Source organism: Arachis hypogaea, chromosome 16, assembly GCF_003086295.3.
Source record: "Arachis hypogaea cultivar Tifrunner chromosome 16, arahy.Tifrunner.gnm2.J5K5, whole genome shotgun sequence".
NCBI lineage: Eukaryota > Viridiplantae > Streptophyta > Magnoliopsida > Fabales > Fabaceae > Arachis > Arachis hypogaea.
In genome coordinates this window covers 116,821,124-116,893,212 of record NC_092051.1, presented here as the reverse complement: position 1 = coordinate 116,893,212, position 72,089 = coordinate 116,821,124, and the positions used below count along the sequence as shown (strand labels likewise).

Below are 72,089 nucleotides of genomic sequence, written 5' to 3'. Positions count from 1 at the left end.
AATAAACAAGCAAAAGAAAAATATTTACAATAACCAATAATAAGGCACACGTTAGCAGTTCCCCGGCAACGGCCCCATTTTGAAGAACTGAAGATTGATGGTTTAGAGGTTATAAAAACTCTCGTTGTAAGTATAGTTACTAAACCAAGCAATCAACCTTTCTTACAAACGTTTTGGGTGTCACAAGTAACAAACCCCTTAAAAATTATTAACCGAGTATTCAAACCTCGGGTCGTCTTCTCAAGGAACTGCGAGGAAGTATGTTCTTATTATTGGTTATAAAGGTTGTAATCGGGGTTTAGAAGGTGATAAGCAAATAATTTAAATGACGAGTGAATTAAATGGCAATTAAAAATAAATAATAACTGTAAAACAACTTTTGGCAAGATAAGAGAAATTAGAAGTCCAACTTAGTTATCCCTCTCAACAATAATGAAAGTTGTATCTTAATTCCACTTAGTTAACCTATGAAGCAAAGGTAAGTCAAGGGACTAATTAGTTTGACCTTCGAATCCTATTTATTTCCTAGGAAAAAGTTGGGATTATTGAGGTTCAGATCAATTAGCAGGATAATGATTATCAATTATGCTGAGTTCGATAATGTTGAGTTACTGAATTCTTAACCAGGACCAAAAGGGGAAAAAAGTAAAATTGCTGAAATAATAAAAACGTCCTTAGATGGGAAGCAATGATAACTTAAATCAAAGAGAACAATCATAAACTGAAAATACCTCAAATATCATTAATTCAAATAAAAATCTGTAACATGGAATAATTCATAATTTAAATTATAATAATCAACTCAAATATTGGAATCAAATAAATGAAAGTAAAATTGAAATAAAAGAACATAAAACCTGGATCCAGAGTTACTCCCAAAACAAGAAGAAGTCCTAAATCCTAAGAGAGAGAGAATCTCTCTCTAAACTAAATCTAAATCATGAAAACTAGAAATTGGCGAGCTCTCTTTGAATGGGTGCATTCCCACACTTTATAACCTCTGGTCTATGCTGTCTGTACTTGGATCTGGGCCAAAAAGGGCTTCAGAATTCGCTGGGGGCGTATTCTGTAAATTCTGATACGTGGCCTCTGTCACGCGTCCGCGTGGGTCACGCGGTCGCGTCATCTGGAGCTTTTCCTTTCCACGCAGTCGCGTCAGTCACGCGTCCGCGTCGTGGGTGTTCTACTCAAGGTGCGCGGTCGCGTCAGTCATGCGGCCGCGTCGCTGCTTCTTTGCTTCTGGCACGCGATCGCGTCGTCCATGCGATCGCGTGGATACCAGTTTCCTTAAAGCTCCGTTTTGCCTTCTCCTTCCATTTTTGTATGTTTCCTTTTTCATCCTTTAAGTCATTCAGCCTTAGGAAACCTGAAGCTACTCAACACACTAATCACGGCATCAAATGGAAATAAAGGTAATTAAAATAATTAATTTTTAAAGCTTAGGAAACATGTTTTTCACAATATGACATAATAAGGAAGGGAAAGTAAAACCATGCAATTAATGTGAATAGGTAGGTGAAGAGTTGAATAAATCACTCTAATTAAGCACAAAAGAACTCATGAAATATGGGTTTATCAGGCATCCCGATTGATTTGAGTAAAAATCTTCTTTAGAACTTGCTTGAATTATATATATTGTGGATCATGTCTTTGAGCTAAGAACACACAACCTTGAGAGTTTTGAGCCTAATGGTGTGGTTACATCTTATAACCACTTTATTTCCTTCTTGTGTGCATTATTCTCTTTCTATGATTATAATCTTTGATTTGTTTGATTCTTTATATCCATTATTTTGTGTATTCATGCATTTATATGATTGAGGCCATCAATTCAATAGCTCACTTGCCCAAATAGCCTTATCTTTTATCAACCTTTGTTAGCCAACTTTGAGCCTACGATTAACCCACTTATTCTTAATATTAGCACATTACAAGCCGTAAAGCGAAAAAAATAAATGTCCTTTATTTGGATCTTTGATTAGCTTAGGCTAGTGAGTGTGTATCATTCAAGTGTGGGGAAACTTGGGACATTGGTTGAGTAAAAGGGGAGTTTTGTATTTTTGTTAAAAATATTGGAAATTGGGTACATGCTCATGTGTTAATTGGATGTAAAACCATATGTATTGATACTTTTGTATATATGCTATTGCAAAAAGAAAAAAAATGAGAAAAATAAAAAGAAAAAAATATATATGAAAAGAAAGAAAAAAATAGAAAAAGAAAAAGGAAGAAATAAAAAGGGGACAAAATGCCCCAAAGTGAAGCTCAATAAAATCAGTGCATATGAGTTATGATCAAGAAAAGAATGCATGAGTATGTGGAAAAAGTGAAGAATGGGTAGTTAGGTTAGCTTTTAATTGTATAGGTTGCTATATAGGTTAGGTGGGAAGTTTAGGTTGATCAAAGATTCAAATTTCAAGTCCACTTGACCAAATATGCATCCTACCTTGACCCTAGCCCCATTACAACCGATGAAAAGACCTCATGATGTTTGTATGCATGCATGGAATAAATGTTGATTATTAGATGAAAAACAAATCTTGGAAAGCATGATTAGGGGAGAATTGAGTGAATCAACCCTAAACACTTGAGCGAATAGAGTGCAAACACATCCGGTGAGGGTTCGATTGCTCAATTACATATCTCCACCTAGAATCATCACTTTTCTTGCAAGTTTATAAAATCTTTAATAACTCAATTCAATTGTGGCTTGGCTTGGTTGTTAATACCTTTAGCCCTTGTGCTTATATATGCTTTCTTGGGAGTTGATTTATTTTGACCAAGCAATTGCATTCATATAAATAGTTACATGTAGATAGATTGCATTTAGTTAGTTTATATTTTAATAAATGATGGTACCCTTGTCTCTTTCTTGATATAAGCATGAGGACATGCTTGGTTTAAGTGAGGAGAGATTTGATGCACCACTATTTGGTGGTGCATTCTATGCTGCATTTAGGGGGGTTTTATAACCCTTTTCCCACATTTATTCCAAGAAATAGCATGGTTTCTTGTATTTCTCCTAATTTGTGCTTAAATGTGAAAACATGCTTTTTGGGCCTTTTATGTGTTAATTTTGATTCACCTTTGATTCCACTAGATGCCTTGATTTGTTTGTTAGTGAATTCAGGATGGAAAGGCTAGGAATGGATTAAAGGGATGAAGAGGAAAAGCATGCAAGTGGAGAACACATGAAGAAACAAGGATTTGGGATGTTGAGATCGACGCGCAAGCGCAGCAGACGCGCACACGTGGATTGTGGAGTCGCATGGCGACGCGTACTCATGGAATGCAAATTTCCAAGCGACGCGTACGCGTGACCCACGCGTACGCGTAGATGCTCGCACGTGACTCACTTAAAGGCAAAATGCTGGGGGCAAATTCTAGGCTTCCCAAGCCCAGATCCAACTCAATTCTGAGCCTATTTAAGGCAGAAATCAAGAGGAGACGAGGAACCTTTTACCACATTAGTTTATTTTAGTTTTGTTTTGGAAAGAAAGTTAGTTTCTAGAGGGAGAAGCTCTCTCTTCTCTCTAGAATTAGGATTAGGTTTAGGTTTTATTTCTCTTCTCTTAGATCTAGATCTACTTCTTCTCTTGCTTCAATTTTCCTTTTGCTTTATGAATTCTTATGTAGATCTCCATTTACCGTTCAATGCAATTTATGATTTTCATGTCTTTTTATGTTTAATTTGATTTTCTATTATGGATCTATTGCCTTTGTAGTTAGATCTCTTTTTAATTCTTACAATTCCTATTGTTTACTTTTATTGCCTTTTATGTGTTTGATGAAATGCTTCTTTTAGTTAGGAGTTAGATTTCGTTCCTGTTGGCCTAGATAGAGTAATTAGTGACTCTTGAGTTATCTAACCTTTTTGTTGATTGATAATTAGAAGTTGCTAATTGACTTGAATGCTGCTAAAGCTAGTCTTTCATTATGATTAGGCTAGGACTTATGGAATCAAGTTAATTAATCCACTTGACTTTCCTTCATAGTTAGAGGTTAACTAAGTGGGAGCAATGGACAATTGTTGTCACAATTGAGGAGGTTAATAAGGATAGGACTTCTAGTTCTCATATCTTGCCAAGAACTTTATTAGTTGTTAGTTTATTTCCTTTGCCACTTACTTTTCTTGTCTCTTATTCAAAACCCCAAAAATATACATGTCCATAGCCAATAACAAGAACACTACCCTGCAATTCCTTTGAGAGACGACCCGAGGTTTAAATACTTCGGTTATTAGTTTTATTAGGGGTTTGTACTTGTGACAAACAAATGTTTGTATGAAAGGATTATTGTTGGTTTAGAAACTATACTTGCAACGAGATTTCATTTGTGAAATTCTATACCATCAAAAATCCATTCATCAAACAATGTATGCAGCATAGAATGCACCACCAAATACTGGTGCATCACCACTTAGGCCAGGATTTTATTCTTTTAGACCATCTTATCCATTAATGCTAAAAGCCTTGGATCATTTTACCATTGCCTTTTGGTTTAAAGGGTTATTGGCTTTTTGCTCTTGCCTTTTGGTTTAAAGAGCTATTGTTGCTATTTTTTTCGCATGCAAGCTTTTTCTTTTTCTTTTTGCTGCTTTTTCTTACTTCAAGAATCAATTTTTAGATTTTTTAGATCACCAATAATACTTTTCCTTTTTCCTTATTCTTTCAAGAGCCAACATTCTAAAATTCTAACTTCAGATATGCACTGTTTATTCATACATTCAGAAAACAAAAGCAATGTTACCACATCAACATAATTGAACTACTCTTATTTTAAACTTGAAATTCATGCATCTCTCAATTCTTTTCAAATAAAATTTTCTTTTAAGCAAGGTGAGAGATATATGGAATATTTTACAACTTTAAGATATCAATGCAAATGATCATGCAATAAGAACAAGAGAACATATAAAACATAACAGAAAATAGAAAATAATAAAAGGAAAGGAAGTAAAAGAGAACGAGTCCACTTTTAATGATGGCGGCTAATATTCCTCCTTTAGGATCCAATGTGATGCTTGATCTCTTCTATGTCACTCCTTTGCCTTTGTTGCTCTTCCCTCATAGCCCTTTGGTCTTCCCTAATGGCTCTTTGATCTTCTCTTATTTCATTGAGAGTGGTGGAGTGTTCTTGGTGCTCCATCCTCAATTGCCCCATATTAGTGCTTAGTTCTCCAAGAGAAGTCTGCCATTGATCCCAATAGCTTTGAAGAGGAAAATACATCACTTGAGGTATCTCAGGGATCTCATATTGAGGTGGCCAAACAAGCTCTTGTGTATGCTCTCTAGTTTGCTACATCCTCTTCTTAGTGATGGGCTTGACCTCCCCAATGGAGATATCTCCTTCTATGACAATTCCAATTGAATTACATAGATGACAGATGATGTGTGGGAATGCCAACCTTGCATTGGTGGAAGGCTTCTCAGCTATCTTGTACAGTTCTTGAGGAATTACCTCATGTACTTTCACCTCACTTCCAATCATGATGCAATGAATCATGATGGCTCTGTCAATAGTCACTTCTGACTGGTTACTAGTAGGAATGATGGAACGTTGGATGAATTCCAACCATCCTCTAGCTATTGGCTTTAGGTCAACCCTTCTTAGTTGAATGGGCTTTCCTTGGGAATCCCTTTTCCACTGTGCTCCTTCCACACAAATATTTGAGAGCACTTGATCCAATCTCTGATCAAAGTTGACTCTCCTAATGTACAGATGAGGATCTTCTTACATTAGAGGCAAGTTGAATGCCAACCTCACACTTTTCGGGCTGAAATTTAAGATTCTCCCTCGGACCATGGTACTCTAATTCCTTGGAATTAGGTTCACACTAGTGTCATAGTTTTTAGTAACTCATGCATTAGCATAGAACTCTTGCACCATGAGAATCCCAACATCCTAAATGGGATTGGTTAGGACTTCCCAACCTCTTCTCTGGATCTCTTTTCGGATCTCTGGATACTCATTCTTTTTGAGCTTGAAAGGGACCACAGGGATCACTTTCTTCTTTGCCACCACTTTATAGAAGTGGTCTTGATGAGCTTTGGTGATGAATCTCTTCATCTCCCAAGATTCAAAGGGAGTGGCTACTGCCTTTCCTTTCCTCTTTCTAGAGGAGTCTCCATCCTTGGGTGCCATGAATGGTAATAGAAAGAAGAAAGAAAAAAGTTATGCTTTTCCAACACCAAACTTAAAACTTTGCTCGTCCTGGAGCAAAAATAAAGAAAAGAGAAGAAATAAGTAGAAGAAGAAGAAAATAAGAGGATATAGAGGGAGAGAGAGGGCTCGGCCTTGTGGGGTAGTGAGTGTATGAGAGGTATGTGTATGAAGGGTTCTGAAGAGGGGTACTTATAGGAGTAGGAAGGGGTTAGGTTCGGCCATAGGTGGGGTTTTGGGTGAAAAATTTGATTTTGAAGTGGGTGGGGGATGGTGGGAGTTATGATGGATTTGGGGAAGTGAAATGAATGTGATTGGGCTAGGGTTTATAGGGAAATGTGTATGGGAAAGTGTGAAAGTAGGTAGGAATAAGTGGGGTAGGTGAAAGATGCTGTGGGACCCACTGGTTATGAGAGGCTAGGGAATCCAGATTTTCTTCTTCTCTACATTGGCGTTTGAACGCTCAGGGGCTGCTCCCTGGCTGGCGTTTAACGCCAGCAATGCTGCCCATGAGGGGCGTTGAACGCCCAGCAGGGATACCCTGGCTGGCGTTCAACTTTAACATTCCATCCAGAGTATTCTGTTTTCACTGTTGTGAAATTCTGTCTCTATTCTAACTACTGCATATGATCATGACTCTAAAAATAACTGAAAGAAAATCAAAATGAATAAAAATAATTAATTAAGGTTGGGTTGCCTCCCAACAAGTGCTCCTTTAATGTCACTAGCTTGATGGTTAGCTCCTTACGGAGGTGAGTATGGGCTCATATTTTTGCCCTTTACATAGAATTTTCTTCCTGTTCTCTCATAAATGAGCTGCACATGCTTTAGAGATAGGATACGACTCACTATATGTGGTAAGGCTGGCTTCTTAGTGAAGACAACTCTCATGCCAGGTGAGAGGCCTTCAGTTGGGACTTTCTTGTCCCTCCAGCCTTTAGGTACTTTCTTCTTAGTACCTTTGTGCTTAGAGCTTGTTGAGGACTACCCAACACCAAACTTAGAATTGATGTCTGGGGCTCTGTAAAGCTCTGCACAAAAAGAGAGGGTTAGAACACTAAGTGTTACACAGTTATCTCTCTTTTAGAGGGAGAATTAGGGTGAGCCATCTTGAATAAGATGTGATCCTCCCCCAACTGTAAAGTCAGTTCTCCCTTAGCCACATCAATGATAGCATTAGCAGTGGCTAGGAAAGGTCTTCCAAGGATGACAAAGTCATCCTCATCTTCTCCTATGTCTAAGACTATGAAGTTTACAGGGATGTAGTGGTTTTCAACTTTTACCAAGACATCCTCTACTAAGCCATATGGCTTCTTCATTGTCTTGTCTGTCATCTCTAATGAGATGTGTGCAGCTTGTACCTCAAGAATTCCCAACTTCTCCATTACAGAGAATGGCATGAGGTTTATGCTTGACCCTAGGTCACATAGAGCCTTTTCAAAAGTTATAGTGCCTATGGTGTAAGGAATCAGAAAGCGTCCAGGATCTTGAAGCTTCTGAGGTAGCCTCTGCTAAACCAAAGCATGGAGTTCTTTGGTAAGCAATGGAGGTTCTTCCTCCAATGGCTTTGTACCAAATAACTTGGCATTCAGTTTTATAAGAGCTCCTAGGTACCGAGCAACTTGCTCTTCCCTAGTGTCTTCATCCTCATCAGAGGATGAATAGTTATCAGAACTCATACACTGCAGAAGTACATGCAAAGGAACCTCAATGGTCTTTATAGTTTCCTTTGGTTCTGGGCTAGATGTTTCTTGAGTGGGACATAAGCACTCAAAGGGTGTGCGTTCACTGGCGTTCAGCGCTAGCTCTGATAGCTCTTTGGGCATTGAACGCCTTTGCTGTACACCCTTACTGGCATTAAACGCCAGTCTCTCTAATGTTTTGGGCGTTGAACGCCCGGCAGGGATGTCCTTGCTGGCATTAAACGCCAGCTTCCCTGGGTTTGTAGGCATTGAACGCCCAATAAGGGGTTCCTCACTAGCGTTTAGTGCCAGAATGGCTGCATGTTTGGGCGTTGAATGCCCAGTGAGGGGTTCCTCACTGGCGTTCAGCGCTAGAAACCCTGGATGTTTGGGCATTGGACGTCCAGCCAGTGCTCCCTGGCTGGCGTTCAATGCCAGCTCTGCTGCCAGGATGGGCGTTGAACGCCCAGTGAAGACTTCTTCACTGGCGTTCAATGCCTTCCCATTCTTTTCTGATTCGGCCTTTACCTCCATGTTTATGGCCTTGCACTCTTTTCTAGGATTCACCTCAGTGTTACTGGGAAGAGTGTCAGGAGGAGTCTCAGGGATTCTCTTGTTCAGTTGACCAACTTGCACTTCCAAGTTTCTAATGGAGGACCTTGTTTCATTAATGAAACTATGAGTGGTCTTAGAGAGGCCGGAAACCAGAGTTACTACGTCAGAAAGGCTCTACTTAGAGGGTTCCATATTCCCTTGAGAAGATGGGAATGGTGGTCTGTTATTGAACCTATTCTGGTTCCTTCCACCTTGATTGTTATTGAAACCTTACTGAGGTTTCTGTTGATCTTTCCATGAGAGGTTAGGATGATTCCTCCATGAAGGGTTGTAGGTGTTTCCATAGAGTTCTTGAAAGAGATGGAAGATTGATGGTTTAGAGGTTATAGTAAACTCTCGTTGCAAGTATAGTTACTAAACCAAGCAATCAACCTTTCTTACAAACGTTTTGGTTGTCACAAGTAACAAACCCCTAAATAGATTGATAACCGAAGTATTTAAACCTCGGGTCGTCTTCTCAAGGAACTGCAGGGAAGTATGTTCTTATTATTAGTTATGGAGGTTGTAAATTTGGGTTTTGAGAATGAGGAGCGACTGATTTAATTAGCAATTAAAGTAAATGAAGAACAAGTAATTTAAATGGCAAGTAAAATAAATAGATGACTGTAAATAAACTTTTGACAAGGTATGAGAAATTAGAGGTCCTATTCTAGCTATCCTTATCAATGATGATGAAAATTGAATCTTAATTCCACTTTGTTAACCTTTACTAAGGCAAAGGAAGGTCAAGGGATTAATTGGTTTGATCTTCGGATCCTATTTATTTCCTAAGAAAAGATTGGAATTATTGAAGTTCAATTTAATTAACAAAGATAACAATTATCAATCATGTTTGAGTTTGATAACTCCTGAGTTACTGATTTCTTAACCAAGACCAAAAGGAGAAAAGTAAATCTACTGGAATAAAAATGTCTTCAGATGGGAATAACAATAATGTAAATAAAAGAAATCAATAATAAACTAAAATACCTCAAATAACATTAATTCAAAGAGTAATCTGTAACATAGAAGAATTCATAATTAAAATTGGGAAAGTAATAAAAAGGAATATTGAACCTGATAAAAAGAGATAATCCTGAAAGCGCATAAAATCCTAAATCTAAATCCTAATCCTAAAGAGAGAGGAGAGAATCTCCCTCTCAAAACTAAATCTAAATCATGGAAAACTAACTAATTGGAGACTCTCCCTGAATGGATGCATTCTCCCACTTCATAACCTCTGGTCTATACCTTCTAGACTAGGATTTGGGCCAAAAAGGGCTTCAGAATTCGCTATGAGCATTTTCTGCAATTTCTGGTGCATGACCTCTGTCACGCGTCCGCGTGGGTCACGCGGTCGCGTCATTCGAAATTTTCCTTGTCACGCGGTCACGTCAGTCATGCGGCCGCGTCATATGTGTTTCGCTCGAGGTGCGCGGTTGCGTCAGTCATGCGGTCGCGTCGCTGTTGATTCGCGCTGGCATGCGGCCGCGTCACCCATGCGATCGCGTGGATGCCAGTTTCTTCAAAAACTCCGTTTTATGCTTTCCTTCCATTTTTGTATGTTTCCTTTCCATCCTTTAAGTCATTCCTACCTTAGAAGATCTGAAACTACTCAACACACGAATCACGGCATCGAATGGAAATAAAGGATAATCAAAATAATTATTTTTAAGCATAGGAAACATGTTTTTCACATACATCACATAATAAGGAGGGGAAAGTAAAACCATGCAATTAATATGAATAAGTGGGTGAAGGATTGAATAAATCACTCAGATTAAGCACAAAATATATCATAAAATATGGGTTTATCAGTTCTCCCATGTAATTCACTTCCTCCATGGTGGGTTGATCAGGATCATAAGCTTCTACTTTAGAAGAAGCTTCCTAAGTACTGCCAGCTATAGTTTACATTCCAGTCAGACGCTGGGAGATCATATTGACCTGTTCGGTCAAGATCCTGTTCTGAGCCAATATGGCATTCAGAGTATCAACTTCATAAACTCCTTTCTTCTGAGAGATCCCATGGTTTACAAGATTTCTTTTAGAAGTATACATGAATTAGTTATTTGTAACCATCTCAATTAGTTTTCTTGCTTCTGCAGGTATTTTCTTCAAGTGGAGTGATCCACCTACAGAGCTGTCCAATGAAATTTTGGACATCTCAGACAGACCATCATAGAACACACCTATGATAGACCACTCTGAGAGCTTGTCAGGAGGACATCTCCTGATCAATTGCTTGTATCTTTTCCAAGCTTCATAGAGGGATTCACCTTCTCTTTGTCTGAAGGTTTAAACTTCCACTCTAATCTTGCTCATCCTTTGAGGAGGAAAGAAATTAGGCAGAAAAGCATTAACCAGCTTTTCCCAAAAGTCTAAGCTCTCTTTTGGTTGGAAATCCAACCATATCTTAGCTCTATCTCTTACTGCAAACGGAAAGAGCATACGTTTGTAGACTTCAGGATTAACTCCATTAGTCTTTACAGTATCACAGATCTGTAAGAACTCAGCTAAAAACTGATGAGGATCTTCCATTGGAAGTCCATGAAACTTGCAATTCTGCTGCAGAAGAGAGACTAACTGAGGCTAAGCTCAAATTTGTTAGCTCCAATGGCAAGTACAGAGATACTTCTGCCATAAAAGTCAGAGGTAGGTATGGTGAAGTCACCAAGAACCTTTTTGGCATCACCTTCAGGTTTGGACAAGTCTCCTAGTTCTTGTTCAAAGTTTTCTGAAAGGTTTCTTCTGGAGTGTTGTGCTCTAACTTGTTGTAAGCTTTTCTTCAGAGTCCTTTCAGGTTCAGGATCAAGATCAAATAGGGGTTCTTTATCCCTGTTCCTGGTGATAAACAAGAAAAGGAAAAGAAAAAAAAAGAAGAAAGCTTTTTATGCTACTTGGACCAAGAGCTTCCAGTGAGATGTGAAGAAAGTAGAGGAAGATATGATAAAGATAAAAGAAAGGGAAGAAGAATACTTTGAAAATAGGGGGGAGGAGTTCGAATAAATAGAAGTAGAGAAGAGAAGAATTAGACTTAAAAGAGATAAATAAGAATTAAAATATTTTTGTTTTTATTTTATTTATTTATTATTTTCAAAAATTGAAGTTAATTAAATTAAAAAGATTTGAATTTTAATTATTGATTTTCAAAAAAGAGGGAAAAGAAATAGAAGAATTAATTTTCAAAAATTGAGAGATAGAAGAATTAGTTAGGAGGTTTTGAAAAAGAAGAAAGAGAAGATAGTTAATTAATTAAAAAAGATTTGAATTTAAAATAAGATAAGAGATAAGATAAGAAATTAAAAAGATTTGAAAAAGATATGATTTTAAAATTTGAGGTTTAGAAAAGATAAGATAAGAAACAAAAAAGATTTGAAAAGTTTTGAAAAAGATAAGATTTTGAAATTTGATTTTGAAATTTGATTTTGAAATTTGATTTTGAAAAAGAATATGATGAGTTTGGAAAACTCCAAATTAAATTGGTGATGATAAAATATTATTAAAATAATTAATTATAAAATTATTAATTTGGTCCTTAATTAACATTTGTTAATTAATAATTTTGTGTTGTGTAGATCTTAGCTTGGGCCGAAAAAAATAGCAAGCCCAATGGAATTTAATATTCAGCCTTGATGCAAAATTGTTTTGATTATGGTGGTTGAAACAATATTTTGTTAATTGGGCCAGAATGAATGCAAACAAGCCCAAAAAATAACAAATTGGTGCAAGACCAAAAGGCTTGGTCCGAATTGAAAAAGAGAAAGGAGGGAACCTTGCATGCTTAGTTCGGTTACCCACTTTCAATATTTGATGGATTTCAAAATTATTCAACTTACTTTAATTACATTGGAACCATGAGAGAGAAATAACAATTGATTTAATTGCCATCAATGCTATCACACGTTACTAAGCAAAGAAAAGTGGGAAATTTAATTCATTTTAATTCTCTTTCTTAGTTCCATTGAATATTGTTCAAATTTCTCTCTCTTCTCTCTCCTTTCTCTCATCACTCTCGGTCATGTCACAGAGAAGAAAAAGTTGCAAGCTATCAGAGATATGGCACTGTAACAGTGAAGCTAGGCTCAAGCATGAAGCCATTGTGATGATGGCGGTAAGAAAAAAAAAATCTACATTATGGTGTGGCTAAGATCTTTGCCACTAAAGGTAAGGTGTGGTGAAGAAGTCTCAAGCCTTCCATACCCAAAAATGGAAGAAATCCATTTCGGTCAGAGGAAAAAGATCCCTTGGAAGCATGGCACGTCTCTACTTTTGCTCAACCACTACAGAGGGTAGCTACTGTAGCTACGTGGAGGATGAGGCAGAGGATAAGAGCAGGAGGAGCTGTCAAGCAACCAAGGACTAATCAAGGGCTAGGAATCCTTCTTGAGGAGCAAGTCAAGATGGAAGGCCCGGATTGATGAAGCTTGGTGAGAAGGGATGACACAGAGGTAATTGCATGTTGGGTTTTACATTCGGTTTCCTCTCCTCTCTATCTGGCCGAACCGGTTTTTGCATGAAGAAGAAGAAGTTGGCTCAGTTCATTAGTTTCAACCTTGGAGGCTTCCCCTTCTATAAATAATGGAGAACAGCCAGGGCTTGAAGCAAGGAGAAAAGAGTGAAAAGCACAGAGTTCTCATAGCTACCCAAGCTAACATAAGTTCTTCTCCTTCAATGTGTTTCATGTTGTATTTTTCTGTTTAGTTTTATCTGTCTTGAGTCTCATGGAAAAAGGCAAACAGTGAGGTTTGTATGAAAAAGCCATAGAGCGGAAAAAGGCAGAGTATACAAAATTAAAAAAAAAAGTAATAGATGTCCTAGAGGTCCTTTGTACATCTGTGTTGTGTTTCATGATTCTGTGGAAATTTTCTTGCAAGTTGGGTTAGCACTTAGCATATTGAAAGCTTGGCAGGTGACCAAGTCAAGTTCAGGATTTGGGATTAGATTCTGGACTTGTCCCGGATAGGAAGGGTAGTTCCTAGGGATAATTGGTGAATGTAATCATGAAGATTATAGTAAAATTTCATCATTATTGTGATGGAGACTGGATGTAGGCTGCACTGCACTTAGCAGCTGAACCAGGATACTTCTGGGTGTGATTTTCTCTCTCTACTCTACTCAAATTCTGATTCTATTCGAAGGAGACAAAATTGAAAAATATCTCCTCATTGGTCACGAGACAAAAAGAAAAAGTCTCTTGACTAGTGACAAGACAAAAAGCAGAAATATCTCCTTAAGCGTTTTAAAAGGGGCAGCAAGTCTTACTCAGTGAAAAATGGGCTAAGATTCAACCCCCCTTCTCTTAGCCACTGATATCCATCAGAATAGATTTTTAAAATTTTGAAATTTGAAAAAGATAAGATTTTTTTATTTTGAAAAGGATATTATTTTTTGAAAAAGATATGATTTTTAATTTTGAAAAGATTTGATTTTTGAAAATTGAAAACTAAGATAAGATAAGATAAAAATTTGAAATTGAAATCTGAATTTTTATTGATGATTTTTGAAAATAAAGTTAAAATATAAATAGAAAAGATATTTTTTATTTTTGAATTTAATGATGAAAGAGAAAAACACGCAAAAGACAAAAAACTTAAAATTTTCAGATCTAGTGCACCTTATTTTCGAAAATTTTGAAGGGAAACACAAAGGGACACCAAACTTAAAAATTTTAAGATCGAAACAAAAAGAAAACATAAGAACACTTTGAAGACTAACAAGAACACAAAGAACAAGATTCAAGAAACTCAAAGAACACAAGAACATATAAAGGATACCAAACTTAAAATTTTTGGAAAACTAAACACAATTTTTTGAAAATTAAAAGAAAAATAACAAGAAGACACCAAACTTAGAAACTTGATACAAGATTTAACCAAAGAAAAACTATTTTTGAAAAATTTTGAAAGGAAGATACCAAAAAATCGAAAATTGCAATAAGAACAAAAACAAAGACTCAAACACCAAACTACAAATTTGAAACAAAACTTAAACAAAAAGACACTAATTTTAAAATATTTTTACAAAAAACGACTGAAGATTTTCGAAAATTGACTCAACAAGAACAAAGACTCAAATAAAAGAATAAGGTGACAAAAAAAGATAAAGGTTTTTAAAGAATTTTTAAAATTTTTGTAATTAAAAGACAGAAAGCAGGAAAGACTCAACTAAGCACAAAAATTAAACAAAGAAAAGAAAAATATTTTTGAAAAAAATTTTAATCATTTTTGAAAAAAAAGAAGAAGAAAATAAAAATAAAAGACTCAACAAAATAAAATAAATTACCTAATCTATGGAGCAAGACAATCCGTCAGTTTGTCCAAACTCGAACAATCTCTGGCAACGGCGCCAAAATCTTGGTAGCACGAATCCCCACACTTTCGTACAGCTGTACCAGCAAGTGCACTGGGTCGTCCAAGTAATACATGAGCGAGTCAAGGTCGATCTCACGAGGATTGTGGTTTGAAGCAAGCTATGGTTATCTTGCAGGTCTTTGTCAGGCGAATCAGAAGGTTGTTGGATATGGAGTTGTATTAGGATTAAAATCAGTAATAAGAATAGGGTTAAGAATTGGAGTTGCTTTGCCTTTCTGAATTAATTCTGGTATTACTGTCTTCTCTGCTTGTGAATGATCTTTTCTATGGCAGGCTGTCAGTGATCAATACCATGGGCTGTGGTCATCAATCTCCTCTGCTACAGATCAAACGCCATTGGCCATGGTCATTCAATCTGACGAAGGGTGAAGCTCTAGCAGTTCATTCTCTTAGCGATCCTACTCAAAACTCCACAGACAAGGTCGAATCTTCCGGATCAGAGAATGCTGCTTCTTTGGATTCTAGCCTATACCACGGAGACCCTAATCTCCCCAGAAATCGGCTGAACTGGTGTCTCAAGAAGTCCCCAACGAAGTCGTGGATTAGCCGTCTGAGAGATGTATAAACATAGTTGTTGGTTCGCGCTTTCCAGTCACGTATTCACATGAACCCAAGTAGACGCGGGTGTTTGTCAGGCACGTTCATCTTAGTATGATAAACAGAGTAGATTGTCACTGATCATCCTATTCACCATGTTGAAGAGTGAGTATACATCTTAGAATTAAATCAAACACGGATCGAAGAAGAAACAGTAATACATTTATTAATTCATAGGACTCAGCAGGGCTCCTTCCCTCAACCTAGGAGGTTTAGAAACTCATACTGAAAGGAAAATACAATGTAAAATTCGAAATGTTAAATGATAGGCATCTCTCCTTTAGAGAGACTTAGAATAAGTCTTAAATATTAAACAGATGCTTAGTAAGGGTAAAACAATCTATCTAGTGCTAAAATTCAGTTCTGGGACCCACTTGGTGAGTGTTTGGGCTGAGTTTTGATGAGATCCACGTGCTATGAGGCTCCTAGGGTATTGAATGCTGGTTAGGGGTCCTCTCTGGGCGTTTGGATGCTGGACTCTACTCTGTGGGCACTAGACGCCTGGAAGGGGGCAAGTAGCTGGCGTTGGATGCCAGTTTTGGGCCTTTTAATCTAAAGCAAAGTATAACATATTATACATTGATGGAAATCTCTGGAGGTCAGCTTTCCATAGCCATTGAGAACTCTCCATTTGGATGTCTGTATCTCCAGAAAATCTCTTCCGAGTGCGAGGAGGTCAGATCCAGACAGCATTTGCAGTGCTTTCTATGTCTCTGAATCAGACTTTTGCTCCAGCTCCTCAATTTTAGTCAAAAAATACCTGAAATTGCACAAAAATAGAGAAACTCATAGTAGAATCCAAAAATGTGAATTTAACACTAAAGCCTATAAAAACTTAATAAAACCAAACAAAACACACTAAAAACTATATGAAAATGATGCCAAAAAGCGTATAAAATATCCGCTCATCAGAGAATCAAAGGTGGGAGGAGCCATATGTTTATTATCAACCTTCTTGGAAACAATCTCCTCCAATATACCATGAGCAAGAACCATTCCATGATGCATACCCATCTAATGGTTATGGTAGACCTCCTTGTGATTATCAATCACAATCACCATATGCCTATGAACTCCCTCCTCAATATAGTCCTCAACCACCATACTCACAAGCCCTATACCACCAAACACCTTCATATGACCTTAACCCTTATCCATCATACCAACCATCATATGATCCATATGAACCATACATAGAACCACCACAACTCCAACATCAATACTCCCAAGAACCACCTCAATATACACCATCTCCATACCCTTATCAAGATGAACCGCATTCCTATTATGAACCCTTTTTCCCACATAATGAATCCTCCTATCCACCCTAAGCCCTAATGGATTATTCTCTCACTTCATTACTTCAAGAACAATGCCAAGTTCAAAGGAGGACACTAGAACTCATGGCTACCTTGACCGAGGTAGTAAATAATTTAGCCTCTCAACGCTTGGACACTCAAAGTACTCCCATGGCCACATATGGAGAATCTAATAAGGAGCGTAGCATGAAGGAGAGATTAGAAACTCTGGTGGAGAATGAGAAATTAGATTTTTTATTGGAACAATTGGAGGAAGCCGTAATTGTTGAAGAGGAAGAAGTGGTTGAAGACTTAGGAGATGTGGAACCTCCATAGGAATCTCAAGTCATAGAGCCTCCTTCCAATAAGTTTGAATTTGATGTTGAGGAGGGTGTACGACCTCCAAAGCATATCATGGTTGAAGACTTTAGAGAAGTTGATCAAGAGATGGATTCAATCATTGATGAGTTTTTATCCACAATTGAATCATCTCCCATTGCATATGAACTAGAGGTCAAAGAGGAATGTGCACAACCTCCAAGTCCCTTGGCAAGCAACGAGGAAAAGATTGGATTGGAAGAAAGCTACCAAGAGGAGGAGGTAAATCAAGAAGAGCACAATGGAGTGAAGCTTGCAAGACCATTGGAAACACCTCTCCCCAAGCCATCACCATACATTCTTTCATTCAAGTGGGTAAATCTCTTATCTCTAAGCTTTACTTTCCCAATTGAATATAGTTTGCTTGAGACGGATGGTCAAATGAGAAATATTTGTGACTTTAAGAGGAAAAGGGAGATAGTTAATGGTTGGAAACATAATTCTCAGTTCATTATGGTTGAAAGATCAAAGTGGAAATGCAAAGGTTGATGTAAAACTAGATTGCTTGGGTTTAGGAAGTTGTTTGGATGCCTCAGTGAGAATTCGGATCACTTGCCACCCAGATGGAATGATGATGATCAATTAGAAGACGGGTGTAGAAACAAGATTTGGGATCCCGGCATACATGAGGATCAATTTTGGGAGCCCTTAGCTTGTGTGGAACTTCATCAAAGATTGGTGCTATTAATTGTGAACTTTGGAGCTTGTTGGAAATCCAAGCATTGGTGAAAGTTCAAGGATGAATTCAAGCACAAGCCACCATGACAAGGAGCTTCCCAATTGTCCAACTTAAGGACAATAAATAAAAGTGCTAGGTGGGAGACACCCCACCATGGTAACCCCTTTCCATTCTCTTGTATATATAGTTGATGAATGAATTGAGTTGCCATTGTTAGGTAATTTCTTTCTTTGATATCACTCTTGTATATATATTTCTTGAGTTATTAGTTGGTTTGGTTAGATTTATGCTTTAACTTATAGGTTAATTGTTTTGAATTGTATCTTGTTTGGCATTGCATTTTTTGTTTGAATTTCTTAGTTGCATGTTAAAATAAGTTTAATTTCATGTTTAGTTTGGTTTGTTGAGTTTATTTGGTAGTCTAGTGTCTTGAAAAAGGTCTAGTGGTGTTTAGATGACTGTTTGGATGTTTGGAATGCTTAGTTTGGTGCAAAAAATTGGTAAAATTTTTAAAAACAGAGCACACTGTCACGCACAAGCGTGACCCAAAGATTTTGAACGTGCCAGGATCGCACGAGTACTGTGCCATCATGCGGTCCAGACAGTGAGTTGCGCACATAGGGTGCGGGAAATGTGCGTCTAGCACAAATTCTTTCCACACGTACGCGTGACCCACGCGTACGCGTCACCCTCTATTTTCCCATTCCACGCGTACGCGTGCCTGACGCGTACACGTCGCATCCCATTTCTGCCACTCATGCGTACGCGTGACCTCTCGCATATGCGTGACCCCCTGCGCTGTTTCACCCACTCTTCTTTTCTTCTCTTCTATCCATTTCTTTTCTTCTTATATCTTTTCTTCTCCTCTTTCCTCCTCTCCAACCATCATCTACCACCACCATTTACCATCCACCTTCATCTCTTTTAGTTAGTTAGTTAGTTTAATTTTCTATTTAATTTTCTGTTTTGGTGGTAAGTGATGGATTATTAATCTTATTTGCTGTCTATTGCTGCTGATCACTGATAGGATGTTATTTTAACATCATTGTTATTAATATTCATTGTTGGATTGTAATTGAGGTTGTAATTTGTTGCTTGGTATTGAATTCTTCCTACTTACTTTTGTGCATACCAAGTACTTATGACATTGCCTTCAAGATTATTTTTAGACTTCTAAATTGCATGTTGTAGCTAGCCACCATGTAATTTGAATTCATTATCTGTTATATGGTAATTGTGTAGAATCAATGCATTTTTGTTTGGTGATGCTTGTTTATGATTGATCTTTATTTACGTCACCTAGTTCATGCATTGAAATTTTGGAATTGTGAATTTGGATGGTAAGCTTACCTAGTAACATATTTTTGAACTTTTTAAAGCTTTGTGGACCATGCTTGCTATGTGATTGATTTTAACCTCTATCTCTCTTGTCCTAAATTGAATAGCACCCATGTCTTCCACTTTCTATTTCACTTAGGTGATGCGGACTAAACTTCAATGTGTGTCATTGTTTGATGTGTGAGCTATATATTTCATTTGATTCATTGAATTCTCTTGCACATCAACCAATGGCCATTCTTTATCCATTTCACATTTACTTGATTATTGCTTGACTGCTCCTTTGCTTCTTTATTACTTGTTTGTTTGTCATAACCAACAAGTCTTCTCTAAAGTATGTTAAGCACACTAGAATGAGTGAAGTGCATATTTTCAGTGATATCACAAACTGATTCACTCACTTCATTTTAGTGATTCTCACCTCATCCCAACAATATATGCTTCCTTACTTTTGCATTTACTTGTCTTCTTATCTTGTTTCCTATTATTAGGATAAGTCACCAAAGCGAAACGGGAAGCGGACAAAGAACACGTAGCAATTGGTTGATCCATCAGCTGAAGGTCGCAATTCGAAAAGTCGCCGTACCCCCTTGCTGATCTTTGAATGCACCAAGGATAGTGCAAACTTTTAAGTGTATGGAGGTCATCCGACTAATCGGTCGTTTTTTTAGGTGACAATTTTCTAATCCCAATACTTTCACATTTTATATTATTTTATTACTAGATCTTTTAGGATTTTTAGTTGCATTTTTTTTGTTTTCATATATGTAATAGGCTTAGTCAAAATAATGAAATTTTTCAAGAACTTTATCTATAGGGCAACCCAATTGATTTGAGTAAAAACTTTTCATTGGAACTTGCTTGAATTATATATTGTGGAGCATGTTTTTGAGCTAAGAATACATAAGCTTGTGAGTTTTTAAGCCTAATTGTATAGTTGCATCATATAACCACTATTTTCCTTCTTGTGTTTTATTCTCTCTCTCTATGATTGTAATCTTTGATTTGTTTGATTCTTTATGTCCATTATTTTGTGTATGAATACATTTATATGATTGAGACCTTTATTTCATTTGAGCTCACTTACCCAAATGGCCTTACCTTTTATCTTCCATTGTTAACCAATTTTGAGCCTATTTTTAATCCCTTTTGTTCTTAAGTTTAGCACATCATTACCCCTAAGTGAAAAATAATAAATATCCCTTATTTGTATCTTTGATTAGTTTAGGCTAGGGAGAGTGTGTATCATTCAAGTGTGGGAAAGTTTAGGAACATTGATTGAGGTAAAAGTGTGTTTTTATACTTTTGTTAAAGATCTTGCGAATTGAGTACAGATTCATGCATTTAATACTTAAACCATATGCGTTAGTCTCTTGTGAAGAAAAAGAAAAAGAAAAGAAAAGAAAAGAAAAAGAAGGAGAAGAAAAAGAAAGCAATAAAAAGGGGATAAAATGCCCCAAAGAAGAGTAATAATAACAATGCATATGTGATGTGAAATGAAGAGAATGCATGAGTGTGTGAAAAAGTGAGAATTACGGGTAGTAGGTTTGCATTTGAATTGTATAGGTTGTAGATTAGGTGAGAGATTAAGTTAGTCAAAGATTCAAATTTCAAACTCACTTGACCAAATACAATCTTAGTTTGACCCTAACCCCATTACAACCTTGTGAAAAGTTCTCATGATATTTGTATGCATGCATTGAATAATTGTTGATTGTTAGATGAAAACAAATCTTGGAAAGCATTATTAGAGGAGAATTGAGTGAATCAACCCTATACACTTGAGCGACTAGAGCGGATACATATCCAGTGAGGGGTTCGATTGCTCAATTACATGTTTTCACCTAAGATCATCTCTTTTCTTGCAAGTTTGTAAATTCTCTTGTAGAACTCAATTCAATTGTGGATTTGATTTGATTGTGATTGCTTTAGCCTTTATGTTCATATATGTATTCTTGGAAATTGAGTTATTTTGACCAAGTAGTTGCATACATTGCATTTAGATAGATTACGTGTAGGTAGTTTGTATTGAATAAATTGATTATCCCTTTTGTCTCTCTTGAGTTTAGCATGAGGACATGCTAATGTTTAAATGTGGAGATGTTGATAAACCACAACTTTATGGTTTATTTTGTATTGAATTTGGTGGATTTTGTCAACTTTTCTCCTATTTATTCACTAAAATAGCATGGTTTCATGAATTTCTTCTAATTGTGCTTAATGGTTAAAAACATGCTTTTTAGGCCTTTAATTAGTCAAATTTAATTCACGTTGATTCCATTCGATACCTTGATGTGTTTGTTAAGTGATTTTAGGTTTAGAAGGTAAAGATTGGGTTGAAGGAATGAAAAAAAACATGCAAAAATAGAGAATTCATGAAGAAATGAAGTTTTCAAAATCTATCATGCGAGGCGTACACGTGACACATGCGTACGGGTGACCTAGAAATCGCAATATGACGCGTATACGTGAACCACGCGTTATTATGTGATTCTTATGGTTGTCATAGACTATGAAGGATTGGCTAGCTCTCCCTGATTTTCTTTTGCTTCTAAATTTTGTTTCTGGTCTTTTGCATTGTTTTTGGAGTCTTTGATCCTCTCTTTCGCCAAAAAAAAAAAAAAATTTGAGTTATTAAATATTAAAATGAGTGACAAAAATTTAATGTCTTCTTTGTAACATCTTTTTTAAAATCTAAAAAAACACTTAATTGCAATACTCTTTTATCTTCATTACTGCTTTGTGTGTTACACAATGTTCAGACTAAACCGCCGAGAACACACAAAAAGAATGGTTATGGGTCAGAAAACCGATCCACTTAAAAGAAGGCCTGATTGAGTCATAAAAAATTAAAAATAGATAAATCACTAAGAAGGAGATAAATGTTATAAAGAAACGTGATGGATATTAAAAGCACTATTCAATTTTGCTTTAATGCTTGTAATTATTACACCATTAACAAAAGTAATCAAATGCTTTAAGCAAAGAATTCAAAATTCCACCAAAATTAAGTTACATGGTTGGTGAAGTTATCCCGCTAATTAATTGTAGTAATTGATTAATAGCTGAAAAATTCAAGGTCTAAACTATACTACGGTATCTCATACTTTGACACATAAGATATGATTTATTTTTATTTAAATTTTCATCAAATATTTCAAGCATATTATTATTTTAAAAAATAATATAAAAATTTGTAGTATAAATATCTCTAAACAATTGTTTATTGAGTAAAAAGATTCATAAGTCAACTAATCTAAATTAAAAATTTTTATCATTTAATAATTGTTCAAACAATTGCTTTCAATAGAAAAAAATTTCATCTATATAGATTACAATTAAATAGATAAAGCTCATTTGCAATGCCCCTTAGAGAAAATAATTTTTTTATCTTAAATTCAAAATTTTTACAATTAAACTACTATTTCGTGCAAATTAATTTATTAATTAATGATTCTAATAACTTGAACTTTTTTAATATCTTGTCATTGGAATCTCAGAATCTCAGAAATTCAGATGTTCGAATTTACAAACTACGACTTGAGGATACCCACCATCGAATGTCAAGCAATCGAAGAGTTGAGACATTAAGAAAAATAACATTCGCGAAATTAAATTGTCAACTCTTAATTTTGGAATTGTACTACGCAAATATGTCATTAAAAAATCCAACTCCCAAACTTATAAATCAAGATAAAATAACCTACAATTGGTAGAAGTTATGGTCAAAGTTTGGACGGTATAAGAAAAATAAGTAAAATAAAAACGTGCACTGAAAATGACAAAATGCTTGGGTTGAGATCTAAAACTTAGAAAGCCCTTATCAAGAAAAAGACATATTAAGTTTGGGTATCTGTTCTGAACTATTCTTCTAGACCAAATACTAAGAACTGAGTTCAAGAGTATAAGAAGTCCAATCCCGAAGAACCAATTTGATGATTAAGTGTTCTCTGAAATTCCAAAGACGATATTATAAAGAGAACACTAATTCCTCATGACTCATTCTAATATCCTATAACTCAATTTTATAAGTATAATTGCTATATTGTAACTATCATTCTATTATTAAAGGAAATGTTATAATAACGACGAATCCAACTCTCAAGCCCAATTCGGCCCCCTCGGCCCAAGAATCCGAGACCTTTTGGACCGCCTCAGCTCACTCACCATCATTCAAATAAGAATCGTGTCTTTTCCCATTTAGAAAATCTCTCAGATCAGAAAAGTGCCCATATAAGGGGAGTCTCAGACTCCCCCAGATACGTCACACACAAACTATAAAACCCTACCTCTTAGATTCATTCTAACTTGAGAATTGGAGTGTCTTTGTAGGTCACCCCCTCCTCGTTTCACTCCACCGGACTTAACGCCACGAAGTTTGCCACCCTACTAGATCGTGGAACCCATTGTTCAAAGTAACTGATAAATATTGGCGCCGTCTGTAGGGACCCTCAGCAAGAGAGCTCAACATCTTCCATTCGATGGATAACCATCATTCACTCATAGAGAATAGAGAGTATAAACCCTGGAGAATCACCAAGCGCCAAACGGGGTTAGGATTCCGAGTGTGGTCCACACGACGGTTACACCCAATCATCAGCTAGGGAACAGCCAGAACTTGCACCCTGAGTCGGTTTCCCTCCCTTTCGGGAGAACGGGATCTAAAAGCACCCAGATCATCTAGGAATTACGGCACAGGTTGCAGAACATGGAAAGGAAAGTAGCCTCTCGAGATCGTTACCATCCGATGCCTAGCTCCAAGGCGCACTAGAGGACGCAACCCCAAGAGAGGCATCGCTCCCGATCGCCAGAACGGTGGTGACAAGGCAGGGATGATCAGCGTGCCCATGAGTCGAGGACCCGAACTCGGCGTGACCCCTATCAAAGGGAGAATAGCCAATCTTCCGTGGCGAAGAGAAGGCGATGCGGTGAACTTGTTATTCTAGGGGCAATTCCTTTCGACGAAAGAGTTCTCCGAGTTTGTTCACCTAAATACATCAACAAGCTAATGGATATGCACTACGATGGGATCAAAGACCCCCAAGGACATTTAACCGCCTTTGAGGCTCAGATGAACCTAGAAGGTGTTCCCGATGCAGTGCAGTGTCGGACATTTCCGGTAACACTTGCAGGACCAGAGATCAAGTAGTTTAACTTGCTCCCTCAAGGATCCATCAGGTTCTTCTCGAATATCTCCCAAAAAATTTTGGCCCAATTCATCCCTCAGATCACCAAAGCAAAGCATCCCATAAATCTCCTAAGGATTACTCAACGAGACAGTGAACCAACGAGAAAATACCTGGACTAATTCAATAATGAATGCCTAGAAATTGATAACCTCACAGACTCGATTGCAAGCCTCAACCTGACCAACAGACTGATAAACATAGACTTCCATAAACACCTTACCACGAAGCCTATTTGGAATATGCATGAAATCTAAAAGGTGGCCAAGGAATACATAAATGACGAAGAGGTGAGTCAAGTTGTGATAGCTAATAAATGGAGAACAATCAACCCGCCTAATCGTCAAAACGCCCATTCCCATGCTACCTGGGAAGGAGCCAAGGAACAAGCAAACAAGCCCCCCAACCCCCAAGAATTAGAAGGTTCACAAACTACATGCCCCTAACCGCCCCGATAGCAGAGGTTTATCAGCAGATAACAGATAAAGGCGTAATACCGAAAGCTTGGTAACTAAAAGAACAGACCGGAAAAAGCAAATCTTTGCTCTGCGACTTCTATCGTGGGTATGGACACAAAACACAGGATTGCATGGACCTGAAAGATTCCCTCGTGCAGGCCATTAGGGATGCGAAGCTCGCCGAGTTTGCAAAAATTATATGCAAACCAAGAAAATCCAACCACGAAGCACCTTCTGAGACAGAGGAAGGTCGGAATCCTAGAACTGTCAGAGCAACCCCAAGAGAAAAAATAGACCTTAACCCCACCATTGTGGTAAACATGGTAATCAGCAGGTCTTGCGAAAAATCAAAATCCTCTTAAAAGAATGAACTCAAGATCCTGGCAGCCACCACTATGGAACCCCAAACGTCACATACAAACCCTAAAACCCTACCTCTTAGATTTATTCTGACTTGAGCATCAGAGCGTCTTTGCAGGTCACCCCTCCTCCTTTCACTCCAACGGACTTGACGTGCGAAGCTCATCACCCTGCTAGATCGTGGATCCCATTGTATGACTTAAGTTTTGCTTAATCGAAAATACAAAGGTCAGACCCTTGGGCATACATTCAAAAAAATAGAATAGAAAACTAAGTTTTCTTTCCAAGAGCTAGGTCCACAATCTGCCCATCACAAATAGTCTTGAAGGTGCCAATCTGGGAACATCGAAGTCCAAAGAAAGAACTGAGACCTATGACTTCAAAGACTCTTCAGTTGCGAAAATAGCCTCCTTCGCATTTCTCACAATCTTTTTGTCTCTTCTCCTCAAAACATCTGTAGCGTCCTTAGCCCTCTTTTCGGCCTCCTCTGTGCGATGCTCGGCCTTTAAGGTTGCACTTGCAAAGACATCTCGAGGTTAGAAAGATTGATGAATCTCGTCCGTGGCCTCTTTCACCTCTTTCTCCGCCCTTATACAGGCAGCTTTAGTGGCATCCCTCTCGTCCGGGGCAATCGTCAGGTCAGACTGAGCTTGGTGAAGCTTCCCATCCAAATACGTGACTATCCCAGAATTGTCTCCATTTTGTGAACCACCAATGCAGAACAGAGTAAAAAGCAGTAGATGCACTTCGCCTAAGCGACCAAGTCGCAGTCGGCAAAGTACTCCTCTGTCCCCGAAAGTAAATTCTCATCAATGAAAGCCGAGGCATCAAAAGCCTTCTCCATCACAGAAGGGACGACAACCTCCTTCCCGTTTCCGCTTAATGTCGTCTTTCATTTTATCCGAGGAGACGGGGGTGTGATCTCATGGAGATCATCCTCAGCCTAGGGGTATTTAAAACTGATCCAATCTAAACAAAATTGATGGAACGAAGCAAGAAAACCAAAAACCAAAATAACCAAAAATACCAAAAAAATGTTTTGTAGTTTTTGTTGCGATTCGGTTCGGTTTTTTATTATGCTAAGGAAAACCCTAACCAAACCAAACTGAACTGGTATTTAATGAAAACCTTAAATTACAACCCCCCAGGACCCAAGCCCAAGCCAAATGACCTAACCCTTCTCCCTCTTCACTCTTCAGTCTTCACACTTCACACTCACTGCGTTGAAAACACTCCCTCCCAGTCTCCCACTTCTTCTCACAGAGACGAAATCATCCCTCTTTCCCCCTCGTCAACGCTGCCTCACAAGCCACAACACCCTGACTCACGAGCATCCTATGGCGGCACGACCCAGCCTTCTCCCTCGTAGTGCTTCTCTCTCCGTCCTCCTCCACGGTGTCATGCAGCCGTCGTCGTCCCTTACGCACAGCTGCACTCTCCTCTCTCAATCACAGACTTACAGTCCTCTACTCCTCTTTGTCATCTATGTTCAGTCGTCCTGCCCCCGTCTTCTCAAATTGCAGTGCCTTCTTTTGCAGTTCACAGCGTCGTCATCTTTATAGTTTGCAGCGCCTCGTCTTCGCATATATGTGATTCGCAATTCTAAACTATTTTTTGGATCTGACTCTTTGTTATTAGATTTATTTTTTGATTCTGATCTAATATTTGTTTATGTTTTGATTTTTTATTTTGATTTTTGGTTATGATTATTTGTTCTTGGCCATGAGTTTTTGTTTAGGATTTTGGATCTCATTATTCTTGATTCTGATGGTATATTCTATTCTGATTTTTTATTGTAATTTTTTTATGATTATTTGTTTTAGCTTCTTACTTTTTATTTAGGATTTTGATTCTGTTTTGATTTTTTGTTCTAATATTTGATTTTGGTGCACTATATATGATTAAAAAATAATATTTTTTGAATTATTGAAAAACTTAAAAAACCAAACCAAACAAAACCAATTTTAATTGATTTGATTTGGTTTGGTTGGTCTCGATAAAAAAAGTTGAGCCAAACTGAACCGAAGAATTAATATAAAATTGGATCGAATGGCTTTTTTGTTTTTTCTTAAATAACTTAACCAAACCGCACCGTGAATACCTCTACCTCAGCCTGGGTGACCGCGACCTCGCAATGCTCCTCAACATTGGCACCTGAGGCAGGGACCTCCTCAACATGAGGCTGCTCTTCCTCTTCCACCTCAAGGAAGGCAGCAATGAGGTTTTCCATGGTTGTAAGTGGTGCATACGAATCCCCACACTTCGTACACTGAACCAGCAAGTGCACTAGGTCGTCAAAATAATACCTGAGTGAGTCAAGGTCGATCCCACGAGGATTGTTATTTGAAGCAAGCTATGGTTATCTTGTAGATATTAGTCAGGCGGATAGAAAAGTAGTTTGGTTGTTTAAATACATAGAATAAAATAAAGAGAACTTAACTAGGTTGATACGTTTGCAATGATAAGAAGATGGTTAAGGCTTGGAGATGCTTTGTTCTTCTGGATTAATTCCGGTCTTACTGTCTTCTTCAACTGTGAATGATTTCTTCTATGACAGGCTATATATGATTGATGTCAGTTAAGAGGTCGCCAATGCTCCTCCAGATCTGAATCCCAGGGTTAGTGTGGATCCATTCTGATTGAGGGTGAAGCTCCTGCAGTTCATCCCCTTGATGATCCTACTCAAAATGCCACAGACAAGGTTGAATCTTCTGATGAAAGACGCACTATGAACCCAAGAAGAACACGGGTGGTTGTCAGGCACGTAGTCTTAGAATGAAGAACGAAGATACATCTTAGAATAAAGAATCAAACATGAATTGAGAAAGAACAGTAATACTTTCATTAATCCATAAAACTCAGCAGGACTCCTCCCCTCAACCTAGGAGGTTTAGAAACTCATACTGATAGAAAATATAATGATAAACATGTAAAGTGTGCATCCTTCCTTTGATGAGAGGTGTAAAAGTCTTTAGATACTATACTAATGACTAAGGATTACATTAAGAAAGGTAAAACAGTCTTTTAGTGCTAAAATCCACTTCTGAGGCCCACTTGGTGAGTGTTTGGACTGAGATTGATTAAGATCCACGTGCTAGGAGGCCTCTAGGGCGTTGAACGCTGGCTAGGGTGTCCTTTATGGGAGTTTGGACGCTAGTCTCCTCCTTGTTGGCGTTGGACGCCAGAATAGGGCACGAGGCTGGAGTTGAACGCCAGTTTTGGGCCTTCAATTCTGAAGTAAAATATAAACTATTATACATTGCTGGAAAGCTCTGGATGTTAGCTTTTCATAGCCGTTGAGAACGCTCCATTTGGATGTCTTTAGCTCTAGAAAAGCTCTTTCGAGTGCAAGAAGGTCAGATCCAGACAGCATCTACAGTGCTTTCTCTGTCTCTGAATCAGACTTTTGCTCCAGCTCGTCAATTTCAGCCAGAAAATACCTGAAATTGCGTAAAAATACAAAAACTCAAAGTCGAATCCAAAAATGTGAATTTTACACTAAAACCTATGAAAATATAATAAAACTTAAACAAAACATGCTAAAAACTATATGAAAATGATGCCAAAAAGCGTATAAAATATCCGCTCATCAGTAAGCCTACCAGCCATATTAAGTGCAAACAGAAATAACTTATGAGAACAAGGAAACAAAAGGGAGTACAAAAACAAAGTGAAAAGAGAGAAACCTACCAACATATAGACGACCAGCTTCCCAGTCACCCATTACATGTCGGTGGTTCAGCGGCCTATTCCCAAAAATGACCGTTAATACCTCGACTATATTCTTACTCTCCCAATTTAGCCCCTCGTAAGATATTTTTACTAAATAATCCACTGCGGCCTCATACTTTCAGTAAGTCAGGAACCTTTATTCCCCCTTCAGAATCAGCCAAAACAGATGACGTCTCCTTGCCGGCCTCACCTTGAAGTACCCCTCCTTGAACTCATGGAAGGAGTCCTCAAAGAGCCCCACAATCTTCTGACCTTGAATGGCTCGAAAGGACATATAGACCTTCTTGTGCTTAGCTTCAGGGTGCAACACGATGAGTAGGAAGAAGTACAGAAAACCTCCACAACGGCCATGATTTCAAGATACTCGCACACAAGCTCAAAATACCTAATAGCCACCCAGCTATTAGGATGAAACTGTGAAGGGAAAACACTACACTAGTTCAGGAGCCTGATCACGAAGTCGGAAAAGGGGAAACGACCCCCTACGACATCAAACGTGCTTATATACCTACATCCAGTCAAAAACTAGGAGAGCCTCCATATTTACGTAGCAAACGAGCTCCTGGGGTCGGGGAGGGAGAGTTCTTAATGTTCCTCTGTAGGGCCTCCACCACAGATTGCATCGGCATCCCAAAGTTTCTGTAAATCTTCCTCACCAAGACACAAAAGGGTCCCTACTGCATTGGTATTATACCAGAAATACGTCAGGAGAACCCCTTCAACCGAAAATACGAGCTCCTGTTGAGGTTCAGCTCTCCTTCGTACCATACCTACAAATTGGGGGAACCACCACCATTGTAAGCCTACGAGCTATAGATAAACAGTCAAAAAACCATTAAAATTCAAGGGAAAGCTAAGCCTAGGCCCTAAATAGAAAGGCTATAGCACCCCTTCTAAACCTCCTAAAACCACCTTCATGGCGGAGCTACGCTATCAATCACATTGCCATAACAGTAAACAAAAACACAAGAAAAATCGACGAGGGAGAAAAAAAAACCTTACTTGATTAGGCAGTAGATAAATATCACGAACAATAAACGATGGCAAAGTGCAGAAAAATGCCTCCAAGAAAAGACAATTCTAGAAGTGGTCGAAGTAGCTCCCACGACGAAGAACCAAAGAAAAATGGACAAGAAGGAAGCACACACAGAGATGATGAAGAGGTAGTTACGAAATAAAGCTAAATGTAACTGAAGCGGCTTTTAAATGAAGGCATTTCAAAAAGTGCAAATACAAAAAGTTAGGAGGGTAATAGGGTATCAAGCGCGGCAGCAATTAATAAGTCCCTTCACATCAATTGACGCGATACCTCGAGAACCGCACACACAATCTCCAGGATCTCCAGAAATCGTTTGATTCCAACCGACCTACCAGGAGTTCGGTCTAACCTGGGTCCACGAAAACGTGACATCCCTGCTAGGCCCAGGCACGCCATGTCTGGGGGCACTATTGCAGACTCGGGTTCCAGCCTTAGTGGCTCAACGACGAATCCGACCCTCAAGCCCAATTCGGCCCCTTCGGCCCAAGAATATAAGATCTTCTGGACTGTCTCAGCTCACTCACCATCGTTCAGATACAAATTGTATCTTTTCCCATTTAGAAGATCTCTCAGATCGAAAAAGCACCTATATAAGGGGAGTCTCGGACTCTCCCAAGGTACGTCACCGACAAATCCTAAAATTCTACCTCTTAGATCTATTCTGATTTAAGCGTCGGAGTGTCTTTGCAAGTCACTCCCTCCTCCTTTCATTTCACCGGACTTGACGCCGCGAAACTCGTCACCCTGCTAGATCATAGATCCCATAGTTCAAGATAACTCGCGAATAATTATATATAGACTTAAGGAGAAAAAAAGAGCATGATATAAAAGGAAATAACTCATAAAAAGATGCTTTATAAAAAGAATTAATATCTCAAATAAAAGATAGCTTCTAAAAAGAGCAACTCTCACTATATTAAAATTAACTAAATCTAGTAATATTGATTATTTTAAATTTGTGCATTCAGGTATAATTTTTAGCTGAGTGTCTCTCGCGATCATGCTAACTTGAACATTAGAGTCTTTATTGGTACACCCCACCGTAAAATAACAAACTCAAAACATTGAGAATTTGAAATAAAAAAATGATAATAACATTGTCTCTTCAATCCATTTTTTTTATAAATTTTATCGAAATAACTTTTCAACTCGACAGGACTAAAATACTTTTGAAAACATACATCATTTGAAAATTAAATAGCAAGCGTACTGATAAGAATCCAACAAAGAAACACATAATGTTGATAATCTTACGGATATACAGAGCACAATAGTATACAGAGCCAGATCTGAGATCTGGATCTCGTTATTTATGCTTGTCATGAACGAAATCATCGTACAACTTCAATCTTTTGTATGACAGAGACTTGCACTTCATTCTATGTCATCCGAAATTCACATCACTTTTCACATGGATATATTTGTTGGTTGAATCAAAGAGTTTAAAGTACAAAGGTTTAAAATTTCTAAAAATATAATCATTTGAATTTTTTATTTTATATAATTTTAGTTTTGTTTTCCGTAATGTTAAGTTTTAGCCACTATTTCTAAATATAACTTTTTCGCCCCTTATGAAAAGTTTAATATTCTTATAAATATCACACTTTAATAGTATTGAACCATAAGTTAAAATCTAGAGTTAAAAAATAGACTAAAAGTTAAGAAAAAACAGAATATAAAAACTTAAAGATATATATTTATGGTAGAAACTTAAAATATATTTTTCATTCATGCTGTCTCACATTAAGATATACTTTATATATATATAATAGTATTTTGATAATGTTTATATATCATTAATTAGAAGAGGAAAAATTCATAAATCACTTTATGTATAAACATATAGATGATACGGATTAAAAAAAAATAATCAACATACAATTATCATTTTGACAAGTGATTATAAAAAAATAACGTTTACTGATTTATTAATTTTTGAATTATAATAGAATGTTCCCAAATATTTAAAACATGATATGTAGTTTCAGAATTATTGTTAATTTCAAATACGTTAACAGTGTTTATTATGTTAATTTGAATAATTTAATGTATATAAAATTTTTGCTATTTATATGACTTGGGATTAATATAAAATTTTATAACTACAATTATATATGAAATAAATTTTAATTCAACTAAAAGGTTTTGTCAAATTCATCTATAATGAAAGAAATTACTACCAGTCAATAATATAAACATGATCAATTTAAATCAATATTAGTTAAAATGTATCTCATTCATTATATCCATGTTATCAGTATAAAATTACATTTTGTTTGGGTTATACATACATATGATTTTACCTAAATGACTTTTGAGATAATGAAAATTGAGTCAAAAATATATAAATATGTATATAAGATTTTTATACATATTACATATTAGTAATAATATATAATATTAAAATTAAAATTCTTTATTTTGTTCACATAATTAATGTATATATAGAGGGTTATAAACCCAAAGTGAGAAACATAGAGATAAACATAATACATAATACATTGATGTTAAAAAGAGATATAATAAGCATAGGAAATTCAACATATATCAACGGAGGAAAACATCATTTTCATTTAGAGTATGAAGAAAGGGAAAAAAGAAATTAAAAAAATTGGAACCCACAATTTCCGTTACCCATAAAAGTAGGCAATGAAGAAAAAAAAAGATGTGGCCTATAAGTTAAGCATATTTCATCTCAAACATAAATGATCCAACACTTCTCTACCATAGCCCTACATTTTCATTTAATTGCCGTTACAACTTCTGTTTTCACTTTTCATTTTACTTTTTGGAATTGCTCACATGCTTTCTCTGTCCTTGAGGGAGTCTCACAAGATTAGGATACTATGAATTATTATTTCCATGCCTCAACTTTTTTCTAGAAAAAGAGTCTAATAATTTAACCACTCCTACATGTGATAGTAACATATATATTTGCGTGGAGTGATTAAATGATGGAGTGGGGTGGAAAATACAAAGATATATGAATAGTGTCACCTAGGTAACTTTTGACTTTCATTGAGTAATATTCTCTTAGCTTGTATTCTTCGGTGGTAATTTTATTTATTTGCAAATTTAAAATGTCATTTCATTTGAAGAAAAATTATTATCCTTATAATAAGTTAGTAGAGTTTTACTAATTAGTATTTCATTTAAAAAGAAAAAAAGAATTATTAGGGTTTTGAGGAAAAAGATGTGTTTTTTTCACATTTTTAATACACTAATGAATTACAATTTTTTATTTTTTACCGTATTCTCCAGTTTTCGTTAGATTAAGAATTAATTTATTACGAATTAAAATTTTATTTAAAAATTTGTCACTAATTAATAAATTATTATATATACAAGACGATATTCGAACACGTGACACTTATTTATCCGAATGAATAAACGTACTATTTGACTAGCTTAAATTAATTAAATGGGTTATAAATTTAACTTTTAATATTCACACCAATAAATTTTCTATTATTATTAGTAGTATTTAGTTTGAAAAGAATATAACGATCTATTATAGAAAATTATTAAATGATGCACCTCACCTCTAGTTGTCCACTGCCAATCAAAACATGCCGCATTTAGTCCCAAAGCTGCTGCATTAAATATACGCTCAAAGTCAAGGGAGGCTATCCACAAATTTTAACATCAAATTATTGCTGTTATTATTATTGTCATTATATATTAATCACTATTCATTTATTGTTTTTCAGCATTATTATACTAGTATATGCTAGTATATCTTAAATTAAATAGGAGCCCAAAAAAAAAAGGGAAACATGTGGCAAGTAATGATTGGTCCAGCATTTTTGCCCTTTAATTTGATAGTTGCTAGCTAGATACACACAAAAGCATATATATAGAATAGTCCAACCCAAATTTTATGTTGCATCCTGTGAAAGTTAATTAGATTAGATATATGCATATATGGCATCCATGAGAATAACAATGGTAGCCAGCTTCTCACACCGAAAAGTAAAAGGAATATCACATGCTTCCAATACAAAAATTTTTCCAAATTGGAAAAAATAAATTAAAAATGGACTTTCAAGGATGTCAATATACCTTATTTTGCTAGCAAGAATTTCGTGACAGCATAATGTTTTTCTCTTATATAGCTATGTTTTCCTTTTTAGCTAGCAAGGTTATTTAATTTTATGCAATATATATTATATAGTACCATTCATATTATCGTATATATAAATTGAATGACATTATATTCCCCATCTCTCACACACGAAAATAAAAAGTGATAGTTTAATTTCATGGATATTAATAATGTAAAGTATATAGGTTGAGTCTTATATTACGATATGATCCAGATATTTGGTGGCATTGGTCTCTGATCTTTTACCCATCATCATTTGTTTTTTGGCCATTGTTGCTAATATGATCTCTTATTGTGTCAAATTCATGTACCCTTTTCCCTAAATTATTGATATGACCAAAATTGATAAACAAATTTCATGCTTTGTTTTCGTGTATTTGATTTATATGGTAATAATTAATAATTCAACTAATGATTTAGCCTAACAATGAAAAAGTTAGCCAATAAAGAGTTCCTGGCGACAATAACAAAGAATTTATATATATGTTTTTTATGTTCATTAAATTGTACACTTGGACACTATAGTCACGTCATATTTTTCTCCTCTATACGGTATCAATTATTGAAGATATTTATTTTTTTTAAGAGCACAAAAAAAAAATTCAATTTTGATTTACTTTCATTGTAATTCTTTTTACACAATCATATTATTTATATTTGAATTACTTTATACTTAAAGTTCTAACTTCATGGGATGCTATGATTTTTGTTTAACTATATTCTTATTAATTAATATAATATATATAATGTCTTGAATACTCTACATAATATAATCAAAACAATAACCTTAGCTTTTACTAATAAAGTAAGAACATACAAGAAGTCTGTTATAATATATGCTACTTATTATTATTATTATTATTATTTTAGGGTGATAATACATATTCTACTAGCTACTAACTAGTTGCCAAGATTCATAAATTGAAATTAAATGGCTCCGTAATAAACACAGTGCTCTTCATTATGTATCTTCCATTTTTCCCGGTAACTTGTTAAGTACATACACAGTTCACTGATGTACAGTATTAATCAGAAGTAACTAATTAAATTAAAATAAAATAAAAAAGAAAAAACAGAAAATTAAAACAGCATATATAATAAGGTTAGTAACTAATATTGTTTTGAAGTGTTCCTTGAAGCAAATATTCCAGAATATTATTCATAATTCGAGTTGACAATCATGAAAGTTTCTCAAGTCTTCTTCATATGTATTTGTGCTAAATTAAAGTTAACAATTAACTTTATCTGCAGCTCTCTACAAAGAAATTAAAGATTAACATGCAATATAAGAAACTACCTACTTAATTATCAATGCAAACAATTAGAACCAAATTCATCATAAAATAAACATCAAGTTACAAAGTTGAATAGAGATTCTAAACTTCTCAGAACCTCCAATTAACACATCTAATAATAATTATAATAATAGTAGTAATATATATATAATAAAAGAAAAAGAAAAGAAAAAGATAGATTTAGTTTTACCCTAGTCAGAAAGATCAAGATATTTCATTTTTTTTTCTTCTTCTTGTTTTTCTCCATCCTCCTCTTGCAGCTTCTTCTTTCCACTTCCTTAATCCTCCTTCGAAATTATTAAAGTAACATCACATATCCCAAACTTAGGGAATGGAGTGCTCTTTTTTGAATATATAATAATTTGAATGTTATTAGAAGATAGGAGATAACTCCATGATCTCCTCACCATGACCAACATTCTCATCCAATAGCCACTTCTCAAGGAATGACAATGGAGGGTTATTATTGTCATTATTATTCTTATCCCTACTACTCTTACTATTCTTTCTCTCCTCTTGATCCTCATAGTCCTCTTCTTCTTCCTCAATTTCATGATGATGATGATGATGATGAGAAAAAGTAGTAGCAGCAGCAGGTTCTGAAGAACATTTGTGATTATTATTAGGCATAGAATCACAAGTAGATTTGTCCCAGCAAGAAGCAGTAGTAGTGTTGAGATTCTCAAAGGAAAGAATAGATTCAAAGTCTTGATGATTCTGATGATGATGAAGCTCAAGATTCAAAGCAGGCATAGAAACAGACTTGACTAGAAGAACCTCCTTATTATTATCATTGTTGTTGTTATTGTTTTCTTCATCAATCTCATGATGATTTGATGATGGTCCTCCTCCTCCTGCTCCTTTGATGATGAATGGAGAAGATGATGAAGATGGTTTTGGAGAAGTTCTCATCCAACCTTCTAGAAGCCTTGAAATGTTCTCAGTGCTTGATGCATAGGATGTGGTAATTGATGAACACTGAGAAGACTTATTATCTGATGATGAAATTCTGTCACTGAAGCTCTTAGATGACGCTTGAAGGTGCTGAGAAGAAGAATCCATGGAAGATGTTTGTTGTTGTTGGAATTTCTTGAGCTTCTTCTTTAGATGTGTGTTCCAATAATTCTTTATGTCATTGTCTGTTCTTTGTGGAAGGTATGAAGCTATGGCTGCCCATCTATATATATTATTTTAATTAATCAACAAATTAAACAATAATAATAATAATAATAATAATATTAATTGAATTTGTTATATGTGGGAGAATATTACTTGTTACCAAGAAGAGCTTGCAAGTGAATAATCATTCCTTCTTCATGGGGAGTGAAGTTTCCTCTCTTGATTCCTGGCCTTAGATAATTTGTCCACCTTAGCCTACAACTTTTGCTGCATCTTGACAACCCTTTTCAACAAATAATTAACATTGTTATTCTATTGTCAAATTCATGGACTCAATTCCAATTAAAATAATATATAATTAATTACCAGTGTTAGTAGGGACTGATCTCCAATTTCCAGGACCATGTTCTTGGATGTAAGAGACAAGGATGATATCCTCCTCAGGTGTCCATGGACCTTTCTTGATTCCAACTTTGTCACAGCATGGAGGCCTTCCCATCTTTCTTTCTTCCTTCTTCACTCACTCACTCACTCACTCACCTCTCTTTTATGCTACTAGTTTTTACAACAAGAGAAAGAGAAAGAGATAGAGCTTTCAAATAGTACCAATGCATGTGAATGCTTTATATATACTTGATGACTTTAAAACACTAAGAGAGACCCAAATTAAATTGCACTTTATTTTTTACACACTCACATCTACCATGCCCTTCCTCTCTCACCTAACTCTTTCACTATCCCTTATTTTCTACTGCTATTTTTATAATTATCCATTATTACTCAATATTATTATTATTATATATAGAAAAACCAAAGTCAGCGACGAGTTTCAAGTTTCAACTATGTATTAATTCTCTTCTTCCTTTTTTTTTTTTAAATTTTATTTTATGGGTCACGTGGCACCATGGCTTGTGTCAACAAAGTTATTAAGTAAAGTGAATAATATATTATTGATCTTGTATACGTATAACCTTTTATTCGATTGAATTTATTTGTAGGGTTTTGCTTGGATCATTTGATGTATATCTCTTAGCAAGCTAATAATCAATCACCAATCGCTAAATTAAATTTATACATGAGACTTTGGTAAACATCTAATAAATTGAAAAGATGGGGATGGATGGATGCATAGCTGGGTATACTTTTCTTCTAATCTTCTATTATTATTCTTTTAATTTATTAAAAATTAAATGGGACATCTCCAATTTATTAACCGAACACAAAATTTGAAAGCAAGAATTGACATTATTTTCCAATGAGAAACGTACATATTTTTGTGTGTAATTATTTGAAACTCAATATGTAATTACTTTTAAAAAATAATATTGTAAATTTAAAGTGAATATATAAACGAATAAAAAAAATTTGTATATCATCATTACACATTTTCTAATAATTAGTTATTTTGGGTTCCGGAGCGATGGAAACAAGAAAAGTGAATGTTTGGGAAGTAGTCCTGCCAAATTTAGCGGACTGGTAACAATTAATGAAATTTGCACAGAAGAGAGCAGAAAATACCATAAAAATGTGCATAACATTGGGTGATTTCAGTAAGGGTTGCTGCTAGCTTTTGGGGGAATGTTTAGATAATGTTGAATTTGAACAAAGAGATGAATATATAGTGATTTATTATGGTCACTATATACTATACTACACTATATAGTCTGTGTCACCGTGCAGAATAATAATAAACCATTTACTTTGTGTACTTTTTTCAAACGAAATTATTCAAAACCATGGATCATGGATATTACTATATATTGTACATGCATATCAAAAAGGTTACTAAGCTCGTGATAAACCAACTACCCAATATATCACTATTTTATTTTTCTTTTTTTAAAAGTTACCAGTAAAGAGCTAGGAAATTTAGCAATACTATATTATTTTATTAAAATTACTTTTTTTCGTTATTTGATTGCTTGTAAAATATTTATAAAGCATCTTTTAAATATTATTTTTTAAACTTTTACCAAAATTTCATCATGTTTAAATTATTTATCGAGGTGTCCTCATTTTGCCACAATGGCACCTCATATTTTTTGAAAAATATTACTTGTCTTTTAAATTTTCAATCTTTAGTCAATCTTTTAGTTTAAATAATATTATTTAATTAATTTAAATATCTATTTTTATAAAAAATTACTTGTTTTTTTATAAAAAAATTATTTGTTTTTTAGTTTTTCTCTCTTCTATAGACTAAATGATAGATAATTTTGAAAGGATACCTAGTTGCCTCCAAAAAACGCTAAAGTAAAAACATAATCTCTAGTGAAATGAAAAAAGATTAATAATATAGTAATTTATACGATATAATTGAAATATTGTTAGTTGGGTGTGTCTTTAATTTCTTAAGAGGCTCCTCAAATTAATTCTTAACCATGTGGTCAAAGTGTGGCTATGTACTGAAAGCATGTGTTAGTACCGAGTTTGTGTCACTGTCAATGCAATTTCCATAGGTCTTGCTCCTTCCTTCTTATGAGAGAGGACAATATGAACTATCTCTTATGTATGCAAAATCTAACCATTCTTCAACACTAAACCATTATCACCACTTGCTAGAAAAGGTAATCAACAATTACATGCCTTCCGTACCCCCATGCTTGCTTTAGAGGAATTAGGTTTTCTAACAGATCTAACTCTGATTTACTTGGCCTCCTTTATTAAGACAGACAGAATGTTAGTTTTCAAATAATATCTCTTTCAATATTTTAATGGCTAATACTTGTGCGTTATTTAGAGAACTAAACTCCTTTCTTTGCCTCTAATATATCACCTATTATATAGCGGCTACTCATAGTGTCACTCTTTTAACCTATGGACATTCACAACATACAACACCATACAGAATATACGGACACATTAACACAATTTTTTGTATATGATGATATTGTACCTTCAACTAAAATTTTATTTGAACTATATATCATGATACGATTTTGCTACTATAATTACCGACAAGTGTTACGAACGGTTTTATACTATATTAGCAACGAAAAATAAGGTTAGAGTTACATTATATTATTATTATTTAGAATATTATTAGAGTCGGTGGGGAGTGAGTAATAAGGGCATTTAAGAGGGAAGATTGAATGTGGCTCATGGCTCCATCTCCTTTTTAGAGATGAGTTTTCAATGTGTTGATTTAAAAAGTCATGAAAACATGTACCCCACATGGAATTGACCATAGCTACCTTAGCTTCATGTAAAGATCTATTGATACCACAACATGGAATTTGTACGTATATACCTTCATAGATTACACGTATTTTCACCTAAGCTACTGCCCCATATGCCACAGTGCATTCATCGCTCGGCGTGGTTCAACCATGTGCGTTTTCATAAAGTGATGATATAAATGGTACACTCTCATTTTTTGTTTTTGCTGATTCAACAAATTGGTCAACCAATCAAATTTGATATTCAATTATTTAATAATCATGATAACGGATATTGATTCATTGGGAAAGAAATTTTCATACATCTTCAAATGCAACTAACTGTCCAAGTGCATGCCCATACATGAAAACCTAGAACATATAGATATTGTGAAATCATTGCCATCTTTTTATTTTCTTTTTAATTTTTATGTGAAATTGTGTGGCTTGCAGAATATTTTCTTATCCTAATAAGAATCTTACTCTAGGAATTTTACATAAAAAAAATATACAAATATTCTGCCAATCATATGTCTCCTAAATTCTATTGTGCATTTGTGTCTAAGTTTTTAGAATAGTTTGATAATTTCCTAATGTTTTCAACTTCAAGAGGCATGCTTGTTAAAGAAGACAGATATGTAACCTATAATCATTTTGAACAAACGCGTAATGTTAAAAGAAAATTATTTTATATACGTGATTTACTCTTTTATATTATGATAATTGAAGAGTGTTTCTACTTTTATTATCAGACATTTTATCCTCCAATTATTGAGATTTATAGTTGTGTTAAAATTTGGAAAAGAAAGCTCTAATCATTCTGATATTTATACTTATTTGAACATACATGATAATCTATAAAATAAATAAATAAATAAAATATTTGTTACAGACTCTTGCTTGTATGTAGTGCAAAAATTGTGCATCACATATTCTTATCACATTTTGGGTGAACCACTAGATTAAGTTTAATGACTAGTTCTCCATATTTAAAGAAAAACTTCTAACAACTAGATTACAACAGTTTTCACGCCTGATATGACCCGTGATGACTGATGATACCACTACTACATGTTTAATCAGATATTTAAAACTTAATTTTGACGTTATTAAGCGTCTTGTTCCAATATTGATTAATTATATCTCCTCTTTTATATGCGTGGTTTTTATTTCATGAAATGTACAAAATTTGGTGACTACTCCGATCCGTGAAGATATTTTTATATAAAAATAAGAAAAAGTCTAAAAATTATTAAACAGTGAAGATATTTTTATATAAAAATAATAGATAAAATTATTAAATAATTTAATATATTTAATTAAGATATTATTTAATAATTTTTAATTATTATATTCATATAAAAATAACTTCAAATAAATAATTACCGTAAAAGTTTTATAATAGTACCTTTTTCTCCAAAACTCAGTAGAAGCACCGATATCTATATATTATTACCGAAAACTCAATTTATTTAATTCAACTAATAATTCAGTGTAGATAAATTATTGATAAGAATTTCATTATTCATCTAAATACTTTTGTTAATTAAAATTTAACTTAAGTTCATTCAAATCCAATTAAAAACCACTCGCACAAAGTACCCATAAATCATATATTTTTTTTTTTCGTGTTTTCTCCTTTTCATCGTTCTTTTATTGCTATTATTGTTGCTATATTTTTTGTTTCTTTTTCTCTTTTGGCATTATTCAAGTATTTTTTTTAAGGTGAAAATAAAAATTATAAGAAGGTGAAATAAAAAAAATGAAAAAAAAATGATGAAGAGGAGAAAGAGTAGAGTTTTAAATTTTATAGAATATATTAAAAAAATTAGCAGCAAAAATTTTTTAAATTTAACACAAAAAATTTCTGAATTTTGACACTAAAATTTTTTAACGATGACATAGGACATTTCTTAATTAATTAGAAGTTATCATTAACAAAAATAACATCAAAATCTCTTAAAAATAACACCGAAATTTTTTAATCGTAATACCAAAATTTCTTCTAAGGTATCTTCTTCTATTACTTTTTTTCTTCCTATTTTATCTTTTTTTTTTCTAATATGTTCTTCTTCTTTTTCATATTTTATTGTTGATATAAAATTTTTTTATATCTTATGTTTTACTTCAAAAATGAAAAATTTTATCTAAATAAATTTTTTTTAAAGTTGAATTATATACTCTTAGGTCCTAAACAACAAACTATCTTGCGATGTGACTTAAAAATAAATTCAAATTTTATGTTTTATATAATAAATTTCGGTGTGCATTTTATTTCGTATTTTATATAAAAAATTTTAGTATTATTCTTTATCATTGTCATCATAATTTTTTGTGTTATGTTTTTTTTTTATAAAAATTTTAAAAATACACAAACAAATAAATAAACAAAGAAGATAAATAAAAAAAGTATAAAAAAAGAAAAAAACGATGTAATGGATGATAATGAGGATGCTGATGATGAAGAAGAAAGAAAAAGAAGAAGAGAAAAAAGAAATAGAAGAAGAAATGAAAAAAAAATGCATATGTATCATGATTTGATTGAACTTGCCTACATAAAAAGTTTAGTTGTCTAGAATTATTATATTAATAAATATTAGTTGATAAAAAATAAAGTGACTAAGAAATTACATAATTAAAATAAATAAATAAACAAAAGTGATGATGTAGGTCACCGTGATTGGCATTAGTATTAAGTCCAAAATTTATTGTTTGGTTTGTATTTTTTTTTTTTTTTTTTTTTAATATTTTTTATTTTTTAGATTTTGTAAAAAAATAAGTGAAAACAATAAAAATAATAAAATTTTGTTTTCTATTTTTACTTTTTATTTTTTTTCACAAAATTTAAAAAACAGAAAATATTAAAAATACAAATTAAACGCCCTCTTAGTTTTCTTTCTCAGAGAATAAATAAGTAAATAAATAAAAAAGTAAAAAACAGCACCCGCAGTTTCAAGTCATAAAGTGAATGTTAATTCTGCACAATCACTATATTGTGCTTCCTTTTCTTTTAAAACCTTCTATTTCTATGTCAGACTAATTCCTCTAATTCCAAGACGTAACAAACATGAAAAAAAAAAATCAAAAGAATTGAATAGCAAAACACACCTCGATTAAATGATTTCTTCTTTTTTTTTCACAATTCTTACAAACTAAAACTCAAAACCATCATATTTATACCACTTATTATTAGAATTTTTTGAATGATAAGAATATTTTAACATTGTAAAATAAACAAATCAACATTCATCCCCAACTATTTTCACTGTGTCACCTCTTTTTATATTTTTTTTTTAAAAAAAAGAAAAGATTCTGGCCCCATAAATTCTACTTGGGATTTATGAGGCTCCACTGTGCATGTATAATTTCTGCCAAATTTCACATCTGTTGTAACCAAGCAAAGAACAATTTGCTACGTTAGCTGTACCATGTTGAATACATGGGAAACTGACAGCACTATTTCTTCATCTAACATGTCGTGTGAAATAATATGTTCACATAAATTTCCACACCAATATGCTTTAACAAATAATAAAAATATTCAATAAAATTACACAATGAAGATAATTACCCCCAACCACTAAGTGGCTCTACTTCTGAAACCATTTATGCATACATAATACATTAACTAACCAAATCATAAATGCTTCACCTGAAAATCCATAAACAAAGATAACCAATGATTTAACATAACATATGACTGTGTAATATGACAAGGGATTCGACTGAAGAGTAATAATATTGTACTCTTTCTGATACAGCGAATCCATGCATTCTCCTCCACTGTTTCCCATACATTCAACAGTAGAAATGAGTGACTCGGTTCGGTGCAAGAAGAAAAATAAGTCAAATGTAAATGTTATAGGAAGGTTTTCAAATGTTTTATAAATATTTGTATTTCAGTGATTTTAATAGTTGATCTCAGCATTGATATTGAGATCAACGGTTAAAATCACTGAAACACCAAGGTTCCTAGATCACTTGAAAACTTTCCACACACATCAACTTCATATAACTACTTTCATGGGGGAGAGGGGGCCAGTTGGACCCTCCAATCAAATTATTTTACTGTGAATTTAAATAAGTTGGAAGAACATCATGAAAAGAAAACAGTATGTTCTAATGCCACCTCACACTGATGTGACTTGTGACTTGGTGAAGGTGATGTGTGTCAGAGAAATTGAGAGAGGTGGTTTACAACAACCAATAGAACAAGTATACAATCAAACAGAAGAATAATGAGTTCCTGAACCATGGGAGAAGAAGCAAATGAACCCACATGACTATACAAATTGTTCCCACCTATGATATGATCCTACTTCTTCACTCTATCTAACTCACATGGTTTTCTTTTCCCATGAAGTTCACATGCTACAATTGAGTGGCTCAGTTGCCATCCTAACTCTTTAACTTAGTAGATATCATTCCAAGATCCTTTTCTTTTCTTTTAAGTAGGTTGCTAGTCAGAGTTACAATCCATGCTAATGAGTTCCTTTCCATGAAAATGCAATGGGCAGAGGATTTGATTAAAGCACAATCTTCTTGGTTGGAAGTAAACGACCAGGTAATTTCGAATCCCTGCAAATTTTGGTCACATCCAATGAAACTTTGCCTATCAAAATTCAAAACATATATCATTGTGTCATTATAATTCATTATCAAGCAATTACATTAAGCATACTGTCATCGATCAAGAAAATAATGGAAAAACATAGGTTGTATGATATATTGATATCAATAGTAAAAAAATTGCAATTGTACCAGTCCTCCCCTCCCGAATTCATTTTAGTATCAATTGTTCTGGATTACTGAATCAGTAAACAAACAATATGCATTTGCAATAAAGCAGCTCAACTCGAATCCAGTTTTCAATTGCAATGGCAATGATTTCGAGAGAGGAAAAAAAGAATTGTATATTTTAAGTGTGATAGGTGCAGTTGTCATTGCATTGCTGTTGTGGAGGAAATAGTATTTGAGAATGTAAAATTAAATTGCACATGCCAGAGTGTTTTTTCTTTCAAGTACAGTGATCACCAAGATGCATGGCAAATCATGATTAATATGTGAAGATTTCATGCAAGATACTTCTTTTAGTTCGTAAATCAATTTGAAATAGATAGTTGGTCCACATTTTACCACAAGAAGGATCATAACATTTGCTCATACCTCTCCATGAAATCATCTTGTACTCGTTTCAAGAATTATTCCCATCTATGAAGCTTTACATTGTTTTTCATGTGCTGCAAAATCAAGAAATATGTCTTATTACTAGTTTCGTACTCTTACTAAACAATCAAGAAAACCAATCAGAAGTGCAACCAATTCCAATATTAAAAATAACCCCCATAACTATAATAAACAATGCAAAAGGTGTAAGTATTATTTACAAAGGAAATTTAACAAAATACAGGATGCAAGTCAAAATCTTTGGAGGAAAAAAGCCGAAAAGGATTCAGTTTTAGGCAGGCAATAATTTGGCATTAGACAATGCGGCAAAATATATGGAAGAATCAGAATTAGAGCCTCACAGCTATTGCATCTTTTCAACTTCTTCCGCTTGATGATGTGCCCATTTTCCGTGGCAGTCACAGCATTATACTCCTGAACAGGATGATAATTTATGGATTCTAACTCTTCCTTTGCAGTATCATGTCTGCGCTTTTCCTCTTGCTGGTACAATTTCATGTAAGTGACAGCAACTCTTTGAATCTTTATAGATCATATCATATGGGAATATCAACACTTACATAGGACATCTCCAACCCGATAATCTGTTGCCTACAAAGCCTAAGTTCCATTTCAAGCGCATGTATTCGAGATTCAGCAGGCACAACACTTTGTTCCACCATCTGCTTTTGCCTACCTCGAACAACCTCCGGTTGCCAAACATTCAAAGCCACAGAAGCTTGCCTACAGGAACCAATCACAAAACCACATCAACAAAAAGGGCAAACAACAGTTTCTAGTGCCAAAGATTACAGGCCCATATTTACAAAAAAAAAAAAAAAAAAAAGAAATGCACACGAAGGCAAATTAAAAAGACTTGGATGTATAGCATTACTCTACAAAAGCTGCACGGTGTTATGCATGTGATGACCAGGGAATGAATAAGAAAATCCACCCCATTTCCTTTCCATGTTAAAGACCTCCAAGCATAACGTATTACATATCCATCCCAAATTTTACCAGCATATACAGCGCCGAAAAGATAGCATAGGATTCAACTTGAACTGGCTTTAATATCAAAGTAGTAGGAGGAAAATCACAACTTTGATTTTGCAGTAAATACAAGGCAATTAGCAATGCATTCATGATAAAGATTGCAAATTATTTGTGTCTAAACATGTGATCAGCATGCAAATAACTACTACTATGACAACATCATAACAGGCATGAAAACTTTGCTACCGAATTTTCAATAAAAACGATAAGATTAGCAAAGTACCTGACCCTGCGCAAATTGGACAACTCTGCAACAGTTTCTCTCATCTTGGAAGTCTCTTGATTGATCCGAGTCTCAATGGCACGAAGCCTTCTAGAATGTTCAGCAACTTGGCTTTCTTTTCTCAGCACTGCTCTCCTATGAGCCGCTACTCTCCTCTCCTTGTCTCTCTCAAACCTAACCACCAAAAATAAAATCAAATAAACAAAATAAGAACAACTTTATGAATACCCAGATATTAAAATTCTACCCAAAAAAACGCAGCTCAGAAGTTCAGACAGAAATAAAAAAATTGAACTTCACAGATAGCCAGATAATAAAATTCTAGCAAAATACCTGATAAAACCTAGCATAGATAACAAAATCAAAAAAAAAAAAAAAATCTGAACTTCCTGGATACCCAGATAATAGAATTATCCAAAATTGGAAGGAAGCCAATGATCGAACTTCAATTCAAACCTGAACTTATAAATGGATTTTGCAGAAGAAGAAGAAGGGAGAGAGGAAGGGGTAACGTTGTGGTTGAGGGGGAAGTCATTGGAGAGAAGGCGGTTCCAAAGAGGGTCTTCGGCGGAGAGGAGGCGGAGGCGGCGGCAGGTGATGGAGATACAGCAGAGAGTCTTGTAGTTGAAGCTGCGATTTTCAATTCCGATTTCGAGGATTCGCCTCCAGAGCTCGTCGGGGAGTAAGGACATTTTCGGGATTCTACAAGCAAGTTGTTATTTAGTTCCACTTCGCCGGAGGAAACTCCACCTTCTTAACCAAAAACGAGTGGATTGTTTTATTGTTTATTTACTTTTATCAGAAAATCACCATTTCTTAGCCAACTCATTAAGGAAACATAACTTCCTAAACAATTCCACTAGATTATCAACAGTATTTTTGTCAACTTTTGACAATTTTTATTTATAATTATATTTAATAGAAGTATTTTTATAAATATATCTAATAAAAATATTTTTTTATGGTTATATTTAATAAAAATATTTTTATAAATATATTTTTTGAATGTGTCTCTTTATATATGTATTTAAAATATAATAATTAATTGTTATTAACAATAAATTGACAAATAATATATTAATGTTATAACTTATGATATGTTGATACTCTATACTTTCTCCTTCCTAAATAATTGATGTTGTGACGTGTGATATGGATGTCAATATGTCATAAGCGGCTGAATTTTTTAAGATTGAGAGGTTCTTGCTTTTAAAAAAGATTGAATTTAATAAAATTTAAAAAAATAAATTTAATAGGTGTATAAATAAAGAGTAAATCTCACATAAATATACACAATAATAACATAAACATTCGTCTCTCTTTATATATGTACCTTGTAATATATATATATACTTCTATTATTTTAAAATAATAATATTAAAAAATATTAATATTAAATTTTTTTATTTATATTTTTTTATTTTATATTTATTTTTTATTTATTTATTTTATAATATGGTACGGGTACGAACATCAAATTTAAACAAGAGAAGATCTATTGTAATAAATTTTAATTATGTCAAATTTTTTTATTTTTAATTTATAACTTTTAATATGTTAATGAACAAAATACTTATCATCAATATTGAAAGTTCAAATTTATATTGATAGATCTTGAAGATGTAAAACTTGGTTAATTAATGACTAATTAACTCATAAATGAGAATTTATTCTAGAAAGTCAAAAATGTGATTTTTATGGCTAAATATGATAGAGGAGATTGAGACGAGAATTCCAGTACCAATTTTGTAGAAATCGGACCAAGACTGAACCGACCGGGCCAAATCGGACCAACCGAACCCATAGTGGGCCCTTGGCCCAAACTAACTAAACCAAAACCCTAACACTCTCTCTCCTCATTTGACACACACACTGACACACATGCTTAAATGGTGGTAGAGAAGGAAAGAATACTCTCTCAAGTTCTTTCTCTCATTTGATCTTCAAATCAACATAACTTTCGATCTAGAGCTCCGATTGCTGCACCGTTTGCAGCCACACGTTCACCGCGGAGAGTTCTACAAAACCCATACAATCAATCTTGAGGTAAGTCACAGTTTGTTCTTCGAAATTCCAGCCCCTGTTTTCGAGTTTTATGGACAAAAATGTAGAGATTTTGGGCTCTTTGATGTTATAGAACCCAACTCTCTTGAAGAAGAAGGTTAATCTTGTCTCCTTAGACCTTGGGTGTGGTAAGATTCTCAAATCTAGTGTTAATTGTTGTTCTATGATGTTTGGGTATTGAGATGTTGTGTATGGGTATGATGATTGTGGCTTAGGTTGTGTATATGTGGGTATTGGAGCTTGATTGAGACTTTAAAAAGCTTGAAAAGGGATTTTGGTGGTAAAAATCTATTTTTGGAGGTGTTGAGACATTGAGAGCTTGTGGACAAGTGATTTGGAAGTGCTCCGGTTGAGCTTGGGAAATCGACTAAAGTATGATCTCGGTTTCTCGTATCTAAGATATAATGTGGTAGGAAATACTTAGGCTAGAGGCCCTAAGATAGGCATTGAATTATTGATGTTGTTGAATGGTTGAGATATATGATATGGTCATATATGTGATTATGAATATTGATGCCTTAATGGTGTGATATATGAGGAAAAAATGCATGTTGTGATATATGCTTGATGAATGATTGAGGTTGAATTGTGGGTGGAACCATGTGGGAGTGAGCATGGTAGTGATTATGTGTAATGTTGGTTAATTGGTAATGGTGTGATTAGAAATTGTGATGAGGAAGGGTATGTGCCATGTTAATGTATTTAATATTAGGCTAATTGATTGAGATGGGATGAAATGGTGAGATGTGGCTTGTAATGTGTTAAATATGCTAATGTATGAGTTGAAGAGGCTTGAGTTGATTTTTGGCATACTTTCCTTGATTTTGAGAAGGGTTGGAATTGGGATGTTTTGAAAATGGCACTTTGTGGTTTTGAATGAAAATGTGGTTTTTGGGCATACTTTGATGGAACGTAACTTGAACTCCGGATCCCGGTTTTGTGCCAAATTTGTTTAGACTTGAAATTGGATCCGGGGTGGTTATGCCGTTCGAAGAACGGGCGAAAAATGTTTTAAAACGATGAAGTTATGTCTGTTGGAAAATTGGGGTTTAAATCTGTGAATTCTGCAGCTTTTAACTTAGAAAATTTTTTAGCAGAATACCCCCTCATGCGTAGGCGTGCTTGACGCGTGCGCGTCGTTTTTCAGAAAAGCACCATCCACGCGTGCACGTGGCTCACGCATATGCGTCGATGTGCTAAAATGGTTGCCCAGCCAAAATTTCCGAGAGTTGCGCGAGCACTGTGCGAGTTCTGTGCGTGGGGCACAAACGCACCCATGCGTATGCGTGGCTGACGCATAGGCGTTCCTTAACTGTTTTCCCATCCACGCGTGCGCGTGGAGGACGTGTGTGCCTGGAGGACGCGTGCACGTGGCCCTGTTTTCATCCCAAAGTTGATTTTTGAGTTTTAAAAGCCAAATCTCATACTTTTAAGCCTCCGATCTACTCCTTATGTCTTAAATCATTATGATATGCCTAGCAATGAGAAAAGGAGCTAGGGAATGTAGTAACTTGCGAGTGAAGTAAGGGAAAAATGAATGATCAATGAGAATCAAAGATGACTATATGAGATGTGGAGGATAGCGGTGGAAGTGCTGTATGTGCCACGAGCCTAAGGGCTGTAATTGTTATGAATTGGCTGGTTATGGATTTAACCATGAGCCGGATGGCTGAGTTATTGCTGTGTTATGGCGGTGCCATTATTGATTATGGCTGAGTATAAATGCATATATGCTATTGAATGAAATTGTGAATGTTGTACTTCTACTATCTGAAACACGAGTTTTCCTGGAAGAAAGCAATGGCTAGCCACCACGTGCTCTAGGTGGAGACTCGAGACTCTGTTGACCCTATGTCGTAAGGGTGGCCGGACACTGTGAAAGTTCCGGTTGAGCTTGCCCCCGTGAATATACACTAGTGAGGGTGTTGGATATGGATCATGATTATGATCACGATTATATTGAGTATAACTCGAGTTGGGGATGCGCGACAGAGGGACAATCCAATGGTTAGCTACCAAGACTTGTCGGGTTGGCTATATAATCGACAGATGATATTATCAGCCATTAGGGACATGCATTCATCATATTGCATACTACGTGATTTGTTTGAGATTGCCTAATTGACTGTATATTACTTGCTAATTGTCTAAATGCCTTATCTGTTCCTATTTGTATATCTCTTGTCTGATATAACTGTGTTTGCCATATTATACTCCTGCTGATGGTTGGGAGGTTTGAAAGATTTGGAAAGGGAAGTATCAGTTAGACTGAAGAATCTTTAGTCAGTTGCCTTTTTTGGTTTAGTCTGTTTATAAGCTTTGATTTATCTGGTGGAAGTTCTAGGATTACCTTCGTCTTTTCTCTGATATTACATGTTAAATATGTGGGAACTGTTACCATGATGGGAACCTCTGGTTCTCACCCATGTAGATTTTGTGGTTTTCAGATACAGGACGTGATGCTTCTCGCTAAAACATGCTGGAGACTTCTGGATTAGCGAAGATCCTTTGTTCTTGGGACTCTATTTTTGTTTATATGTTTTGCTTAGCTACTCTTATCTCCAATAAATAATACAAACTGTGATGACTCCTTTTAGAGGAGATTTTGGAGAATAGGTTTCCTTGTATTCATGTCCCTTTGGATTTTCCTTGGGGTTTCCTATTTTATTTACTTGTATACATTGCTATGCTCGGACCGGTTATCTTCGTAACCGGATTATGAGTTCTTGATATTCATGTTTTTGACACTCCTTTGTATATATATAATCTCACGTTGGTTTATCCTTTGTTCGTCACGTTTTCGATCGGAGTGTTGCGCTTTCGAGTTGCGATTTTGTTTTATCCCTTTTTCTTCAAAGGCTCCTAGTTATAATCTTTATTCACACTACTATATGTACTAAATTTTAATTTTTAGAGGTCGTAATACCTTGCCATCTCTGAATTATGACTTAAGCATAAGACTCTGTATGGTAGGGTGTTACAAAAGACACCATTAAATCAAAACTATAAGTCTTGTAATATTTATATTTATAAGTATGTTCTGAAAATATCATTGTAATATTGATCATAGATTACATATAATTCATTTAAATGGATAAAATGTTCAACTCTGAATATCTGTAGTTACATTATTATCTAACCTTTCACATAAAAAAGAAATTATTCTTTGATTAAGAATTTTGTTATTTTAAAAGAATTTATAGATCAAAAAAAAAATATTATTATCACCTATAAGGGATGCTTCTTTCGAATACCTAAAACGACAATCTTTATAGAATTACAATAATTACAAAAATTTATTGTGAACTAATGAATCTTGAAAATACCATTTAATAATAAAAAATTACTTTTTTATAGACAAAATTATCATTATAGATCGTGACAATTCTTTAATTTTCTAGAAATAGTTATAAGAGTAATAATTTTACTGCTGATCAAGCAATGGGGATAATGATGTTACTATTTATCATAACCAGACACAGGCCCTAGGCACAAGCATGAGGGGTACTTGTCCCACTGTATTTTTATTTTTTTTTTAAAAATAGTTATATATAATATGTTTTTATTTTAAAATTTAAATGACTTCACTACAAATAAATTAAATTTAATTGGCCAAAGTTTTAAATTTATTTTTTTATTTTTCTATTATTTTGACTATTATTTAACCAAATCAAATTTAGTTTTTGTGCCATCACTCTTTTATTCCCTTAAATCCTCTTCTTATTTTTATATTTTCAACCTTTTTTTTCTATTCCTTGTCTAGTGGTCATCTTTTTTTCATCAAAAGATAAAATTTAAATTCTTTATATTTTTTTTTATATAGCTCTCTATGACTTTATGTATCTTCAAATTTCATTGTTTCTCTTTTTAAAATTTTCAATTGCAAATTTTAATTCAAACAATTATAGTTTAGGTATTAATCTAATATTTTATTTTCTTCATAATTTTATATATTTTATTTTATTCTCAATTTATTCATCCTTATTATTTGTTTTATATCTTTTGTTTTATTATATGTACCTATGTTGCATATAAAATTTTAAAATAAATTGATTAATTTACTAATTTAAAATATAACTTTTAATTTTTAGAAATAGTAATAAAAAATATTTAAATTACAATACATAATTAAACAGATGCATAAAATCTTTCATCTAACATTATATCAAAATTAAATTAAAAAATATATAACAAAATGAATTATTTTAAAAAGAAAGAAAGAAAAAAAAATTGTAAATTATGTTTCTATTATTTTATATAAACATACTTTTTATATGCAAATTTAATTTTTCTCGTATTTATATATAATTCTAGTTTCAAATTATAAATACTAGTGTATCATTAGCCGCTAATGTGCTAATTGATTCAGTCTTTGAGTATTAAATGTGTATAAAAAATTAGTTAGGATAATAAGTTTTCTATAATTTAATTAAAATATTTTAAGTTCAACTTTTAGAAATAAAAAAATATTTACTAACTTTTTTAATTTTTATATATATCTCCATATAATTAATAATATTCAACAAATTTTATTTTAGTGTATATATTTTTGCCCCCACTCCTAAAATTTTTAGGTCCGCACTGGTCATAACAAAGACATATGAAATTAAAAGATAATTATTCTTTGAAGTGAATGTATCATTATAATTCAAAATTATAATTGATCTTATATTTGTATATTCCATCAAAGGAATATATCAAGATTATTCTATGAAGTAAATAAATTTTATTGTTCATATTACTTGAAATGTATGAATAAGTATTTTGAAATCTTATATTCCAGCAATAAATAAATATTTAAAGATAATTTTAATAAATGATTTTGTACAGTTATGAGAGTTATTATATTCTTCTTTGAATAAGATTATGTATTTATTATCACCAATTTCTAAAAAGTAAATTGGTTTGATTAATTATAAAAATTTTGTCCTTAGTATTTTAAAAAATGATAAAGTATAAATATAAAATTATTTATGAAGATGAATCTATCTTCTTTGGTTAAGAATATATCTTATTTTTTCATGATAGATTATTTTATTCTCAAAATTGATATAAATCTCAAAATTATTTTATACAAAAAACATTCTATTTTTATAATATATTCCAGAAGAGTAAATTTTGTTCTTAAAAGAAAAAATTATAAACTAATTGTAATATTCAGAAGAGTTACGATTTAGTTTCTTAAAAAGGTTATTTGAGTTTAAACTCAAATGCTATGGAAGAACTATTATTTTATAATATAAAAAAATTAACTAATTTTAAAGATATTTGTGGGAATGAATATCATATTGGAACAATAAATGAGGTAAAGAAAAGTACCTTTATATTATTACTAATTGTAATTCAAATAATTGAAAAAAATACACTAAAAGTATATAGTTTCCTTTAATATGTATTACACTTTTTGATAAGTGCAATTGAATCACATGTATAGTAAACCAGAAGTTTACTTACTCAAATAGTTTGTCATTTGATATAATCAAATGAGAATTTGATATAATCAAATGAGATATACTGAAATAATAAGTATATGAAAGTGGATAAATAGTTTACTTGTTCATATAAGTATAGGTTTTCTTGTACTGTATGTTCTCGATATTTTATGGCTATTACCGAAAAAAGTTTAGATTTAAATTAGTTGAATTTCTAGAAAGAATTTACAGTGATACATGCTGTGGATCTTTTAAACATGTAAGCTTTTATTAGATAATTTTTGTTTTTAATAGATACATCTATAAGACCGGCATACGTATGTTTAATATAACTTGCAACTTGAAATTTGCGAGATTATTTACGCAAGTAATTGATTTAAGAATACAAAAGTCTTATAATCCAATCAAAATTTTTATTTTAATAGTATTGGTAAAATTATTTATGCTTGTTGTATGGCCACTGGTGAAAATATTTGAACATCCAGTAATTTATATTCATACACAAAATAAATCACTATTATTATTCATATATTGCCTTAAAATTATTGTTACACTAATTATGAGAACAAATCCTCTAGTCATTTGTGTTTGAACACATATTATTGTAGTACTTAAAAGTTATAGTAACATCAATTCTCTCTTTCATGATTAATTTCGGCCCAAAGCTAAATGTTTTATATTTTAAAAATTTTGGAATTTCAAATTATATATATATATATTGGATATGATTTTTCCTTTATAAGAAAGTATTTTTTGAAATACTAATAGAAAATATCCTTGACTCATTTTGTACCTTGGTAATTTGATTAGAAATGTTTTTAGCAGGGAGAGAAAATACAAAGTTAAAAAATAGGATAAGTGAGAATACATCATTATTATTTTAGATACTCGAACATAACAATATGAACCAGAAGTTCATAATAAATTTATAGATGCATTTTATGATCTTATGCCAAAATAAACATCCAAATTCAAATTGATGTCCCTACTGGACAAATGACCGTTAAAACACATATATGCTAGAAGTAATCGATTCCAAAAGTAAATTTATTTGAAAAGAAAATGAACAAATGATTTTACAAGAAGTAATTACTCTTCTTGTCAAAGAAGATAAAGATACAGGAAAGACACCTGCAGTTATCTAAAGCTCTAATATTCTGACATAGTTTTAAATGCCTAAAGTCGTTCAAGTACTTAAAAGTTATGAGATCTTAATAAACTATGTTGTTATAGATGAAAATGGAATCGAAAAATGATCATTATTAATGATATGTTTTCAAACCATCTTGTGTTATCATGTATGAGCATGAGGATCTTGAGCCAATAATAAATGTCGACAAAGAGATGATTGACTTAAATACAAGTCATGTAGGTTAAATTAGATTCACTTACAAAACGTAAAGTTTGGGACCTGTAGTCCGTACACCAGAAGATGTAAAATCTGTTAGATACAATTGGGTATTTGTAAAAAAATGAAATGAGAAAAATGAAGTTATACACTACAAAGCTTGACTTGTGGCACAAGGTTTTTCACAAAGGCCCAATATAGATTTTGAAGAAACATATTCTTCTGTAGTAAATACAATAACATTGCATTATTTGATCAGTTTATCAACATACCATAAACTACATATGCATCTAATGGATGTAGTGACAGTTTATTTATACGGATTATTAGATCGTAATATTTATATGAAAATTTCTGAATGACTAAAGATATCTAAACCATCCAATGAATATTCGCAAAGGTTGTACTCAGTCAAATTATAAAGATCTTTATATGGTCTAAAATAATTTGGGCGAATGTGGTATAATCTTCTTATTGAGTATCTGGCCAAAAACGGATTTAAGAATGATAATATCTGCCAATGTGCTTTCATAAATAAATCTGCATCTGGATTCATTATAATTGCTGTGTATGTTGATGATTTAAATATCATCAAAACTTTTGAAGAGATTCTAACAATTATAATTGCTGTGTATATATATAAATTATCTCTATTATTTTAAGATAATAATATTAGTAAATATTAATACAAAAATTTTTTATTTATATTTTTTATTTTATATTTTATTTATTTATTTATTTTTCAATATGTTATCGGTACGAAATTCTCATCAAATTTAAGCAAGAAAAGATCTACAGCAATAAATTTTAATTATGTCAAATTTTCTTATTTTTAATTTATAACTCTTAATATATTAATAAACAAAATACTTATCATTAATATTCAAAGTTCAAATTCATATTGATTAAATAGGTCCTGAAGACACCATTAAAGTAAAACTATAAGCCTTGTAATATTTATATTTATAAGTATATTTTGAAGATATCGTTGTAATATGATCCTCGAAGGATTACATATAACGTGAGGTATAGGGTGTAGAAGGAAAATTCTTTCTACACATGTATGTTATTACTGTCACCTTAACATTTTGACAAATGTCTAAATATTGCAAAACAGCAGCTGACATAAAGCACATTCTGTCTACTGCTGGCATGTGATGACTTTTGCTAAACTATGTTAATTACTTTAGTTCAGCGTGAGTAATTAATTTAGAAGATATTGGACTAAGAGTGTTTGGACTTTTTGATTGTCATTGTGATTGTTTTTTGCTAAAGTAGAAACTGAATTGGAATAGAGGTAGCATATTGAATTAAACACCGTGGCATTGGTAAAAAAAAAAAAAACACTGTGACATTATGAGACAGGGGAATGTTATACGGGTTTGGTTTAGAGTTTCGTTGCGGGTTTTGAATGTTGGTGTCAGTGGTTTCACCATCCACCCAAATCGAAGTGGAATAGGGGGATATCGGCATTGTTGTTGCAGCTGGTTGGGAAAGGAAAATTGATTTTTTGCGCTGCTGTCCATTTCATATGCGGCAGAGGAATAGAGGTATGTGTTTCTTGGGAACTCTGTTTGTTCTTTGTGTGCATCAATTTCCATTATGTATCGGTGGAGGGAGAAATATTTTGAAGTTATAAAGTTTTAGGAAAGATAAAAGGTTTAATTTAAAGGATGCATACTGTTAATTTGGGTTGTGTATTTGTTTTTTAGTTTATTTTGAAGATGACGAAAGAGAGGGTTCGTCATTACCCTCTTCCTCTAAAGTTAATGCATGTGTCATTTGTGTGTGTATATTGCAAAATTTGATTTTTTTTATACATTCCAAAATAATGGTGTGCCATGTTCAAAGATTTACACATAATAACACTATATATTTGAATGTATCAATATATTATTCGGTTGTGTCATATATTTAACATTTAACTAATTAAAGCATTTATGTTTTTAATCTGGACATAATGATTAGACTTCGGAAGGATAATTGGTTTTTTATTTGGAACGTGTAAAGTATGAATGATTAAATTAAATGTTCATTAAGAAACTCTTTTATTGTTAATGTATGTGAGGTTTGTATGTGTATCTCGCAAAATTGGTTGTCTCATAATATATATACATTTAACTAATTAAATTATTTATGTTTTATGTTTTTAATTTGGACAGAATAATTAGACTATCAAAACATGATTACTTTTTTATTTAGAGCTTTTAAAATATGAATGATTAAATTAAAATGATGTGTTGCTGAAAGGGTTGGATAATGTTCTGTTGAGTAAAGGGTGGTTTGCTAAGAAATGTTGTGGCATTATTAGTTGAATTTTTCTATTTATGAAGTAGTGTGTTTGTGTGGTTTCCACTTAAGAATAATTTCAGCATGAGTGTATAGCAGATTGCCAAGACTTTGCAATTGGTTTCTTATGTTCTTGCAATTAATTTTAATCAGATAAAATTCACAAGGAAATAAGGGGATGGAAGGAAGCCAAAGGGATGAGGGGTGTAGGTCTGATGAGGAATTGGATGATGCATGCGGCGGCGACGGCATGAATGTAGTATCGGATGAGTATGCATCCGATTATGCTAATGTGTTCGGATTCTAAGAATAGGAGATAATGAGAAAGGTCTTTCGAAGTGAGGAAAGAGCGTATGATATTTACAGTAAATTTGGCAGATGTCATGGATTTGGCGTGCGCAAGGGGGATTATGGAAAGGATGAAGAAGGTAATTTGATAAGGAGAAGATTTTTTTGTTAATAGGGCTGGACTGAAAGATGAGAAACACTTGAACATGTTGGATAGAAAAAAGGGACACCGTCCTGAAACAAGTACTAATTGCATGGCGAAGCTGTCGATTTATCTGGATAGGAAAAAGTCAACATAAAAGGTTCGCAAAGTAATCTTGGATCACAATCATGAATTGACACCTCGAGGGATGGTGCACATGATTTCGAAATTTTGTCGTATATCGGATGCTGCAAAGGCAAACATAGATGACATGCGCGGGTATGGTGTTCCGACATCAAAGATTTTGGGTTACATGGCTGGGGTTGTCGAAGAGTACTATTTGTTGGGCTTAAAGAAAAAGGATGCATACAACTACATTGACCACATGAGGCAGGACAAGGTTGCTAATGGTGACTCGAATACCGCTATTGTATATCTAGAGGGAAAGGCAGCGGTGGATCCAATGTCAATGGCTAGATATAACGTTACAAAGGATGGAATGTTGGCGAGCATATTCTGGGCCGACGGACCTTGTAGAGTAGACTATCAGTATTTTGGGGATGTGGTCACCTTTGACTCGACATACAAGAAGAATAAGTACCAGCACCCGTTAGTTATATTTTCTAGGTCAAACAATCATAAGCAAACCACGATATTCGGATTTGGATTAGTGCTAGACGAAACAATAGATAGTTATACGTGGATGTTGGAGGTGATGTGTAATAAGTACCCTTCTGTTGTGGTAACTGATGGCGATGATGCGATGATTGCAGCGGTCAAAAAAATGTTTCCAGAAGCTACTCATCGGTTGTGTGCATGGCACTTACAAAAGAATGTAACCTCGAATGGAGGCGAGCAGATGTTTCGTGAGATATTCTGTAAATGGCTTTATGCTGACATGGAGGTAGATGACTTCGAGCTTGAATGGGAAGAAGCTTCTGAGGAATTTGGTCTACACGAAAAATATTGGGCAAACTAGATATACGAGAAAAGGCACCTGTGGTGTAATGCATACCTTCATGGCAAGTTTTGTGCTGGATATCGCACAATATGTAGGTGTGAGGGAATAAATCCTCGCGTAATGGGATTTTTGAACTTAGGACATAGTATTTTGGAATTGGTACAAAATCTGGAGTTAGTAGTACGAGAATACCGCAACAACGAGCTGGTTGCACAATTCAATTCAATATATAGCACCCCTGCTCTAACAACGTGCTTGGATCCTATTGAAAGGTGTGCTACAGATGTTTACACGAGAGCTATTTTTGTACTAGTTAAGAAAGAGATTGATGGTGTTGGAGTGGTTAAATTTGTGAGTAAAAGGAGTGTCTCCATAACAATGGTATACACAATGGAAGAGTACGATCATCTCGGCCACTACATTGTAACCTTATTTGATAGGACCGTGACTATAATGGAATGTCAATGCCGATTCTGGGAGAAAGAGGACTTTCTATGTAGGCACATGTTCTTTGTCACGAAGCACGAGCATTTAAAGGATATTCTAAATCGTTTAATTCTGAAGCTGTGGAGGAGAGACGCCAAGGCAATTAAAGAGTATGTCGACGACATGTTGAGTGAGAGAGGTTTTCTATTGCGACATGGGGCACTCCATGCGGCGTCACAGTGGATGTTCTACCTTGGTTCAAAGAATCGAACTGTATTTAAGAATGCAATGGAAAGAATTCGTGGAATTTGTACTGACATCCATGCACGTCTTGGTCAACCAAACGAGGGAAGAAAAGCGAATGGGATGAGGACGTTTGGGATCCCGTTGTTGTTAGAACTAAAGGCGCTCCACGGTCCAAAGGCAAAAAGGGAAAGAAAAGGAGATGTATGTTCTGCAAAAGGACCGGCCACACAAAGCGGACATCTCTTGATAGGGTACCAAATCGATCCAAATGGGGTCTGCAACAGGATGAAGCATCTATCGAAAGACCAGGGGTCAATGAGGTTCGTGCTTTATTAAGTACAATCTGGCATGTATTTTTTTTTTTTTTTGCAGAATTTCATGTAATTTTTGAAAAATTGCAGGTTTAAGTATATTTTTTAATATGGAATTTCAATACTGCATCTTGGTATTTCATTTACTTAATTCCTTGTTGCAGCATAATTTTTGAATCAAGCCTTTCGGGGACATAATTTAATGTATAGATGAAACATGTCTAACAATTTCTGTATAGAGTTGTACGGAATATGTACATAATTTAATGTACAATCTGGCATGTATTTTTTTTTTTTTGCAGAATTTCATGAATGCTAATTTAAAATTGCATATTTGAGTATATTTATTAATATGGAATTTCAATAGTGCACCTTAGTATTTCATTTGCTTAATTTCTTGTTTCAGCATAATTTTTTAAAGGAACCTTCAGGGGACATAATTTAATGTATGGATGAAATATATATCATAGTTTTTGTATGGGATTGTGGGGAATGTGTCCCTCAACTACTTATGCTGAGAGAATCAACATTACTTTTGCATGCTAAGTAAATGAAATTATGAGATAATGTTTTGGGGTGTGAAGTTGTTGTATAGCCAGTATATTTGAATTAACTGTGGTGAGTGATCATTTGGGTTGATGTTGCAGAACTTAATGGGGGTACATGAAACAAGTCTGCCCGCGAGGATAGCATCGGCGTATTCACGAGATGGGAAAAATGTTTCGGCAAAATTAAAACCTGTGAGAACTCAGGAGAGGATTGTCGAAACTGCACAAAGTGAGATTCTAGCATCTGTTGCAGATGCAGGGGCTTGCGATTATCACCAATAGGTACTCCCCTCAATTGCATATAACATTTATCATTTAGATGGGATGTGTTCCATTTGTTCATCGATTGAGGGAATTCATAGGTACTGGATCTTATGAAATCGCTGAATGCAACAATAGGCTTAGATGGCATTTAGAAGTCCCAGTGATGTTTCAGTTAGTGGTTTAGTTTGTTTTTCTTAGGAGTCAGTAGTTGTTTAAAAGACTCTTTTTGGCTTTGTGTGCAACAATGTCGTTAAGGTTCAGCGCAATTGGATATGCTAAGTACATGAGTTTTATTATTTGGCCTTTTTTGTACTTACGTTACACTTTCAATGGCAAAACTTTGCTTGCTGAAAGCAGAGATCAGTTATAGCCTTTACTTTCATTCAGCCGCCACTAAATATTCTTTTTTATTTTTTTTTCCAAGGGTCAAGTTATGCTCTAATGGTATTTTTAATAACAAAGAAAGAAATACACATTTACCGACTGATTATGAAGGTGTTTTAGTTATGTTAACACCGAAAATTTACAACTACTAATGTAATTAAATAACTTTTGTTAATACGATTTATTTTTTATAGTATTAGATTAAGTTTTCTGAACTACAATATAATCCAATAATTTCAATTAATCATTAGAAAATAAATTTTGCCTTTTAATGCTAATGACTACTGTAAATAATTCTAAATCTCTAAATGTGCATTGTAAGAATATATTTCCTTTTAAAATTAAGATTCATAGTTGCTAATGAATCAAATAATGTTAGTTATTCCAATAAGGGTATGCTAGTAACTTTAAAATTGTTACATACATTATATTTTGGGTTCTGTCAACATCGTGATAAAAATATTTTTTAATTTTAAAGATGTTATGTGTTAATTTTTAATATTTAAAAATTAAAAATCTAATGCTACTTTCAAATAACATCATCACTTCGTTGAAGTTACTTATTCCACGGGACATTGTGAAATCTTAACAATTTGAAAAAGCAAAGTTACAAGGTTAAACCTTCTTGTTCAGTGCCAAAAATAGCCAGTTAAATACCCAAAAGAATCTCATACCCATACGCCCATGATCAGGAGAAGCGCACAAATTCTCAAAAGATAGACACCAGGATCCATGATCTTGTGCTGATCAAGACGGATTCCAATAGTAATATATACTAACACACAGTCTAGCAAATTCCAGTATGATTATATACCACTAATCTAACCAAAATGCATCATGTGACTTCTCCCAAAAAGAAGTACTACTACGTAAGTAGGATTCGGCGTGGAACGTCATCGTGCAATCCCTACACATTAGATGTTCATGCTTTGGCTGCTGCTGGTGGCTAGTGAAACAACTTCGACAACAGATTTCTTTTTCAACTTCGTTCTTGTTGTGTTGGATTTTTGATCATGCTTGTCCCAATAATCAATAGCAAGTTTTACCACTTCGTCTCTCTGTTTGTTGGCTTTTGAGAAGAAAATGTCTAGTGCTAGACTCATCTAGGTAAGGTCAGTGACACCCTAAATTAATGAGCAAAGCATTGGTGACCATATTGCACAACGAAGTTTGAAAATTAACTTTCGAATGTGTTATAATTGTTATTTTCATTTGTGAATGTGTAGTGCTCACCTCAATATCATACGTGCTCCACAGAGGGGAAAGTTGCAACCATTGGGCTACAAAGACTCTGCAATCTTTTCTGCATTTTCATTAAAACAATACCCAAAGTATTTTAAAATACAAATTAATTTGTGTCCATGAAGTATTCTTCAAAGTTGATGAAAATAAATTATATTTCAAATAGAACTTACGACTTATCCTTTTGTTGTGTGACGAGAGGTTCTCTTAGATCGAACTGCGACACCAGTGGTAGGATTGTTGCTTCATTTTCATAAAACCTCTTGTCCGTCAGCATTGTCTCCAAGAAGAAATCATGCATCCACTTCCCAATGTGAGAATACATGACATTGGACGTCACTAAAATAATAGAATAGTCCATAAAGGATAAAAATTTTGCACAGTACCACGTATGTCATCATCTAAACTCTGTGCGTTCGATCATTTGGGTCCTTTGCGGAGTCCAGGTACATAAGGTCTCCCAAATCTAGGTCAACAATAATGAGAAACCAATGCCTATCCTTGTTGAGGGGGGTGTAATCATTCATCCACTTCATTATATAAATCAATGACAAAATCAAGACACTAGTACCAGTGGTACTGGTAACCATTTTATTGTTAACAAAGATGTGCATTCATGATGCCGTGGCAAATATTAAAGCCTCAACGTCACCTTAATTGCAATAAATTGTTAAATTTTTAAACCTTTATTTTAATAAACCATTTAAATTTAATCTCGTACATGTTGCATATTCTAAAAAGGACTCAACTGAAGAGCAAGTTAATTAGATTTTCATGTTTTTTTAGCTTATTGCAACGTATGCAACGTTGTACCATAATATCACCAACTCTTTCACTAATACTCGCGGTAATTCAAATATAAGATCACTATGGTTATGGGACTACATCATTCACATAAGACACACCACATTGTAATTTAATTCGGAAACTTTGTTAAGGCTATGACAATCACAACTACGCGGTTTATGAACCATAATCCATACTGAGCATATAATATGAGATTTCTTCCCACCGACTTCTTTTAATTTGTGACTGCCATAAACTACAAACACTATCTTACATCCAACACATAACAAAACACAAAATTCACATACAACGAAGCACCTATACACCAAATACCTTCCTAAGCAAACCACGGACTAATCACCTTCATCCTTAATCAGCCAACATTTCCTCAATCATTTTGACTTGGTGCCTCAGTTCAATGTTCTCCTTCTCAAGCATCCGAATTCGCTCAAACATCGACTGTGGCATCTCATCCTTCATCTGGTGTTGCATACGACCGAGCACTCGATAATTATAGTCATAAATGCTCTTTCCACTAGCGTCGATCAATTTCTCCAGCATGACGAAAGAAACTTCTTGCCTAGCCACCTTTTCCTTTTCAAACTTTGGGCCATATACCACAAGTTCTAAACCTCTTGCATTGCTTGGAAGGAAAACAATGAATCGAAACATCACACACCGCGCTGACGACTTGCTGTCTTGAGGCACGAAGATTGGAGCTCCAATTGCAAGAGTCGAACATGCTCGCATGAGCATTAGTTCAAAGTCCTCCACATACAAAAGTTCAGGACCCTAGGTCTTCGAAGCCACTTCTCCACCTACGAAGAAAAGGTTCCAATTGAAATTGCACAACGGCTAACAAAAATATTATAACTGTTATGTAAAGAAGAAAAAAAGTACCTGACGATGCGGATGTGCCACGACTACCGCAACCAACAAAAACACTGCTAGGAGAATAGCCCAAGTATTGCACTTTTTGAGAAGAAGGACTTGCATATACAGAAGCCTGAAGTAAATGTTGGGAACACCCACCACCTCCAACCACATCCCCTCCACCTCCATAGAAACAACCTCCGCGGTGCATATATTCTTCGGCCTCTGCACGCACATGAAACCCCTTGTATTCGTTCTTCTTAAACCCGTCCACTTGTACACTGCATTCCTCCCACGTCAGGTAAATCCCTGGAATTCGTCCGTCCCTTCCTGATGGCATAAAACATATACCTTTCATTCTCCATGGAAACCACAACGGTAACGAAGGCTCTTCAAATATCCAACCAAGATAGGAAACTCTCTCTCACTTAGTGAATCTCAATCAATGTAGGTTATCTATATTTAAAAAACCAAAACCCCACTAAAGACCCGTAACACACATCGACTAATGACTATTCCATTTTATTATTTTCTATAATACAACTTTATTATTTTCGGATAATAAAACTTCATGTAACTATATATATTTTATTATACATGCAAGTTTACTTTTTACGATACGCTTACATATATGTATATAATACTAATTAAGTCATATTCGTATTATATGCCATTTTTTATACTAATTAAAATTTAGATTGTGCATGCATCTCAATATACATATTAATAGGAATTTTTTATTTAAATCTATTAAATATTATATTAACTAAAATATGTAATATGTTTGAGATTTTCGCTTTTAAATTAGCAATTTAAATATTTTTAAATTACAAAATTAACAATTTTATATATGTATTTGTCAAAATAATATTCTTTGGTTGTTGAATTGATTCTTATTTTTTTGTTTTATCTAATTTTATTTAAATAATTTAATATTCCAAAATTATTAAATTATAAATTTCAAATCTAGATCATCATTATTTAAATTAAGGATCTCATTTGATCTTATTTTTTACTTATATATATATATATATATATTTCAACAAATTATGAACTTGAATATAATCGTAGATTAATAAAATAAATAACCCAACTATATATATAACTTTTAAATATAATGAAGTTTTAAATATTCATATTGAGATAATGTTTAATTTGGTCCATGAAATTTTTAACTCGCTTCAGATTAGTCCTCCATTTTTTAAAATGACCAAATAAGTCCTCCACTCTCAGAATCGTGAATCCCTGTTGGTCCAAAAGTTAAGAGACATTTTAACGGCACTGAGGTGTACGCTGATATGAACACACGATGAGTTCAACTCAAATTGGTGTCCCAAATTTGATTAAAACACCCAAATTGGTTCATTCACACTTATAAAATCCTAACCCCTAAATGTTCATCTTTGTTCTTCGTCTCTACTCCTCTCCTCCTCACTGTTGTTCATCTTTGTTCTTCGTCTCCACTCTTCTCTTCCTTGTTGTTGTTCATCTTGTAAAGCTCTAAAAAGTCGCTCTTTTGTGTGAGGCATGATGGGCGATGGTGATAGAAGTCAAGGAAGCTCAAGTAAGAACAACTTCAATGGGAGAAACTATAGTAACCGAAAAATTCGAACCAGAGGTAAGAACGGTGTATTCTGCAATTGTGGGTTGTGTACAGTGATTAAGTACTCAGCGACGCCAGAGAATCCAGGAAGACCTTTTCATGGGTGTCCCAACTATGAGGTAAAATTCTCTATTTAATGGAGTTGTTAAGTTGATACGGGTTTAAAAGGATGATTTGGTGATTGTTAGTTTAATGTTTCTTTTTGCATTATTGTAGTTTGGAGTTCACTGTAATTTCTTTCGTTGGGCTGATGGATATGAAGAATAAGGTGTGGTTCAGGTTGCACAAGAAATTTTTAATGAAATGAATTGGAGAATAGAATCTTTAAAGAGTAGTATTAGCACATTGAAGATGCTGATGTTGCTGCTGTTGTGTATTATAATAACTATTGGGTTTGGTTTTGGTATTTGGTTGTTTTGGTTTTCAGTTAAAAAATAGCATAGGGTGAGTGTGTCCATGATCATTATATAATGATTTATGATTATAAATGAATGAAGTTAAGTTTCTTTGAACTTTGTATCTCATTAACCTGGATATAAACCTGAATGAAGGATAATATAATGACAAAATAAAGCTAATAAATACACATCTTTAACTAAATCAACTTGTAATATATCATTATAATTATAATAACCATGACAATGGTGTTGTCTTAACAAAAGCACATAATAGAGTGTCAATTATACAACAACATAGTGCAAAATACAAAATATAAACTAGGCTAAAAGTTTATAGTTAGGGCCATACCACCATGAACAAACACTAACAAAATACAAGTTCATACTTAATCCATCACAATGCAAATTAAAAGCAACAACACCAAATTGTTCTGACTATCATGAAGTAACAACTAAATTCTTCATGACATCATCAAGCTTTCTTTCTTGGTGCCTTAAATCTAGGTGTTGGAACAAACTTCAACAAAGCTTCCATTTTTTCAGATATTCCTGCACTTGCTCCTTCCATTGTCTCCCTTGAAACCACATCAGTAACACCAACATTTGGCTTTGGAGAACTAGCTGTATCAACAGATGATCTGACAATTGGAAGTTTTTTCGCCTAATTATCTTTCGCTTGGACAACTGTCGATCATAACAACAGGAATCAACCACAATACTAATATTTACAACATTAATAGTAATAATTGATCATAATACTCAGTAAAATTGTTCAAATTGTGGCTTGTAAATAATTTTAGTAACATAAATTACCTTAGCAGCACCTTGAGCAACAACACCTTGAACAACAATACCTTGAGCAGCAGCAGCATCTTCTACAACAGTACCTTGTTGGGAACTAGCTTCATCACCAACTTGATTATCAACTTGAGCATTTTGTGGGGTTTCTTCACCAGTTTCATCATCAGCTTGTTCTGCAGCTGTTGCTGCCTCCTTTGCCTTTAGCTTTTTTGCAACTTTTCACCCCATTGTAGTGTGACCAACATTGCCACAAGTTTCACAAGTGAACTTGCCATATTGCCTCTTTAATTTTGTGGACTTTCTCTATTGACTGCCTCCAACAGGGGCCTCATGTGCATCCTTCTTTCTTGCATAGAGCTTTGGTCTCCTACATGGTTTTGGTCTTGCCAGGGGTAAGCAGTGAGAGTACTCAGACTTGTCCCACATCTCTTCTCCTCTTACTGGGTTGATATGAAACTCATGTCTTATTGTAAGATCCCATTGTCAACCATGCATGAACATAGTTTTCAGGATGACCATTCATACATGCAATAGCCGCGATGGCATGACGACAAGGTAATCCTATAAGGAAGATAATTAAGTGAATATGTTGCAGTATTTAGAAAAATAAATCTAAAAAATCTACATGTCTATTACCTGATAGCTGCCATGACCTGCAACTGCATGTGTGATTTCCCAAATCAACTACCACATTATGAGGCTCACCATGAACTTCAAACATGACTTCGGCAGCATCACCAGACCACATAGGTGCTTGGTATCTACTAAAATATCTCTCCTTTGCAAGCCTACTTTGTTGTATGGGAGGTAAATGTCCAATATAACTGGCTAGCTTGAGTTTGTTTCTGGCCATGCTTGTCATGAAAATCCTCCTAACTTCCTCCAGTAGTGTAAGTATTGGCTTTGATTTGTATGGTTGGGTGGCTGAGTTGAAGAGTTCACACATGTTGTTGCATACATTGTCATTCTTTGGGGTGTCTTTGTAGTGCGCTCTGATCCAGGATTGTCTAAGAATCTTGTCTAGATACTCCCATGCATTCACATTAATAGTCTTGAGGGTTTGCATGTTTTTGTTAAACTCTGGAGCTGTCTGTGCTCTAACACATGTCCACAACAATGATTTCAGGTGCTTGTCCTTCTATCGCTTTTGGAAGTTATGCCACAAGTGTCATGCACAAAATCTGTGATGCACATTGGGCATAATTTGTTGCAGTGCCAGTATGAGTCCCTGCAATTCACAAGTGGCAATGATAACAGTTCATAATGACCATAAAAATGGTACCAATTCAAAATTCACAAGTGCCTAATGCTCAAAATATATCCTGACTATACATTCATTAAATCCAAATAGTCCCTAACAGAACCATCATTAAATCTAAACAGTCCAATATATCATATATCATGCTTCTATATAGTACATTATACGTACCTTTTGCATGTCACTCATGAAACACCAGTTATGCTCCTGATAGGAACCAATGTCTTCATGTAAAAGTTCTAAGAACCACTTCCAAGTTGTTGTTTTCTCAACAGGAACAATAGCCTATGCTATGGGGTAAATGTGATTGTTTATGTCTTGTCCCACGGCACACATCAGCCATCCTCCATAGAAAGTCTTCAAAAACACTGCATCCAAACCAATCAAGGGTCTACATCCATGCACAAACCCTTTCTTGCAACCATGAAGACATACATAAAAATTCTGAAAGATACGGTCTCTCTTAGGTTATGCATTTACACCTAGTTTCACAGTAGATCCTAGATTTGACCTCAATAACTCCTCTGCATAATCCCTAAGCTTGGCATACTAGGCTGCTTCATCACCTCTCACAATCTTCCTAGCATCTCCTAAAGATCTTGTAATGTTAGTTCTAGACAATTGAACTCCAATTTTTCTCTTGAAATAGTCAAATACCTCACAATGCCTAAAAGTAGGTTGATTCCTTACCTATTTTATTAGGATTTCAGTAACCCACTTCCTAGTTGCACACCTATTTTTTGTTTTTCTCTCACAAGTATGGTCATCATTAAATGTCTTAATCTTCCAGCATGTGTAATAGCCCAGACCACCCGCTAGCACGATATTGTCCGCTTTGGCACACAAGACCTCGCGATTTTTCCTTTGACGATAGGGATGGTAGCCGAAACCCATCAAAACGCATCATGCTAGGGAGAGGTATCAACACCCTTATAAGGCATGTTTCTTTCCTCTCCCCAACTGATGTGGGACTTTACAATCCACGCCCTCAGGGAGCTCAGCGCCCTCGTTGGCACATCGATCCGGGCTCCAGCTTTGATACTATCTGTAACAGCCCAGACCACCCGCTAGCACGATATTGTCCGTTTTGGCACACAAGGCCTAACTAAGGACACTCTTCATTTTTACAAACAACTCTAGCTCTACTAGTGTCATTCTTTGAATATCTTACTCCTTTTCTCTCTTGTAAAGTATAGTTTGTAACAGCCTTCTTGAAAGCTTCCCTAGTTGTAAATTTCATTCCTAATTTCAACCTGACATGGCCAAACTTGGTAGCATCATTGAAAATTGGATTCACAACCGGGTCTGTCTCGTCATCAGAATTTGGTGGAGTCCTCAACTCATCTGACTTTCAAGAGTTACTCGAAAATGAACCTGCTTATCAAATTACACTAAACTAAATAAATAACTCTAAACAAATAGGCTTTAGCAAATCATAGATTACATTAAACTAAACTACATAAATACAATAAATGAGTCCAAACAAATATGATTTAGCAAAAGAACATAGAGTACACTAAACTAAAAAAATAAAATGACTCCAAACAAATATGTTTTAGCAAACTAAAGATTAGATTAAACTAAACTACATAAATACAATAAATAACTCCAAAAAAATATGATTTAGCAAAAGAACATGAAATACACTAAACTAAAAAAATAAAATGACTCCAAATAAATATGATTTAGCAAAACAATGATTACATTAAACTAAACTACATAAATACAATAAATAAATCTAAACAAATATAATTTAGCAAAAGAAGATGGAGTACACTAAACTAAATAAAATGACTTCAAATAAATATGGTTTAGCAAACCAAAGATTACATTAGACTAAATTACATAAATATAATAAATAAATCCAAAAAATATTATTTAGCAAAAGAACATGGAGTACAATAAACTAAATAAATAAAATGACTCCAAACAAATATGCTTTAATAAACTAAAGATTGCATTAAACTAAACTATATAAATACAATAAATAAGTCCAAAAAAATATGATTTAGCAAAAGAACATAGAGTACACTAAACTAAATAAATAAAATGACTCTAAACAAATATGCTTTAAAAAATCAAATATTACATTAAACTAAACTAAATAAATACAATAAATAACTCCAAAAAAATATGATTTAGCAAAAGAACATGGAATACAATAAACTAAATAAATAAAATGACTCCAAACAAATATGCTTTAGCAAACCATAGATTATATTAAACTAAACAAAATAAAATACAATAAATAAATCTAAACAAATATGATTTAGTAAAATAATATAAAGTACAACTAAATAAATTACCAAGACTCTGTTTATCTTTGTTCATATCTTTCATCCTTCTCATCAGGTGGGATTAACTCTTCTTCTTGTACAACTTTTTCTTTTTTCTTGTTCAAAGTACTGGCAGCTTGGTTCTTCCTTTTATTAGATGTTTCTATCTCAGATTCAGTGCTAGATTCTGAAAATTCAGGTGGTAGATGTGGCATGTAAAGGTTATCTTCTGCAGATTCATATGAATTGGATAATTCACCATCAGCCCCAATGATTGGCGTTCGAGGTGTCTTCTTACTAGTAGATCTTGTCACATATTTTCTAGGTGACTTTGTTGAAGTGTTAAATTTGAAGCCACCAAATTTTTTTGTTAGTTTTATGGTGGAATTTCTCTGAATAGTTTGTGTAGTTTTTGTGTTTGTTTTTCTCTGAGTTGGGAGAGTGGGTGTAATCGGATTTGGTTGAGACAATGGCTTAGTGCTAATGAATTTTTTTAGGAGCAATGGGATTCGGTTGTGATAAGGGCATGCTAATAGTGGGTTATGGTGTGGACTGTGGTGTGGGCTTGGGTGTGGGCTACGGTGTGGGCTGCGGTATGGGCTTGGGTGTGGGCTATAGTATGAGCTGTGGTATGGGTTGGAGTGTTGGAGTCTCTTGCTTAGTAGGGGCACACAATTGGCTTAGAATTATGTTAGTTTCCTTAACACAATTATGTTTCTCTAAGTCATTCTTGTCACCTCTTCCACCAACACATCCATCATCATCAAATAGTTCCATATAATCTATAAACTCAGGGACAGAAGGACCATGTTCAAAATAGATATGGATGACATTACCATTTTGGCGGAAGAGGCTAACCATATCCCTTAGATCCTGGTCCAGGTTCAACCTCCTCAAACCATACTCTAAGCCATCTTTAGGGTCTAAGTACCAGCAAACACCAGCTTTATCATAGTCCAACTCCTTGTAGTAACCAGTTATGGCAAAAACATCCAGGTAATCTGCATCAACTTTAAGCCATTCATCATAGCGACTTGACGTGTATACAAATCTGCCATCAGAAACTTGGGTCTCGAACCTCCCTCCATGGTGAAAAATAAGCCTCAGCCGATCACTCATCTAAAAAAACACAATAACATATACCAGAAATCACCATTACATCAATTTCTAATTTTCAAAAAATGTTAAACAATCATATACTAACAAATCATTAACTAACAAATCGTTAACTACACACTATCACATATATTTAACTTTGCAAGCCAGAATATCACCATAAAAAAATTAGCACTATGGCCAAAACAGAAACCCTAAACCCTAGAACACAACCACCAAAAAAATGAATAACATAGAGCACATTCTGTTATGGCCTAACCTACCGACCTGACGGATCAGAACTTGGCACCCGACCCGAGGACCGAACTAACCCGATACAAGAGGCGCCCTCCGGCCCAGTCCGCCGACCTTTCGGGTCGGGACCTGAGAAGAAGACTCCGGGGCCTCCCCCGACCCGTCGCGGAAGCCAAATTATTCATCCACCACCTTTCCACGTGGACCAGGACGGCTCACAAAAGCTTTCTGGCTAACGGGTTTGGCCACAAAGGGGCCAACCCAAATATAGACTATAAAAGGGGAAGGAACCTACCATCCCCCCAAGGTACGTCACATCCTTACCCTAATTGGCAATCACCTCGTACGGACATTGAATTTGGCGTTGGAGTGTCCTTGCAGGTGGCCACCCCCCTCTCCATCCTCTTGCCGTCACTCCCGAAGGGCCCACCCCAATCATCACTCCTGGACTAGGTTTACCCAGATCCTCCCCTAGCTCTTGTCTCCACTCTAACCAACCCGCGGACACCCGAGGTCACGAACACATTCAAATAGTTTAAATGCAAGTAACAGAATCACAACATATCATGTTAATCACCCAACTAACATCAACACAGTGAAAAAAAAAATAAAAATAAGAAAACCTAAATCCTTACTGTTCACCGTAGAAAATGTTTTGAGGCGGATGATGTTGACAGAGATGAAAAGTTTCTCTAATCAAATGAGGGGACAACGGATAACTGCCGGTGAGCCACGATGACGCTGACTTGAGGAAGACGAAGAGGTGATAAGGGTGATGAGAACGTATTGCAATTTTTGGT

At 34.3% G+C, this 72,089-nt stretch overlaps 4 protein-coding genes across 5 annotated transcripts; 2 read left to right on the top strand and 2 right to left on the bottom strand.

Annotated features, from left to right (window-relative positions):
* Positions 1-35,303: 35,303 nt before the first annotated feature.
* On the bottom strand, positions 35,304-37,217 carry LOC112754721 (transcription factor MYB60). The gene is made up of 3 exons (XM_025802469.3): positions 36,763-37,217; positions 36,550-36,679; positions 35,304-36,454 (listed from the first exon to the last, which is right to left on the bottom strand). Exons 1-3 carry the CDS (start codon positions 36,893-36,895, stop codon positions 35,650-35,652), a joined length of 1,068 nt encoding a protein of 355 aa, XP_025658254.1. The 5' UTR covers positions 36,896-37,217; the 3' UTR covers positions 35,304-35,649.
* A 6,530-nt stretch (positions 37,218-43,747) lies between these two features.
* LOC112754720 (F-box protein SKIP24) lies at positions 43,748-46,871 on the bottom strand. Of its 2 annotated transcripts, none has more exons than XM_025802468.3 (6): positions 46,456-46,871; positions 46,000-46,173; positions 45,302-45,464; positions 45,083-45,224; positions 44,721-44,794; positions 43,748-44,166 (listed from the first exon to the last, which is right to left on the bottom strand). In XM_025802468.3, exons 1-5 carry the CDS (start codon positions 46,689-46,691, stop codon positions 44,766-44,768), a joined length of 744 nt encoding a protein of 247 aa, XP_025658253.1. In that variant the 5' UTR covers positions 46,692-46,871; the 3' UTR covers positions 43,748-44,166; positions 44,721-44,765. The 2 variants fall into 2 exon arrangements, with proteins under 2 accessions (XP_025658253.1, XP_025658252.1); XM_025802467.3 differs by having other exon boundaries at positions 43,748-44,132.
* Positions 46,872-57,770: 10,899 nt separating this feature from the next.
* Positions 57,771-58,541, top strand: LOC140180192 (protein FAR1-RELATED SEQUENCE 5-like). The gene has a single exon (XM_072220619.1). The coding sequence runs from the start codon at positions 57,771-57,773 to the stop codon at positions 58,539-58,541; it is 771 nt and encodes a 256-aa protein (XP_072076720.1).
* Positions 58,542-58,643: 102 nt separating this feature from the next.
* On the top strand, positions 58,644-60,336 carry LOC140180191 (protein FAR1-RELATED SEQUENCE 9-like). The gene is made up of 2 exons (XM_072220618.1): positions 58,644-59,396; positions 60,154-60,336. The coding sequence occupies exons 1-2, from the start codon at positions 58,644-58,646 to the stop codon at positions 60,334-60,336; spliced, it is 936 nt and encodes a 311-aa protein (XP_072076719.1).
* The last annotated feature ends 11,753 nt before the right edge of the window (positions 60,337-72,089 follow it).

Excerpts from the sequence above, each read along its gene's own strand:
- LOC112754721 (XM_025802469.3), bottom strand. The coding sequence starts at position 36,895 with ATGGGAAGGCCTCCATGCTGTGACAAAGTTGGAATCAAGAAAGGTCCA. Across the intron at positions 36,680-36,762 it reads ATCAGTCCCTACTAACACTG|GGTTGTCAAGATGCAGCAAA; the intron begins GTAATTAATTAT and ends TTTGTTGAAAAG. Across the intron at positions 36,455-36,549 it reads CAAGCTCTTCTTGGTAACAA|ATGGGCAGCCATAGCTTCAT; the intron begins GTAATATTCTCC and ends TAATATATATAG.
- LOC112754720 (XM_025802468.3), bottom strand. The coding sequence starts at position 46,691 with ATGTCCTTACTCCCCGACGAGCTCTGGAGGCGAATCCTCGAAATCGGA. Across the intron at positions 46,174-46,455 it reads AAATCCATTTATAAGTTCAG|GTTTGAGAGAGACAAGGAGA; the intron begins GTTTGAATTGAA and ends TTTGGTGGTTAG. Across the intron at positions 45,465-45,999 it reads TCCAATTTGCGCAGGGTCAG|GCAAGCTTCTGTGGCTTTGA; the intron begins GTACTTTGCTAA and ends TGGTTCCTGTAG.
- LOC140180192 (XM_072220619.1), top strand. The coding sequence starts at position 57,771 with ATGGTGCACATGATTTCGAAATTTTGTCGTATATCGGATGCTGCAAAG.
- LOC140180191 (XM_072220618.1), top strand. The coding sequence starts at position 58,644 with ATGGGATTTTTGAACTTAGGACATAGTATTTTGGAATTGGTACAAAAT. Across the intron at positions 59,397-60,153 it reads AAAGGGAAAGAAAAGGAGAT|AACTTAATGGGGGTACATGA; the intron begins GTATGTTCTGCA and ends TTGATGTTGCAG.